Below are 72,089 nucleotides of genomic sequence, written 5' to 3'. Positions count from 1 at the left end.
CTGTTCATTCAATTTTCTCATATCATTTTAGGAAACTAAACCAAGAACAATGCAGATTCAAAGCTAAACTGAACCACACCACATAAGATGGTAGGAATTGATGCTACTGTTGAAACCTTCTTGGGGCCACAGAAGGCTCTGATCAAGATGATATTTATATTTTAACTTCATCCAGGTATGTATGATCTTATGAACAGGTCAGATGGAAAATAAGCTTCACGGTTAGCCCTAGGAAAGTTTCTTCAATCCTACTGCTTTCTTTCTGAGCTGTGATCTACTTAAGCTTTGGATGTACCTCAATTTTGGTCTCATGCTTTATAATTATCTGAAAATGTTGATGGATGGTGTAGATATAACAAAAAATAATAATAATAATAATCATGGTGGGACTTAGAAAAGTTCCACAAGTTAAAAAGTTGTGTTGTTTAGTTAGCAATTTATTTACAAAGAAAACCGGTATATCTTGTCAATAATTTATGACAAGTGACATAAGTAGATTTGCCGGTGTACCACACACCACCCACCTGACTGGTGTGAGGACAAGCGCTACCACTTCTCGAGATCCAAGTTGTGTATGAATGGCTCAAAGGAGATTAAAGTTCCATGGACCCACAATAATGTATTTATTATATTTACACGGTTCATTCATTTGGTGAGATCATTTTAGAGCATCAGCTCAAAGATGGGTCATATAAAAATCTCAAGTGAACCACACCACAAATAGCAATGGAAAAATAATTCTCACGATGAAAACATTCATAGGTGTATGGTACACCAGCTAATCCACTTCCGTGATCAAGGCCATTGATCTTATCCGAATTGGCAGATCTTAAACATTGATTCGATGGTCTAAAGATAGCCATTACAGAAAAATCCATAACTGTCTATTTCAAGGCCAGAAATTGAAAGATTGAGATTGTCCCATTGAGGAAATTTTATGTCATGGTCTATGGATGGTGTGAAGCAACCGATCAACGGTCTGGATTACAGAATCATGGGCATCAGTTGTTAAAAATGAGAACCCGAGTATATTATGGAAAGACTCGGTTTAAGGATCCAATTAGTGGGCCACCTGCATCTTTGATATACAGTCATTTCTTTAAACTTTACCACTTGTAAATATACAAAGGTGTCTCTGGTCCACCAGCAGCTAGCCCATCGAGCAGGCCCGAAAAAGCAAGCACAGCCACATCTCATTGATTTATGTCACCGACTCCAGCTAATAGGTTCCGGATTTCTCTCTCCCAAATAAAGGAGTGCTACAAAACATGACCTATAAAGTGTGGAACTTCTCTAGCCCATAATGATTTATGTTTTACATCCACACGGTCCATCAATTTTTACAGATCGTCCTGTATCATGAGCCTAAAAATAATCACATCTAATACTCAAGTGGACCACACCGTAAAAAAAACAACGGGAATTGAACGAATACCATTGAAAGCTTCTTAGGGTCCACTGTAATGTTTATTTGGGAAAACACAAATATCAGCTTATCAAAATCTTCCGTGGCCCTAGGAAGTTTTCAAGGGTATCCAATTCACATTGTTCTTGTAACGTGGCCTTGGATTTTTATTTTTATTTTTTTTCATTTTATAAAATGACGTGGAATATGGATGAATGGTGTCAACTCATACATTCATCATGTTGGGCCCACACAAGTTCCACATGACAACACTTCCGGTTTTCTTCCCTCAACCTCGAGCGTGCTGCAACACGGGAGTGGATTAGGTGAGACTAGGCCTTACCATGATGGTGCTGCCCTTACGGTGGTGCCCAGGTTGATATGTGTATTTTGTATTCATGTGGTCCATTCATTTTTCTAAATCATTTTAAGGTATTATTCAAAAAATTGAAGAGATTTGATATAAGGTGGATCATACCATAGCAAACAATAGGGTATTATCCAAAACATGAAGCAGATCTAATTATAAGGTGGATCCTTACTCTTACTCCGGTGGTAGACTCTCAGGACTTTCAACACCTGGTTGTGGGTTCGTGTACCAATAGGTGGTGAAATCCCATCATGGCGTGAGTGTGTGGTGGTGTGTGCGCGTGTGTAAAAAAAAATAAAAATTATAAGGTGGATCCTAATAGGGGTGATTGACCATTAATGAGCTACAAAAGTTTTGGATCAATATTCGTTCTCTCTTCATGGGGGCTTACAAGAACTTTATTAACAGATTGGATGGCAAATAAAAACTACTAAAATATTAAGGTGATCCCTGAAACGTTTTTAATGGTGGGGTGTTCAATCAACCACTGTTTAGTATTGGGTGCTTGCTCTTTCTCCACTTTTTAGTATTGAGTTTCAACACCTGGTTGAGGGTTCAAGTATCTATTGGTAGTGAAATCCCACTGCGTGAGTTCATGGCGGTGTGTGTGCCTCTGTTAAAAATAAAAAATAAAATCAACACTGTTTCCTAGGGTCCACCTAATAATTGAACCTTCTTAATTTTTCATATCATATTCTAACATGATATGTAAAAACGGAGATCTTCGAGCAAGTAGAGAATACACATGTCTGGATGGACCCCACTTTCACAGCTGCACCGTCTTGGTCTCGCCTAATCGGCTCCCGTGCACCACACCACACCACACCACACCACACACAAGCAACTGAATTTTTTGAGGTGTGAAATTTATGTCAGCATATGATGATGTATTTCTTAGATCCACACTGTTCATTCAATTTTCTCATATTACTTTAGGAAATTAACTAAACAAAAAACAATGCAGAGTCAAAGCTAAACTGAACCACACCACATAAGATGGTAGGAATTGATGCTACTGTTGAAACTTTCTTGGGGCCACAGAAGGATCTGATCAAGATGATATTTATATTTTAACTTCATCCAAGTATGTGTGATCTTATGAACAGGTTAGATGGAAAATAAGCCTCACGTTTGGCCCAAGGAAAGTTTCAATGGTGGTTGTTCAATCCTGCTGCTTTTTGAGCTGTGATCTACTTAAGCTTCGATGTATCTCAATTTTGGGCTCATGCTCTATAATTATCTGAAAATGTTGGTGGACACTGTAGATATTAAATAATAATAATAATAAATAAATCATGGTGGGACTTAGAAAAGTTCCATAGGTTAAAAAGTTGTATTGCTTTGTTAGCAATTTATTTACAAGAAATCCTGTATATCTTGTTAATAATTTATGAGAAGGGACAAAGGGGATTCGCTGGTGTACCACACACCACTGACCTAGCTGGTTTGAGGACGAGCGCTTACGCTTCTTGAGATCCAAGTTGTGTAGAGGTGGGCATATTGGACCCGATCCGACCCGACTCGGTACAGTTCCGAACAGAACTGACGGCCTAGATCGGCACTGATCGGGTCTATCCATCTACATCCGATCATTTTTCGGGTCAGATTCGGATAGTGGTGTATCCGGACAGAACCGATTCGAAACCCGGACCGAAAAGGTCCGAACCGACCCGACCCGACCTGACCCGGGATGTAAATATCCCTTATTTTACAAAATATTTCCATATCTTTGGCTTTTCGTTTGGGGCCTAAAAAACCCGCCCAATATACACTTGAGCCCTTAACTCTATCTCTCTCTATTTCTCTTTATCTTTGTTCATCTCTCTCTCTCTCTCCCTTTCTGATGAAGAAGAAGGCAAGAAAAAAAACTAGTTAAATATCCTACGGTAGATCAAATACCTTTCTTTCTGCAGTTGAGTTTCAGAGATTTATCTATCGGAGAGACATACATTAAGATACATTGGATAGCTATATACGGAGGAGAGAGAGAAAGACCGACGCAGCAGACATTGATCGAAGAAGGTTGGCATATGGCTGTTTACAGGCGTGACGGTTGGCAAATGGCTGTTTACAGGCATGACGGTCAAACCCAGAGACGGAAGCGGACGTTAGCAAGTTTTGTGGGTCTAATCACGAGGTATGTGTTATATCCAAACCGTCCATCCATTTGGCAATATCTTATTAAGGCTTGAGACAAAAATATGATAGATTAACTATTAAGTGGACCACACTACGGAAAGTAGCAGGGGATTGAACGTCTACCATTGAAACCCTTATTGGGTTCACAGAAGTTTTAGATCAACATGAAATTTGTTTTTCCACTTCATTCAGGTCTTTGTGACCTTATGAACAGATTGGATGGAAAATAAACATTATGGTGGGCCTACAAATTGTTTAACGGTGAAAATCATCATCTCCGCTGCTATTTATAGTGTGGTCCAGATGATCTTTGGATCTGATTCATTTTTTTGGATAATGCTCTAAAATGATCTCTAAAAATAGATAAACGGTATAGATATAATAAATACATCACTGTGGGGCCATGTAACTTTGATCTCCTTTGAACCGTTCGTACAACTCGGAGCTCAAGGACCATCAATGCTCGTCTTCGCACGACACGTACCTAAAGTAGCTGTATAGCTGGCGTGAGCTACGGCAGTACTTCTCGCTTTGCGTACTAAGTTACTCGTACGCTCTTATCGTACTGAGTAAACTCAGTTGGGGCCACCACGAATGCATGTAGTTCATCCACGCCGTCCATTCGTTTTGCCAGATCATTTTATGGGTTCAACATAAAATTGATGCATATACAAACCTCAAGTGGATCATACCATTGGAAAAAGTGGAAGTATTGATTTCAACCGTTGCAATTTTTTTAAGGCCCTCAATGATGTTTATTTGTCATCCAACCTGTTCATAAGATCACAAAGACATGGATGAAGGGAAAACACATATATCAGCTTAATCTAAACCCTATGTTGTCCCCAAGAATTTTTCAACGGTAGATGTTCAATTCACAGTGTTTCCGGTGGTGTGGTCCATTTGAGGTTTGGATATGCTCCATTTTTGGGTAATGCCCTAAAATTATGTTTCAAAAGAGATGGATGGAGTGGATACAATGCATGAATGTCACTGGGGCCCACTGAGTTTACTTAGTACGCTTACTGTACTCAATACGCAATCCGCTTCCCTTCATATAGGCCTGTTTGCTTTTACATTTCACGGGTAATTACATTCTCCCTGAGCATTTATTATTTGCTCAGGGAAATGCATTGGTAAGGTAACCAGGCATCATCACGAAATTATCCATTTGAAATTAGCGGGCAGGATTGCAAATGCCCAGGAATGACACTTCGCGCGTTTGTTTTTAGCCTATGATCGGCTCGCTGTAAGCGATACGTGCGACAGTGGTCGGTGCTCTGTGGGCCCTACCATGATGTATGTGTTCCATCCATGCCGTCCATCTATTTTTTAGATGATTTTATGGTACGAGACAAAAAATGAGTTATATCAAAATCTTAGGTGGACCACATTACAAGAAAAATTGTTGAATGAGCGTTGACCATTAAAAACTTTTTGGGGCCATAAAAGCTTTGGATCAAGCTGATCTTTGCTTTTTCTCTTCCTCTAGGTCTGTATGACCTAATCAACAGATTGGATGTCAAATAAACAGTACAATGGGCCTTAGGAGGATTTTAATGGTGGATATCCAATCACTATTGTTTTCCAGTGGTGTGGTCCACCTGATATTTATATCCCTCTCATTTTTCGGATCAAGCACTAAAATGATCAATAAAAATGAATGAACAGAATGGATGAAACACATACATCATGGTGGGGCCCATGGATCACCAACCACCAGCCAAGGGGAGTAGCCAATCCGTTTCACCGCTTTCCACGTTAGCAGTAGGTTTCCGTGCGAGATTTCCCTATAAAATCTCTTGCAAGCGAACTGTGTTTTCCATCCGCCATCTGCACGTTGCCCTTCCATCAGTCAAACGGGCAAAAGCGTCATTATGGCCCATTTCACTGGGATTTCACCGGACTACTCAAAAACAAACACGCCCATGAAGCTTCTTCAGGAAACTTTCGCAGTGAGATATTTTATCCTATTGGGTAAACTACGTGGGACAGTCTTATTTTATTTTATTTTTTTGGTTTATCCACACCGTCCATCAGTTTTTTAAGATCCTTTGAGGGGTTGATGCTAAATTTTAAGTATATCTAATAATCAAGTAGATCACACCATAAGAAATAGTGAGAATAAGGATTTCTACACCGTTGAAAAAAATGGACGATCAAACCTCCTTCAATCCAATCCGACTCGATTTTCCTGACCGAATCGGAATCGGATTGGTTCAGACTAGTAGGGATTCGGATCTATTCAAGTTAGATGCCTCAAATCCGGTACTGGATTTGCTCGAGTTCGGGTCGGGCGCTGCAGATTTCGATTAGGGTCGGGTTGGACCGAATTCAATCCTGCTTAGTCCGATGCCCGGCTCTAGTTGTGTATGAATGGTTCAAAGGAGATTAAAGTTACATGGCCCGCAATAATGTATTTATTATATCTACAAGGTTCATTCATCCCGTGAGATCTTTTGAAAGCATGAGCCCAAAAATAAATGGTATAAAAATCTCAAATGAACCACACCACAAATAGCAATGGAATGATGATTCTTACAGTTAAAACATTCATAGGACCCACCATAATGTTTATTTTCAATCCAGTCCGTTCATAAGGTCACACGGACCTAGATTAAGAGGAAAAACAAATATTATACTGATACAAAACTTTTATCATCACCTGAAGGGTTTCAATAGTAGACGTTAAATACCCCACTGCCTTTTGCAGTGTGGTCCATTTAATATTTTAATCTGTCTTATTTTTTAGCTCAAGCATTAGGACGAGCTTGCAAAATGGGCGGACGGTTTGGATAGAACATATATCTCATGATGGCTACTGACACGTTGAGCAGCGACACTGGCTACTGAAGTGACGTCACTTAGTTCTGTGGGTCCCACCATGATGTATGATTTGTATCCACACCGTCAATCCATTCGGAGAGATCATTTTATGGCATGATCTAAAGAATGAATCAAATAAAAATCTCTAGTGGACCCCACTACAAGAAACAGTGGAGAAAGTGACGCCCACCATTAAAAACTTCTAAGGGCCAAAAAAGTTTTAGATCCAACTTATATTTGTGTTTTCCCTTCTTTAATATATTTTTTAACTTATGAACAGTTTGGATCTCAAATAAACATCACGGTGGACCTTAGGATGGCTTCAACGGTGGGTGTTACTCTTCCCACTGTTTTCTGCGGTGGGGTTCACTGCAGCTTTCAATCTGCCTCATTCTTTTGATCATTCACTAAAATGATCTCTCCAAATGGATGGACGGTGTAGATGCAATACATACATCATAGTAGGCCCCACATAACTTGTGACGTCACTTCAGTAGCGAGTCACGCTACTCAACATGTCAGTATTTAATCCGCCTCCCCATCCAAGTCACAGGTGTGTCGTACACCGGCCAATCCGCTTCTGACTTCAACACAGACTATCTGCACTAAGGCTCTGTGATCTCGAAATTTGCACCCAAACAGCATAGTCATTTATGACCGTCCGTTCATGTGCCACCAGTGGAATAAGACAGAACATCGTTTTTAAGATGGCTTGTTTGTTAGCATTATCTCTTGCTAAAGAAATAGATTGACAAGGAAAATAATGAATTAGACAAAATAATTTTAGCAATAGTCGCTACGGACGCACAGGTTGAGCAGCGAGACCTGTTATTAAAGTTATCTCACCATGTTATGTTCTGTGAGACCCACCTATGTGTTATATCCACGCTATCCATCCATCTGTAGAGATTATCTTAGGTCATAAGCCAAAGAATTATTCAGATCCAAAGCTCGAGTGAACCCCACCACAGAAAATAATGGACATTGAATGCCTACCATTAAAAACTTCTAAGGACTATGGAAGTTTTTTTTATCAAGCTGATATTTGTGTTTTTCCTTCTTTCATGTCTGTGTTAACTTATGAAAAAGTTGGATCTCAAATAAATATCACGGTGGACCCTGGCAAGGTTTCAAAGGTGGGCATCACTCTCCCCACTGTTTTCTATGGTTGGGTCCACTCGGGCTTTAGATCTGCCTCATTCTTTGGCTCGTCCCCTAAAATGATCTCTCCAAGTGGAGGGACGGTATGGATACAGCACATACATCATGGTAGGGCCCATAGAATATGGTGAGGTCACTTCAGTAGTAAGTCTCCCTACTCCACCTATCAGTAGCTAATCCACTTCCCACTTGAATTACAGCAGCATGCATAAGTAATGGTAAAATCCTAAAACCAATCAATCCACCTTCGTCTAGTAACATTCCACTGCCACATATATAAACAACTACCAAATACCTAAGTTGGCAAAACAGGCCTAGACAAAATAATTTAAACAATAGTCACACCTGAATTAACATCTCCCCTTCATATTAAGGTTCTACTTATGAAATCCCAGCACCAATAGATTAACATCACCTTCACATTAATATTCTACTGTTATGGATGCAAACGACTACTTAATGTATAGATAGACAAAATCATTTAAACAATAGTTACACTTGAATTACCACAATGTGCACAAGTAGTCAACACCAATCAACAACGGCCAATGCCCGACTGTCTCAGATGCAAACAACTAAAGCTAGCTGACTTGGCAAAACCAGCATAGACAAAATAATTTAAACAATGGTCACAACTGAATTACCAAAGCATGCATGCATAAGCAGTAGAAAAATCCCAACACCAACCAAGATAACTGTAGTATTGATGTTCGGCTGTTACAGGTGCAGACGACTAGCTAATGCCTGACTTGGAATAACCGGCCTAGAAAATAATTTAAAATGACTCAGTAATGCCTGACTTGGAATAACCGGCGTAGACAATAATTTAAAATTAACTATATAACGATTGACTCGGAAAAACCGGATCAGATAATAATTTAAATAATTGTCACACCTATAAATTATCACATGATGCATAGGGAGTAGGAGAATCCCAATACCAATCACGATCACCTTTGTATTGACACTGGACTTTTAAGGATGTAAACGACGATGTAATTGATAATAAAACTAACATACCGAGGTGGAACTGGGACTGGTTGGGTCATGTTGAGACCTAAACCCGAACCCAATCCAAAATCCCCTCCATGTGCCCAACCTCTCTCTCTCTCTCTCTCTCTCTCTCTCTCTCTCTCTCTCTCTCTCTCTCTCTATATATATATATATATATATATATATATATATGGAAAAGGTTCTACGAGGTTGAGCTGTGTAGCTCCAACATGATGTGTGTCGAACATCAACACCATGCATTTGATGGATCCCCTTTAAATTATGAGATATTTCAGAAATCAGTCGTATAAGGAACTCAAGTGGGCCATACCATCTAGCTTCGCCAATATACTGGATAAATGGAACATAATAATTACTCGACTAAAATACACATTTACCGCATTACATTAGATGGGATTTTGTAATTTGGCGTTGGAGTCGCTTATGAAGGAGTGTTAGTGTAACACCCCGTACTTTCCGGTACTATGGTGTTACCATATGACCAAATTTAGAATAAATATAAGCCTAGATTGAGAAAATGTTCACGTGCATTCTAGCCTAAATCCGACGGTTGAATGTAATTCATACTCATAATTAGGTCGTCTATCCGTTAATTTTAAGGATGGATTACTACATCATCAGGTAACTCTATCTTTAGGATTTCAACCACCTTGATAGACCAACCACCTTGATAGACAGATCAAATCGTCTATTGTCAACATCAAACCTCGAATCCTCAGATCCACCATTTATCAGGTCATGCGACTCAATGTTGGAATCCATTACTTAACCACTACAACCAAGCCATTCATTAGCATCATCAAGTAGACTATACGTTTACATTAGGACTCCGCAGATAAATTATGAATCAATCACAACGTTCTATTAATCAATCTAACAATCAATTTCCATAACTTGACTATCGAATTTTAAAACTAACCATAAGTTGACCGAGTAGTAGTCATGCTCGGGATTTGGACACATGACTTCACAAGACGTGGTTCAAATCGTGGATGACTCTAAACAAGGACAAATACTACTACTAATGAAAATAAATGAATGAATAAATAACTAAATATTTAGGTATACACATATAATAATAATGTACAAAGATAAAAGGAGTAATAACATTATAATAGTGCAAGTAGAATTATTATAGACTTTAATAGTAGTAAGGGCATTATTAACACATGAAACAAATGATCCCGAATGCACAGATGATCCCTAAGGGTCTTTTGATCGTTGATGTTCAAATTTGGGATGATTCGACATTCGAAAGCAATTCCCATCCACATATCAAACTATTCATTTAATTGGTTCTCAAAATAGTCCATCACGACTTTAGAGACATCTACTTTAGGACTTCAACTACTCAGATAGACCGATCAAACCATTCATTAGGTTCCCAACTTCCCTTAAGGTAACCCGTAATTCAAAATAAAAGAAAATAAGTATAATAAATATGTACATATAGATGAATCAGTTGTATAAGCGTATAATACAGCTTCTGAAGAAAGAGCAATCATATTTAATACAAGTAATGATAAATTTGGTAATAATAATATAATTAAAAACATAGTAGCAATAATACTTAGGTTTTAAATGAATATTAGTTCATATCGTGCATAATCCAATGGTTGATTTCTAACTAAGGGACCCTTGGGACCATTTTAACCGTTGATGCTCAGATTGGAATTAATCTAACTGTCGTAACAACGGTAATCAATAGTTAAAGATTGCGATACATATTATATGGCCCACTCAAGTTTAGGATCGGCCCCATCCATAATTTAGGGTCATAATGAAGCCCTACAAATCAAATGGACGGAGTAGATCCGTTGAAATCCCTATGTGGACCCCACCTTGAGCGTGAGTGCACAGCAGGGATGCGCACTCGCTGTGCACTGGTCAGGGCAACTCGGTCAAGCCGCATTGACCTGAAATTTTCCAAAAAAGGAGAGGATTCTCTCTGCTTTTCTGTTCCCGCCCGATGCAGTTTCAAACGGACAGACATCCGTGATTTCAATGGTGGCCCACAACGTGGGCCCAGATTTGTGATCCAAGCCGTCCATTGTGTCGGGGCGCCAAAACCAATCAGAACCATGTCGTCCTTGAAAGTCCATGCATACGAAGGATTTCGTAAGGATAGACACAAAGATGTAAGTGTGATGTGTTTCTTGCCACCCCAAAATCAATCTGTTGTGATCGAACTGGGACACCTAGATCCAATCCAGACTGTCCAAATGATTCAGACACTGGGCTCGACCTAAACCCAATTGATTTCTTGGGTTTTCCTATACGTTTGGGCACACAAACTCAACCCAAACTGGAGTTGCGCATGGCAATTTCCAAAAACAGAAATCGTTTTCACCTTGCTATCTTGGCGATCTGCGTGATCTCCCCTCCCTCGACCCTAGCTGTCCATCTCACTTAATCCTAGCCCTTTAAAGCTAGGGTTTTACAAAGAAAGAAATGGAAAGAGAGAGCAGTCGTGGGGAGGTACGTAGGTGAGCTGGCATGATCTCAACCGCCCATCCGCCACTAAAAACTCCTCTAGATCAATGTAAATCGTCCGTTGCGATACCTTTTAACACAATAAAGCCATAAATATCTCATTCGAAAGCTCTCCCCTCCTATCTTTGCGGCTGCACTTGAAACCGACCGTTTTCTTCCTTTGAACCCACCAAGAAAACGTCGTTAGAGCTCCACTTCGATCATTCACCAAGCTCTTCTGAGCCTATACACACAATCTAAAATGGCCGGCTCGAAGAAATACCCACCGAATTTCGATCCACCATTGAAGGCCAACCTTCTTCCTCGTTTGCTATCACGCCACACCACACTGAGTCTGTTCGAGTCTGGGTTCATTTAGGCCCTCTGGAGCTCCCAAACAAGAAGGAAGAAAGTGGAAGAAGAAAGAAAGAAAGAGGAAGATGGAGGTGCGGCTGTTGCACCACGCCAACCCGACCCGACTCGTCCGAGCCATGGGCTGGACTAGCACGAGCGCCACTGCCGCGTCGGGTTGGACTGAGTCCACTGATTGGGCCGCATCTAAGTTGAGTCCAAGCTCACTTGGTTGAGTAGGGAGTGAAGAAGAGAAGAGAAAGAGGGTGCAGTTCCCTGATTACTATCGAGTTTACTCTGAGTCGGACCGAGTCCAGGCTCAATTGAGTGCGCGCCTAGCCTAGTTCAGCAAGAAAAGATCAAGGAGAAGAAGGAAAATAAAAGGGAAAGAAAGAAAGAGAGGGAGAATGACTCGCTAACTTCCAAGTGGTAGCTGAGTCCATGACCAGCAGGGAGATCTGGGGCTATACCTGGACTTGGTGTGAGTCCAACTCATCGATGGTTTGGATAAAGAAGGATGAACGTGGTGTGAGATCGACTTGTGATCGGATCACGGATTCAAAACTAGGTTCACCCAAGTTGCTCCAGTTTGATGGGCAAACTGATTCAACCGAGTCAACTCAGCTGGCCAGTGGTGGAGCTTTCCCTGCCCTACCCACAGGTTTGATCCAAGTCTCACCTCCCCATGTGATTTTACACCAAGTTGATAATAAGCTAGCCTAGTAAGTTCACTGACCCATGCCCGCTTCAAATAAAAATTGATGACATTTACTCTATTCCAGCAAATGTCGTATAGCTTAGACCCACGACCTACTCGGAGTTGCAATTGAAGGGAGATAAGGCCAAGTGACTTCGATCAGTTTCGAACCGAGTCAACGTAGGTGAGTCGATACTTACTTTCCATACTAGACTCATTTTTATCATTACCATTGCTACCACTATTTTATGAGGATTGATAGCATTAGATATAGTTAGCCACTAGTAGATCATTTGTGCTCAACCTAGTTATTATAAACAAAATTGTAACTATCAAGTAGTAGTGTTTTATTTAACTCTCTTAAATATTATCCTTAATAGTATATTATAGTATCTATTATCATGGCTTGATTCATTATTGATAGCTTTTATTATTACCATTAGTATTACGATAATAATTGTGATTATTAAGCATGACTAACTGTTAGTAGATTATCTATGCTAATAGTAGTTATTACAAACAAAATTACTGTTATTAAATATTAGTAATATCATTCTTAGGAATAATCATTGAAGGTAGGTCTACTATTTACTACATCACAATGATTATTAATGTCGCATGGCTAATCTTAATCATATCATTAAGGATAATGGTTATTTTGTAATTATACTTCAATTCACATTCAAATCCTCAAATCTAAGCTTAAAACTAAACCCTAAGATAAAAATCTCAATCTTACATTAAAATCCTAAAGATAAATAATTCAGACCCTAGACTATGACCTTAAACATAGGTAGTGCATAGAACTTGAATCTAATAATATATGTTCATAATTTGTGGTAGGATTCTACTTTATAATCACATGTGTTAATTGTTGGAATCGAATTACTAGATTACATGCTTAATATTCATCTTGCATATTTTCTTGTTCTTGTGAATTACTTATGGATTGCTTATGAAACTTAAACTGGTACATCAGTGGAAAATCTCCACTTATAAATATACACCCATACTTAGGATGTAACTCGATTGATTGTGAATGTAATAGACCTTCGACTTAGTGGTTATTGAATGATGGTTTAAATTGAATATTGATGTAGGCCTGCCATCCAGGGGTTGCTATGTCTAAGTGGTTTTTATGGATGATCTTTTATTGCATAGTTTTTTTATATTTATCCTATGTGGCTTAGTTTTGATATTCGCCTTATGTAGCTTTGTTTTGGTATTTTTCCTATATGGGTTTGATATTTTATTTTGTACAACCATGCGATGACAAGCCCCATATATTGAAATATGATTGGCCACTAGTCGATGAGTTTCCATTAAACATCCTAAGGTGGTATCCTCATGAGTCAGGGATAGTGGAATGAAACACTATACCTAAGATGTCGGCCTACGTTGGGTGATGAACTTCCTGTAGTGACCTTTGAGTTTACTTAAATTGGCTGGTTGTAATTGGAATAATAATGGTTTGACTAATCATGCATTCATAACATATTGGCGATAACGGGTAGGTAATTTTGAATACTGTAGCACGTACCCTTAGGCTTAGTGGGGTATCGTTTCGCTAGCTATCAGACCATCGACTATCGACCTACGTACGTGATATGTACGATGACTTGCTCACTATGCTGTATGAGATATACTACGCTAGTGACCAGTCTTATGCATGGGTGACGAGCCCAAGTCCGACTGGATGAGCATACCTAGGTCAATGTACATTCATGCATCCATTCATTTAAAAAGACTACATCAAGTATTATTTTAATTGTCTTGTTATTTTTAACTATGCTTAGCTAAGGCGGTGGTGTGTAATCTTGAGGTGAATTCACACTAAGTTGGCCACTCATCCATCAAATATATAACCGTACAGGTAGCACAAGTGGCTTAAAAGACACTCATGTCCAGATTGATAAAGAGTAGGGTACAATTATCAGGATGTATGGTTGTATCTGCCAAGAGAAGCTGTGCGAACTTGCGACTCAAGTTTATAAGCATTTTATTATTGCTCTTGTGTAAATCATGTAATTTTTGTATTTGCTATTATAAAAGACATTGGTTTATATAAGTCATTATGGGCAGCCACTCGTATATTCTGAATGTAATGCAAATTTTCCTTTATGTTTGATTTGTCCATCTTTCGCTAAACTGCTAACTCTGATAAAAGAAAAGAAAAACAATATATACCTGAATTTGACTATCTTTAAAGGTTAACACTCAAGTTTTTGGAGAACAAGTCATATACTCAGGTTCCGAAAATTCGGGGCGTTGTAGTTGGCATTTGCGAAATAGGCATTAAAGTCGCTTGTGAGGGAGTGGTGGATTGAAAGGTGTATGTATCATTACATAATCTCATTCGTGCATTTAACAAGAGTATTTATAAAATATTTGATTTCTTGTTTTATCATTACCTGCGTTCAGTTGATAACATGTGTAACTTAGATCTAATAGAACCACTGAGTTAGTTACTCACTCCCACCTGGGACGATGTTTTAAAACACCAACCAAGCATTGTTGTTGATGCAGGTTCTATTGAGGCCTTTGACGGGTAGACTTTGGTCGGATTGCACTTTCGTCATGATGCCTTAGGAGCATCGGGCAAATCTAGAAGACCTTGTTTTTATTTTAGTTTTTTGCTTTATATGTAAATTTTGTCGCATGTTTATTGTGGCTTATATAATCTCCATTTTAAGCGATCATCACTATTGGAATTGTATTTTTTACACTTAGCCCTATATTTCTAAATATTTTGTTATCTCTGCCTCTCTTTGGTTCCACTAAGTTGAATTATACAACTCTGATTATATGTGTGTGAAATGAATTTGAATCTAAACGAGGACATATGTACATTTTATTAAGTTAACTCCTGGAAACTTGGGACTGGAGTCTATGTACTCAAGTGCCAATTTTTGGGGCATTACAAAAACAGACCAATCTGAGTGTTTGTTTATCAGATCAATCAACTCCGATCAAAGGTCTATCGATTGAATCGATAAAATCAAAATTTGAATAGTTTGATCTCTGGACTATTTTCGACACTTTTGATCGATTAACTTCCAATCGAAGATCAAATCGAAAGAAAATGAATTTGATCAGTTTATGACATATTAAATCAAACAATTGGGGAGCCATCTATTTTAATCATTTAGAGTCCACTTAAGCTTGATGATGGATATAAACCAGTCATCGATCATCTCTTACTCCATTACAAGGGATGATCGGTGATCAACTCGATTCGAACTATCCATAACTTATTTTATTAAAATATATAAATTTTAATAATCAACATTAATTCATTAGTATGGCCCACAGATGGTCAGATAAATCATCAAACCCTAGACTTAAGCATATTTTGATACCTAAAAGTTGATAAACAGTCCAAATCAGATCAGATCTCAACTATCTAGTGATTCGACATAATAGATTAATGCATGATTCATTGTCTAAGATTACATCAGATCAATATGGATCATCCAATAGTCTGATCGATCTAAAATTTTAGATTCTAAAATGTTCAAATCTTAGAAATTTATTAAACAGTGTAGATCTAATCGCACATCTTGTAATAGGCCAATACGATTCTCTATGTTAAGTCGCAACTTGTATAGTGAATTATACCTTCTTGTTGTAAATTCCAATTACTTCAATATAGTAGATGAACGACTAATCTGAATCGTTCGTTATACCGACCTTGTGGCAATTAACTTGAATTATAAAAATAAGGGAAAACTCTTTGTCAATCATTGATCAATGTGGTCCACCGGATGATCAGATTGGCCCAATTCCTAAAATTTATTCATATTTTGGCCTTAAGAAGCCTACGGACTGTATGGATTGCACCAATCATTGTTCATTATGGCAATCACCAATTCCTTGCACAGAAAATCCAAGGGTATTGTACAAAAACTTAGATCTTCCTATGAGGATAATATAGATGCATAAGATAGACGAGTGGCTAAATTGAACCGTCCATTATGTGGATCACTACCAAATCATGTGATTTATAATAAAATAAAGGAGAAAATTATGATACTAACCTATATCCAGCTCTTAGAATGTCTTTCATTTCTCTCTATATATTTCTTTTTACGATTGTGCATAGAGTTGTATCTTTCAAATAGAGTAATTAAGACTCTCCTTCTCACATCTCCTTCCTTAAGAAGGGGAAGTAGTTGGATAAGAGGGAGATTCGAGGAAGGGAAATGAGGGATAAAGGAGCTATAAGAGGCGACTCACTCTCTCTCCCGAACTTCAATTTAAAAATCAAATTTTGAAAGAAAAAAAAAACTAAGTGTTACATTCTACCACCTTAAAAGAAATTTTTCATCCTTGAAATTTGCTTGTGTTTACTTCTCAAAGAGGTTAGGATATTTATTGTGGATTCCTCCTTCTTGCTCCCATGATGCTTCGTCAGCATTATGATGTGTCCACAAAACCCTAATAACAGTACAGTCTTAGTTTAAAGATATTCTCTTTGTGATCCAAAATACGAACTGACTTTTCTACATAGAAAATATCTTCTTATAACTCGAGGTCTTGCCAGTCGATACTGTAACAACCCTAAATTTTGGTACACTAAAAAACTAAAATAAATAGTTAAATATTTTATTTTTAATTAAGAAATAAAAATAAGTCAATAGCTAAGTTGGTAGAGACACTCTTGGTTAAGAGAGAGGACGAGGGATTGACTCTTGTTACCTTAACTCTTAATTTCAGGTGAAGTTGTAGAATTGATTCTTGATATAGTAATAATAAAATTTTTATCAAATGACATAAAAATTTCAAATTCAAGATAAATGAGGATGTGCTCATTCTATCTTATATAGAAAAGTTTCCTAAAGAAAAAGTGAGAGGATTTTAAAGGGCCTAGATCGAGTAAGTTATTGTCCATTCACTGATTACCTTTTTTTTACATTTAATATAATTTGACTCGGTCTATATAATGAACGGTGTGGATCGGCCACATGTTCATCGAATTGATCTGTGGGTATATCTAATGAAAAGATAATGGAAGTCTAAAATTAAATGCGAAGTTTCTTATCGCAAATATTGATTGGTGTGCATTTGGCCGAATCAGATTAAATCTGTATAGATTATACGATCTAAGGCCAAAATATATAAGGGCCTTAACTTATAGATCAATCTAGCCATCGGATGGGCCACACTAGTCAGATGTAGAATTGTTTAATAAGGAAAGATTATATTTACGCATAACTAATTAGTATCAATTAGTGTAGAAGGTCAAGATGGGCCATCAATGTATGTGTGGTTAGATCCACACCATTCATCCAATGTGTAGAGGCAAAATATGTCAGGACCTCATGAATCTGGATGATCTAATCATCCAGTGGGCCGCCCAGATCAATCATTTGACATTCAATTTCAGAATCTTAAAAAGAAAATTTTAATTTTAATAATTGAATTTAATGAATATATTATATATGAAATTTTAATTATTTGATCATTTAGGATTTAGCCACATAGGATGTTAATTTATAAAGGTGGCTCCACTATGTAATATAACTAAATGAATAATAATATTATTGATATAATTGATAGGATCTCTAAATTCAAACTAACCTAATTACTTGATGGATTCTACACTATTAGACTCAGGTGAGTAACCTAATGTGTCTCATGATTCATTGGAATTAAAATAATTTCTTTGTGATGGTTTGATTGATTGATGTATTGATTTGAGTGTTTTATTTCAATGTTATATGATGTAGTAAATTATATGCTAATATGTGTTAGAGTGCATGAATTGTAATAATTGTACATTGAATTTACTTATCAAGACAAGTATCTATGGCAGTTATGAAAATGATACATTCATACATCATCTATCATTTATTGCATTTGCATAATGCATTATCAATCCTAGAGGCCGTCCCTGAAAGAAATGTCAATTCTGGTAGAGCGTTTCCAAATGCGGGCTATGCCTAAGCCTAACGAAAGGTAGAAGCCTACCCAACAGGTGAATGCGTGTTGACGATCTCCAACCTAAGCAGATTGATATCTCATCTGATGCATTCATGCATCATTGCATCCATATCATTGTGTATAATCTATTCATTTTATTCTTATTTTCAATAAACATAAACCATGCTGAGTTTTCTCGCTAAGCCTGGGCAGTTTACATTCTTATTGATGAAAAAACCATACAGATAAACAATTAGCTGATAAATCGGTGTATGAACAAGAAGTTGTGACTGAACTGGTGCATGACACATGTAAAACATGGTCATATCTGTGAAGAGAGGAATTGATTGCATTCGGACCGTTCCTAATTAATCAATTAAAATTTCCTTTATTAGGATTATTTGATTTATATAATGAATGATGGTATTAGTTATAGGATTTGTAAGTATTTAGTTGATTTTATTTAATTGAATTGTTTTAGGTCTATAACAAGTATTAATTGGTAAGCCGTATTAACTGATAAATTATGCCTAATTTACGGTAGTTGAATGTTTATGAATGTTGAGAATGAACAAATGTTGATGCTTAAATCATTTTATGTGAATGATTGTGAATGATTGTGAATGAATCCAATTGAAATGTAAACATGAATATTACTTTTGCCTCTAAATAATCGTATAATTGAATAAAGTTAGTACACTTTATGTATGAGTTACAACTCAAAACTCGGATTCGAGAGTGCACACTCTGTACTCGAAACTCGGGGCGTGACAGATAATGTGGGAAACATCTCTCTCATATTTCTACAACATTAACACATGAAAGACATCATGTACACTTACTAGCTTAGGAGGTGAAATGAGTTGGTATGCCATGACTTTAACCTATTCCAGTATCTCAAATGGTCTGATAATTTATAGTGCAATTTTCCATTTTGTACCAAACCGCATAAGTCCATTCATGGAAGAGACCTCCAAAAACACGTGGTCTCCTACTATAAACTCTAGATCATGTCTTCTATTATCCATGTAACTCTTCTGACAGCTTTGCACGGCTTGTAATCACTTCCAAATAATCTCAACCTTTTTAGTAGCTTTCAGAAAAATATATAGCCTAATTAAACTTTTCTCATTCACTTCGGTCCAACAGTTAGGCACACGACATGGTCGACCATATAAAGCTTCATATGGGGTCCTCCCTATGCTTGTCTAATAGCTATTGTTGTAAGCGAACTTAGCAACTGCATATTGTCATCTTAACTTTCTTTAAAATATAGAGTATACGCATGCAATAAATCTTCTAGTATTTGATTTACTCGCTTCATTTAGCCATTGGATTGTGGATGGTAAGCTGTACTCTAATCCATAGTGGTACCCATAGCTTCTTTTAAACTTGTCCAGAATTGTGAAATGAAATAAGGGTCATAATCTGACACTATAAAACTAGAGACGCCATGAAGTTTTACTACTTCCTTGATGAACAATTTAGCAAACTCATCCATTGAGTAGTTGATAGAGATGGAAATAAAATGAGCCAACTTTGTTAGTCAGTCGAAGATCGTCGATGTTGCATTGTGCTTCTTTTGCATCTTTGGAAGTCCAATTATTAAAATCCGTGAAAATACAGTCTCGCTTCTATTCAAGTATTTTTAATGGCTACAACAAACCTAATGGATTCTAATGATCTGCCTTCACTTATTGATAGAAGAAACATCAAGAAACATAACTAGTGATTTCTCTCTTCATGTTTGGCCACCAAAATAATCTCTTTACACTCTGGTACATCTTCGTACTTCTTGGGTGCACTTGGTAAGCATGGGCAAGGCCCGCATATACTCTTTGAGTAAGCTCCCACTAATATAGTGGGCATCTGGTAATGATTCTATCAGGTACACCATCCAAGGAGGTCCCCCAAGAATTTAGGCATGAATGTGCATACATGAAAAGACTGTACATTTATAACAATGTAGCTGTGAACCATGGATTGTATAAATCATTCTAATTCTTATATTAAAATCAACACAATTTTCATGCAACTTATAACATTATTACAACAATCAATTCATAACTTACATCCATGCAGCAAATCAGATCATGTGTTACATCAATACAATAAATGAAATCATGAATTACATCAATACATTAAATTAAATCTTGAATCCAATCATCGATACATGTAAATTAATACGTCAAATCAAATCACGTAAAAGAACATAACAACAATACCATATTAAGCATACAAAATTATCAAACAATCAAACTACTTTAATTCTAATGGAGAGGAAACCTATTGAAATAAATCATCTGGTTTTACTGAAAATGATTTCGTAGAATGTGCATATTGTCTCAAATTAGAATTCTATATTAATCATGTAAATAAAATCAAGTATTGAACATACTAATCAACATGGTGGGGCCCACCTTTGATTGATCAAGTTCCCAAAGTGAGGTCCACAAAAGAATCATATGTTGTCGAACTACATTCTTTCGGACCCAACCCTTAAAACAGGGTTTTCCATCTTCATAAATCAATGTGAGAGCTAGTTGATCACATCAAAGAGGCTGACTACTTTCCAGCGACCCCAAATTAATCCATCATAGGTGAAATTACAAGTATTATACATTTACTAATTTGAATATTAAAATTCAAAATGAAATAAATCCGTCCAGGTATCTGTCAACGTCACTGTCGATCGACTCAATTGGACTTTTGATCAATTGAGTACGATTGAAGGTCAAATCGATCATCAAACCTTAGACGTCAGAGTAGTCTGATACCCAAAATTTAATAAATAGTCTAGATCATATCAGATCAGATCTCAAGCATCCAATGATTCAATAGAATAGATTAATACATTATTCATCGTATAAGATTACATCAGATCGATGTGGCCCATTTAATGGTTTGATCGATCTAAAATTTGAGTTTTAACAAATTCAAATCTTCAAAATTTATTAAACAATGTGGATCTAATCATACTTTTTATAATTAGCCAGTATAAATCTTTGTGCCAAGTCGCAACTTGCACAATAAATTATACCTGCTTGCTATAAATTCTAATTACTTAAATACAATGGACGGGTGGCTAATCTGAACCATTTATTGCACCGACCTTGTGGCAATTAACTTATATTATAAAAACATATGAAAAAGTCTTCGTCAGTCATTGATTAATGCATTGGATGATTGGATTGGTCCAATTCCTAAGATCTCTACATATTTTAGCCTTTAAAAAAAAAAAAAAAAAAAAAAAAATCCTATGGACCGTGTGGATCATATCAAACATTGCTCATTATAGCAAGAACAAATTCCTCACGTAGAAAACCTAAGGGTATTGCTAAGAAACTTAGATCTTCCTATGAGGACAATATAGATGAACACGATAGACAAGTGGCTAACCTAAACCATCCATTGTGGGCCCCACATGATGGACGAATTACATCAAAAGTGGGCCCCATATAATGGACGGTCCATGTCAAAGGTTTTAAAAAAAAAAAACTATATGGATTGCTCTTAATGGAGTTTTTGTAATCTTTAAAAATAACATCAAATATCACTTAAAAAAATGCTCTTATTTAGACATTTTATCAAATATACTTATTTCAAATAACTGTTTTTTATAATTTAAAAACGTAATTTATCAAATGAGCTTATTTAAAACAAGTGATAGCATATAAAATTAAATTATTTTTTTTTTTTTTTTTTTAAAGCCCCCTTTCTTTTTCTTTTTTTTTAACACACACGCACCCACACATGCCGTAGTGGGATTTCACCCTATGGGTATCAAACGCAAGACCTCGTGTTGAAACTCCTCATAGTCTACCACTGAGGCAAGGACTGGAACCCAACCTTAGCCCTTAGCTTAGTTTGCTCCTGTGACGGTTGAGTTGGCATATCTTTAATTTGTTTATGGAGGGTCTAAAAGCTGTTGGTAACCAATACTTTAATTCGTACATGAAAGCTGCAACTATATTACATGATTGTAGTTCATCACTACCTATTTCGTATTTCGATAATAAACACGAGTTGGAATAAATTGATGGAAGTAAATTATAAGAAAAAATAAAATAAAATCCACAGATATCCAGCTTATGAGAACTAAAAATATAAAAATATGATGAATACATTGTAATGAAGTGCCTTCTTAAATCAACATACCTCTTATTTAGTGAAAATATGCTTCAAAAAACCTTAATAAAAAACCCATCAACAAACGAGTTGGTCACTTCAGTCACATCAAGTCATTTGAGTAGTTTAGTTGACATAGCTCATCTCATCGAGTCAAAACCGAGTTGAGCTTTCATAACAACTCAGCTCAAATCAAACTCGACTCAGCCGAGTTTGGAGTCGAGTCACCTTTCTAAGACTATACGATGGAGATGTCCACCGTAGAAATCATCTGATGTTGTTGTCCACCAAGCAGACAATGGATGGAGATGTCCACCGTAGAAATCATCTGATGTTGTTGTCGACCAAGCAGACAATGGATGGAGATGTCCACCATAGAAACTCTGGATATTATGCGGACGTTGACCTCCATCAAGTAGATAATGGATGGAGATTTTCCACCGTAGAAATCTTCCAGATGCCATTCTGTCCATTGAACTCATGGACATTTAGTCTCTCAGCAATCACTCCCGCTGCTCAGGTAGGGTCTCTTCTTGGAGGAATCAGTCACCATCCTAGGCAGGTTGGGGATGCACAAGATTCCCAAAGGACCGATAGTTGAGTGATCTGGACTGTTGATTGGACTTTACTGATCATTATATATTTGACCCTTTCCATGCTTAACACAAATCGTAGATTCCTTAAATCCTTCATCCAGGTCAAAATTCATAATTCATGAGATAAATGGTTTGAATGGGTATAAAAAATGTAATAATTTTTATAATGACAGTTGCATGTATATTCTTTTAATTTAATAGATGTGGTATGCATGTTTTACTTGAAAATGTATATTGGCATATGTGGTACTTAAAATATATAATACTATAAATAGTATATGTAAAAACTTAAAAAACGTAAGTTAGCACATATAGTGAATATACAACTTGGCACATGTACACATGCAACACATAAAAAGCACTTGAAATGTTGCAATTTATAAAATTTAGAAGGGATGGTGTCACTTATGGTACATTTGTGCAAGTAGCACATGTACACTACTACTAATGATGCATGTGCATGCTAGTGGTAGTGATAGAGCTTAAACTATATAAAGGTCAGGCATATATGATTAGGGTAGTTTTTTTATGAGGCTTAACATGTGATAAATACATTAACAAAATAGATAATGGATAGCAAACCACTATAACACTCAAGCTCATGGGGCCCACCATGTTCTATATGTAAAATCCCACTTTGTCTGTCAGGTTCAATTCTCGATTCTAGGATATGAGGTACATGTAATTCATAGGTTTGTATGTGGGGGCCACCATGGTATGTATCTTTGATCAAACCCTAATAATTGTGATAATCGAGTGTAACGCTAGGATGAAGTGAAGAATACAAAAATCAGCCAAATCCAAATATCATGTGGATCACAGCATGTGAACTTAGAGGTTATAGGAGCATTTATACATAATTCATGTTGGTGTGGCCTATCACAGATTTTCATCAGGATGTTCTTTAGTATGTACGGTTCAAACGATGATTCTCATCTGATGGACAGAGTGGATCTACATATAAAACACGGTGGTTCACATCGAGTAGGGCACAGGTGTAGTAGAGGATTTCCGTCCCATGCTACAGGAAAAAAGGCGAGTATCACCTTCTATCCTACTCGCGTGAGAATGGCCTCCCGTTCCTCTGAGCCACTTTTACCGAGTTCGGGAACACGAAGTTTGAGAATACTCGCGGTACATATGTGAAATCTGCGCCGTTGATGGGGCAAGGCCTTCCATGAGCAGAGTCTCGCCCAAAAATCAGGTTGGTCCACAAATCAGTGGTCTAAACGGACACACTGAATAGACGCAGGTGAGCATCTTTTCTTTATTATTTTCTGATGAACTAGGCCGAGCCTTCTCATTGTCTCGGCTCCTGCATACGTGTGGAACATCAGCACGTGCTGAAAAATCCCCTCTATCCCCACGCGCGCAAATTACCTCCCCATCTCTCAATTTTTCACGCTTAGTGAATTTTATCCGGGCTACTCTGATCATCTAAAATAGTGGTGACTCTTCAACCATGCAAATGGAAAAGACATGCAATGATCCAGACCATCCAGATTGGCTGAGAAGATGGTACTGACCATCTGATTTTTGCCATTGAAGTTTAGACCACTAACTATTTTACTCTTAACCATCCACTTGATATCCATCAATTGGACGGTTATGATTGCTAAATTAGTAGATTTTAGTGATATGCTCCATCCACAATGTAATCACAATCTGGACCATTTGAAGAATCGTAAATGAGTGTCACATGCAGGGATGATGAATCTCCACCATTTTCAAAATGGTGGTAAACTATCACAAGAGCTTAGGCTATTTTCTCATGACCAGTTTATTAATCAGGACCATCCAAAAATGTAGTACCTCTAGCATGTATCAGACCATCAGTAACCGATCCATCCATCCAAGACACCCTATATGTGCAGTAACAAGATTAAGGTATGGCTCACCAGATATTCCAATCAATGATCCTTCAACATTGGGGTATGGACAATGTACAACAGCCCATCAGCCGGGTCCAGGTCCAACCTGACCTAGCCCATTAAGGGTTGTAAAGGCAATTGTTATATATACTTTGGACACAAAATCAGGAACTTTCAAACAGCAGGTAAGGATCACAAACTTACAAACAGCAGGTGGGCCACAAACATAAGGATCACATGCAAGCAACTCTAACAACATTTTAAAACCATCCATATAGATGGCCATCATTTAGACAAATTTCGATTATTCTATTAGCATGATTTTAATAATGTTGCTGATAATTGAATTGCTTTATACATCGTCAGCCTGTCACACCACTGCCTTTAAAATAGCAGCCAAAATAGGCATTTTGCACCAATTACACTGAAATCACTATAAAATAAAGGAACTTTCAATATCTTTTACAGCAGATTTTAGCCCCACAACACCTCTTCCCCTCTACTGAAAAATGGACCATCTTCTCCTCAACATGCCGAATTGATCCATTGGACCGTGAACTTGCCGACCATGAAGCATAAAGCATTTCCACAGCTTCCTTTGGAAAACCGTTACTACTAAGATCAAGCAACTGTAACTGCTTGGCTATACCAATGGCCTTCGAAAGCTCTTGAATAGACCTACATTCCACAACTCGGTTCCTTCGAGACAGTCTTGCACTAGTGTCATTGGAATTGGATAAGGTGGGCTCATTCCTTGTTGATTCATCTTCACTATCAGGGACCTCCACGCCATTGATTTCCGAATTTAGTACACATAAGCCATGTGGCTCAGTTTCAATCTGATCAGGTGCAGGTATTACCGTAGACATGTTGCTAGTGTAATGGTTTGGTTGTGAGGATTCCGGGCCCTCATGTGCTGTTGCATCATATGGTAGAAGCATGTCCGCTATGTCCAAGTCAGCATTTTCTGCAAGGTTGAGTTCTTCCAACGACTCATTTTCTGCAAATGATGAGAGTAGTGTCAAAGGATAGGATTTGACTCCCATGGGAGGAATTACAGAGTAATGAGCTTACAGTATGCTACAAAAACAGGATTCATTACATGTGGGGCCACAGCATTTTGATCTAGACTATCGAACTGATGGACCATTGATTATGATCATCCCCCACCCATGGTGGGGCCCATCTCAATAAAGGCTAGGTCACTATTCAGTGGACCGCACATGTATGCATTCCGACGACCGAGCAAATTGTAGCCAATTTGAAAATGGAGTCGAGGTTTAAGGGTGACGAACCTGCCAAGGCTCCAACTATCTGAAGCATTCCAGCGAGCCCAAGATGGCATTTGTTCAGGACCAAAACTTTCAGGCAACATTCCGGATTCATAAGGAACGACACCAATACATCAGATCCCTGTAAAGTAATTGAGAAATACACAGAGCGATTATTAAGATTTTCCGTGTGCAACAAGTGTGCGAGATGCATGTGGTTCATCAGATAGGTCCACCACGAACATACCTCCAGCCCAAAAACAGTTAGAGCTGGTTAAGTTTTCGGGTGGGTCACATGTGCATTCAACACTCGTCCACAAGTTCTAACATTTGGTTTTGAAATTTCTAATCATGCCACTAGCATTAAATCCACGACTATAAAACATGAAGTTTATGAAATTACTGAAGCAAAACATGTCATGGATGTAAAACGCCCCACAATATCACGAAGATATCAGATGATGATATTCTTATAGAGTGTCCAATAGCTCTTGCTACGGCTCCAAATAGCTCATGTTGACCACAGAACAGCCCGTAAGGTTCAAAATATATAGGTATCAATGCAGAAGTTTTCCAATAGAACAATGTATATCAACCAAGTTGGCCCAAGCCCAACATCTTGACAGCCCAATCGGCAGCCAATATTCATGGTAATGGGGCTTGCTCCTACTTGGACAACAATGTCACATAAAATCTCATTTATGATAGTCAACGTTACTTTACGATCGACGCCAGTTTGCAAATTCCCATATGTTGGTAGGGTGCAATTATTGTGCTAAGGCGCAATGTGAGGCACATAACCTCCCTCCCTCCCTCCTTGAGAGATTCCTTGTACAGTGGAAGAGCAGGAGAGAAGTAAGTCTTTTACTCTTGATTTCTCCTGTTTTACTAATGAAGAAGGCTCCATGTTGCTTCTTCATGGACATAGGCATATTGCCAAACCATGTAAATTTCTATACCTCAGCTATCGTCTCTTTGCCTTTTGGGTTGTGTGCGGGTGCTTTTCCACAACAATTTGAGGTGCACATGTGATCCTTGGGTGGGGGGATCAATACTAAGTAGAACCGTGTTAACATGTGAGTGGTTTTGATGTGAGCATCTACCATAACTGGTTCCAATAGCATGAGTAAAGGAGAAGGCTGATATCTGGTGGGCAGCCAATGCTAGGACTTCTACCAATCCACCATCTAAAATCCAACCACAAATTGTTGGTAGAAGTGTAAGATGACAATGATGATGACGATGGCAATCAGTAGCAAGAAATAATATAACAATATTGAAAAGGAGAACTAGATTCATTGAAAGCATAGAAAACTAACCTCTGGGCCGATGGAATTTCCTCCAAGGTTCAATTCAAGAATCCCGCCTATTGTGGCAATGTTCTCGCATGTCCTCGTAAAACCATGAGAAGACAGCCCACAACATGATAGATCAAGCTTTTCTAATTCATGAGGCCCACTGGACAATGCTTCCGTTAATCGCACTAGGCCATCCTACCACAGCACAAGCAAAAATATGGTAAACATGAAAAGCCTTCTCTATTTCATCCTTAAGGTGATAGTCACCTAAGAAACAAGTATGAAGACATGCGTTAAAGACCCGATGCAGCAGGATATGTATGCTCCCATTACATACAAGGCCCACAGTTTGGGGATCCATATTGCCGGTCAGGTGGGCCCAATGTGGGTAAAGATACACAAAAATCTTCCAGATCAGAAGACACTAGCCATCCACTGCTTAGCCATCTTTATGGGCCATTGCTGTACCTTTTTTTTTCCTCAACTATATATAGGCCATTGATCAAGAGCTAAGGGTCTTTTGAACTAGGATAATTTTGGGTCATCCTCATCCATGGTGGGGCCATCAGATCAATGCTTTGCATCACACTGAGCACAATGGATCGGGAGTTCAGGACACCATACATTTGTTGATGCATCAGGATCCTATAACTCCATAAAGAATTGACTCACAGCACCAATGTTTGTATGTCCAAGCATCAACCCTGATAAACTTGTGGATCTCGCAAGCTCACAAAGGCTATCAATGGTAGTTTTGCTTAGTTTCACACCATTCAGATTCAGCTCCGAAAATCTGCAAACAAGAAAAACGATTGCGTAAATTAGTTAGGGATTGTATTGGGAGTGGAAAAAGAAGAAGAAATAATCACATGATTTAACAGAAAAATAACCATAGTTTGAAATTTTGAAACGTGGCTCAGCTTGATGCCCTGCCAGATTGGCTTGAATTGAGTTGGTATCCAAATAATATTTTAAAATATGATATACACACAGGACTCTACAGCTGAACTTCGCATGCAATGGTGTGGACACATGCCGAACTGTCTTATTTATGACATCCAGTCCATGCGAAAGTTTGGCCCCACCAGAAGATCACCTAGGGCAAAAGATCGGGGCATCCACTCAACTGGCAGTCACATTGTGATATCAAGGGACGGTTTAAAACAGACCTACCAATGTTCTCTTACGGAAAACACATTTGGCCCTGCCAATGATTTTTTTTTTTTTTTTTTTCACCAGATGATAGCCACAGTTGAGCCCACCTTTTGCACAAATCTGAAGTCCTACAAATGTGAAACACTGAAGCATGTGCACCCATTGCATGTGAAATTCACATGCAATTTGTACTCCTCACACAGACATGAATGCACCAATGCATAAATTAATAGCATTCTCTAACACAATTAGTCGTTGGCTGCTGCATGTTCAACTACAAACACAAATCAAGGCCACTAAAGTCGAGTCAACCTATCAAGGCGGGTCTCATCAATCAAACCGAGTTAGGAAAGCAACTTGACTCAAATTCAAATGATTTGAGTCTGCCGAATTTTGAGTTGACTCGAGAACTTTTCAGAACTATGATAATAAACTACACCTCTTCAAAGTAGCCAATTTCGCCAACAGATTGCAGATAGCATTGCCAGTGATGGGGTTGTTTTTCCCTGTCGAAAGAAACAGTTTTTGAAGCTATTAGCATATGGAATGAGATAATCTAGAAACTATCTCAACAACTCGGTTGAGTCAATGACCAGCAATCATATCACAAGGAATACCTAAACAAAGTTCTGTAAGTACAGAGCAAACATCCAATGCATCAGCGATCTTCTGAACTGTTCTGGAAGTGATAGAACATTCCTCTATGTTCAAGCTATATAGTGCTACATAACAAAGAATAATCATCAGAAAAAGAGGAACACAGATTTTTCTATAACATGTAAACATTGAAGTCAAAAAGATAACAAGGTTTAAAGTATCATCTGAAATCAGTACGGGTCGCCTGGTATGTACCAGAATCACGCATTACCAATACAGGTGCATCAGCCCCATATCGGCCCAAAACAGCCCGATAGAGGGCACTATGTAGCGGTGTCAGTGCTGAACAATATGTTACACAATGGAATGATTTCAAACCTAGATAGATAACAACCATGGAACCAACCCTGTGCTTGGAAATTTTATATTGGTGACAGGTATTTATTGAGAAAGTACCAAGGCTACTGCGTGAGTAGGATTCTGATTGCTACACTCCCGAAAGGTGTATGCAAAATCTGGGTGTTCATAGGCAAACCCCTCATAGTATGTGCCGTGGCTTGAAAATCAAGCCAATGTAGTCATCAGGTGGGCTATGTGTGTGTTGAATGTGGATTGTTGGACATTTTCTTAATCATCCGTCTTTACATACACATGTGGCCCACCTGATGACAAACCAGGTTGATTTTTCAGCCACATCGCATTGACAGAGCAGAACCCAACAGATGAATGAGCTGGATCACAAGCACCAGTGGCACACATGGAGAGAGATTTGAAATCCTACTCTTATGAGTGGCTATCACTTTTCTCTTGTTAAGAAAGAAGTACTAACATCGAAGTAAATCAAGCAGCAACCAGAGGCACCACACCTTTGCAATTTTCCAAGATCGTTGAAAGGTAAGAACCACATGAATCTGTGAGGCGGTTTCTGGACAGATTGAGCACTTCCAATCCAGCAAAAAGTTCAGGGCACTCACAAATCTGTTGATTTGGAATAGAGAAATTCAATCACAATACTGGTAAGTGGTAACAAAGCACTTCCTTTGGCAGTTAATTTGAATTTGTTATCTATCTTTTTTTACAAATGCAGGATATCAAAATGATTCTGAGGGAAGACGTGAAGTTTTGCTGCTACTCAGCATTTTATCAAATGACAAATCATATCACAAACCATAAGATTTCTTCTTATTTACTTTAAAAATAATAATAATAATAAATAAATAAAAATCTGAAAAATATAAATAAATCCAAAAAAAAAAAAAAAAAAAAAATCATCAATCATCCATTTCCCATCAAGATGCATAGATAAAAGTAATACATACCATGATAGTGTTAAAGGATTCTCATCATTCCTATATTTTAATTTTTTAAAGAAATTTACATTAAAAGAAATACAAGAATCCTTTAATAATTCATGTTCTTTTTAGCTTTAGCGTAGAATCATGTTGGAAAAGAATTGATATTTGATTTTGTTGACCAACGAAAAAGATATTTTGTTTTCTAACCATCATTACCATAATTAATATAGGTCAAAATGATTGCAACCATAACCCTAAAAATAATAATAATAATAATAATAATAAATCCAAATAAGTCCTATAAATCAATTTGGTGTCTCAACCAATTAAGTAAGAGTCGCAAGATAAAACTTCACAATTTAACATTGAAGAGAAGATCTATCATTTAATCTCTTAATAAAATAAAATAATTGACCTTTTCTAAACGATTCTTAAAGCCCCAGCCAATTTAATAACATAAAATGAAAAGCTAAGTTTAAAAAAAGAAGAGAAATAAACATAACTTAAATCGTAAATTGGGATTTGAATCGCAAATCATAGGATTGTTGGATTCATCTAAAAAGGGATTCGAGTTAGGATTCAAATCGTTTTGTGTAACATTCAACTCAAATCGTAAATCATCAAGTGTAGGATTTTACAACTATGCATGTATAAAGACTTGCCACGGTCCAGCAGTTTGTGACAAATGCTGGTTGGAATCCAGCCCATAGTTGCAGACTGAGAAACTGATGTGGGAAAATGAGATGAGAAGCGGAAGCAAGAAATTACTCATTTTACAACATTTGTTATGCCAGTTGTGCCTATGTGTGAAACAAATACCGTAATGGGAAAGAAGCAGCAGCATATGTAGGTATTTGCAAGAGGAAACAGGATCCAATAACTGTGGTCTGGTCCATACTAAATTGGGTGATCTCTATATAAATCTTCATAAGACCTCATGTTTACATTGAAAAAAAAAAAATTTGCAGCTTTGGTCATCTGAAAGAAAAAGTTTTGAAGATATGTCTGGAACCTGAGATAAAGCAACTGGCCCCAATCGATTGCAATGCAAATCCAATGTCAAGCCACGGTATTTATGGCTAGATGATGCAAATATTTGTCGAAGTTTCTCCATTGTTTTGTTTCCTGAAAGACAGCAATCAATAATGGCCAATTAAACAAAGTCTAAAAGTGAAACACAAATTAAAGAGATAGTAGAGAAGGAATGTGGCTTGGAAGAGCTAGATCTGCACATGCCAAAAGTCAAAACTGTCCCATAGTGCCATCATGAGTGACAGACATGTGCAAACCATTCATCAGGTGAAACCAAAACACATGTGCCCTAGCCTAACAGGCAGGTTGGTCCATTCATCATCAACTGTGGCACATACTTCTATTTCTAAGACTCACTTGGTCAAATTGAGACTCATCCAACTCAACTCAACACAGCAAGATTTCGAGTTGAGTCACTGGGAAACTCAGTCCTTGGTCCAACTCGAAATGACTTGTCAAGTCAACTTGACCACTCAGTGGACTCAACATGAATCCCGGTGACTCAAACTGAGTCACACTGTAACTCATAGTGTGAACGTCAATAAAATGAAATGAGGGAAGAGCGAATCAAATCTGCAACCTCTGCAAGAGGGAAAAATGATCATAGCCAATCCACCATTGAGTGATTTGATGATAACATTTGTATTTTATATTACTTGTCTTATATATGTTAAATATCTGATTCCATTCCTAATTATTTAAATATTTAATTATTGAATACCGAGTTGAGTAGGGTCAAGACTTCGAGTCAACCCAACCCAGATGAGCATCAAGTTGAGTTTCCAGGTTTTCGAACTATGCTATGGCATACATGCAGGTTAAATATAGAATTCTAGACCACTGCTTACCGTTCTATAATCCAGCCACAGCTTCGTACACATGCCCACTTGAAGTATGGACCTGATTTTCAGGATATGAAACTTCAACCATGGGTCCAAACTGATTAACTGGTCAGATCTCACACATACCACATTGGCACATATAAGGTGACTATGTTTGGCATTTGCAGTTGAGCACGTGTCTTTGGCAATTGCCAGTCCCAGTTGGGCACTTGCAAATAGCATTCAGTGTACTAGAGTACCAAAAATACTTACAGAAGTATTTGATGCATGCATCATCTTATATGAATGAAATCAAAGACATCAATAAAAGGCATTATAGAGAACATACCTAACAAATTATGAGAAACATCTAATACGGAAAATGCCCCGTGCTCCTCTAGTGCATTTAAGAAAGGTGATATTGACATATCTTGTAATTCACAGTCGGATACAATGACTTCATCCTCTGAAACCTAGTGAACAAAAGAATCTCATGTGATAAACCTTGCAGAAAAAACAATTGATTCCACCAATTTCAGAAAAAAGCCTTGATATGGCCAGTCAATATAGTAGGATCTAAAATCCTACTGTGCCAACATGCCATGTGTGCAAGATCAGGCCTTTTATCAGCTGGAATTATTGTGGATGTCCAAGGTCCAAGATCAAGCTGAACACCATCATGTGGGCCATAAGTGTACATTTAATAGAGACCATTGGTTGTTATTCTTTTTAAAGCCCTTTCTCTTCCCATGTGTGGCCCACCTGATGATCTGACAGGCCTTTCTCCAAGAACGGTGGCCTACATGAATAATGGCCAGAATTTTATATGGACATCACCAACAGAGGCAGGGTATTTGGATTTGGAATCCTACTCTAATGAGTGGTTACAACATTTCTCTTTTTGAGTTTATCATGAAACGATTAACAAAATGTGATTCAAAAGCACTGAGCACTAAGAGGCATCTGTCTATGGTATTTACCTCCAAGTTGTATAGTTTCAGCAGTAATTTCATATTGGGTGCCTCAGACAATTTCTTACAGTTATCAATGTACAACTTCAACAAGCGTTTTTGAACCCACCCTGTAAAGCCAACACATGAGAAAAGGCATAGCATTGCAATACATTAGCACTGTTAGAAAACAAGCCAAACCATGTGTACATGTTGAATAAGAAGAACAGCAAATTCCACTTTACTAGTGAAATGAAGGAGAACTGGGAAATGCCAACAGGAAAAAAAAAAAAAAAAAGGGAACCACAGAGTAGAAAAGTGGCCCACCAGGATATCATTAGAAAGAGCATTCACCAAGCAACAATTGTTACTGAATGACAGGGAAAAAAAAAACATTTGTTCATTCTATCTGTGAACACTTGTGCTGCTTCATACAGAATTTTTTTTTTTGATACTTACGAAGACTACAAAAGTAGACAATGAAAACAAAGCAAGAAATGCATAGATCATACCATCAATAGCTACCTCAATCCAGCCTTTTCCACAAATAGCTTTGATTGGTTCCACAGATTCAAGAGCTTTCCCATCAAACTTTAGATGCTGAATGATGGGCAAAACACCTAACAAAGAACACCTTCATAATTAGTAGAAAAAGAACGTGCTTTGAAAAGAGTTGCTGGATATGGTAACAGTGCCATTCTACAATTATACAAACAATGTTCAAAGACTGCAACTGAAATAAATGGCTTGATTGAGTTCCTCATTTAGCCAAGACTACTTGCTTGGATGCAAAAGTTCAGTAACTTCACAGAAAAAAAAATGCAAAGATTCCAAGTGAATTATCAAATCAGCCAAACTTCCTAACTACTTAACCGCGTTTAGAAAAACTCCCCAGGTTTAGTTCAAGGAGAAACTAGATTTTTTCTTTTTTCTTCTTTTCTTTTTGTTTTTTGTTTTTTTTGTTTTTGTTTTTTTTTTTTTTTTTTTTTGCTTTTTAAATGTTTCTTTAGGGTGTGTTTAGGAATGCACCATTTAGAAGCTGAGAAAGTAGCATTGGATACTTTCAGGCTTTGAAAAGTCTCATAACTGGAAATTCCGAAAAACCGGAAATGGCCACATTTAAGCCTTTTTCTGTTTTCATTTCCAACAGTCTTGTAGAAGTCTTGCAAGTTGTAAAAAGGGGTAGTTTTGTTATTAGTATATTGGACAAAGGGTATTGTGGTCATTGTCTCCATGCTTTCTCATTGTTAGAAAGCACTCATTTATTCTATATTAAAATAAGAACGGGAAAGGAAAAAAAAAACCTCTTTCTCCCATCATCTATGCAAATCCTTAGCTCTCGCTTTTACTTTCTTATTTCTTATCTTTTCACTCAAAAAATCCTGAGTGCAACAAACAATAGCACTCCCGAAATGGATACTCTTTACTAAGGGTTGGTCAACCCGAGCCCAACCAAACCTCAAGAGGACCCAACCAGCAACTTTTTTTTTACACACCTCCACACACTCATGCCACAGTGGGATTTCACCACCTATGGATACTCGAACCCTTGACCGGGTATTGAAACTCCTGAGAATCTACCACCGGAGCAAGAGTAAGGATCCAACCCACAACTTGATCCAACTCAAAATCTAACCCAAGGTGCCCAATCCAAACCCAATTTGAATTCCTCTAACCCTAAACCAACCAACCTGTCTTGGTGTTGATATGCCCTGTATCGTTCGATACTTTTTCTTTTCTTCTTTTTCTTTTGGTATCAAGGCTATACAGGCCAATACGCCCATAGAAGCCCAATTTCGAATTATCTTTTTTTCAAAATTTCGCTCATGTCTCTTCTTTTTTTCATTGAAACCAAGAAGGAAGCTTAAAAACTAACTTTAGACTAGATCTAGACCTATTTTGGGATCAAATCAAATTATTTGAATGGGATTTGACAAATCAAAGCTAAGAAAACCATTATGGGAAAATCAGAAAGAAGGTAAACCTTCACTTTCTTGTTAATATTTTCATCTTTTTTTTGTTGTATTTCAATGTAATGGGCCTTAATTCACCAAATCATGCTTGATTTGTGTTCAATTAGGGCCCATTTAGTTGACCTTCAACAAGTCAACCTGCAGACAACATTCTCATCAAATAATGGTCCAATACACCATATGCATGTACAAAATACAAAAAAAAAAAAAAAAAAAAAAAAAAAAGGGGATAGATTCTTGAATATCTTATTATTCTTTTTTTTTTTCTTAATATTTTCCTTAATTCCGATATGGACTGATATGATCCGATACAGACCGATATCGATACGTGATGCCCATATCATATCCTTTTTTGGCCAAGCTGATACGGCCCCCAACACCGATATTCAGAACCATGAATCAGGAGGAAGTTTTCCAACCCTCACCTGACCCAATGACCCTAACAACCTAACACGAAATCATGTTGGGTCAATCGAGTTCAAGTAGAATCAAGCCCCAGTTGCACCCCTACTCTCTGCCCCATAAACCTAAAACCAATGTTCGAAATATCGATACTATCGGCCGATATTATCGTTATCGCACCCCTGCGAGACGATACACTCACGATAACCCCCGGAAGATACCAAAATCTAGATATCAGCCGATATATCGCCTATATCGCACGATATTTCGACGATATCACGCGATTTCCTCGAAAAAATTGAAAACAAAAAAAAAAAAACAAGAAACTAGATTTCGGTACTTGTACAAGAGATCGTCATCATCGAAAGCTTCCATTTGGTGGGCCATTCCAATCGAAGCTTCTTTCGTAGGTTAGTGCAAGCAAAATCTTCAATTTGGGAGAGAAATCCATCAAAATCCGAAGAAATCCGGGTATTTGGGCGACATCGAGGGAAATCCTCGTCGAAATCTGGAGAATCTTCGCCGGAATCCGAAGATTTGAGAGAAATTTGGGGCCGGAACCCTCTCTGCTTGGGAAAAAAAGGGCGTCCGGCCCTTTTTCTAAAATAGAGTGGTGTACCGCACACCACCGACTGGTGTGTTGACGTCGTCACCGAGTTCTATGGGTCCCATCATGAGGAATGTGTTATATCCAAACCGTTCATCCATTTGGCGACCTCGTTGTAAGGCTTGAGCCAAAAAATAAGACGGATCCAAAGATCAAGTGGACCACACTGAAAACAACGTGGAAGATTAAAGGTCTACCATTGAAACCCTTTTGGCGACACAAAAGTTTTGGATCAATATGATATTTGTTTTTCCTCCTCATCCAGATTTGTGTGACCTAATGAATGGATTGGATGAAAAATAAACATTATGGTGGGCGTTATGGTGGGCCCTACAAATGTTTTAACGGTGAGAATCAGTCCCCACTGCTATTTGTGGTGTGGTCCACTTGAGCTTTGGATATTACTCATTTGATCTAAAATGATCTCTCCAGATGCATGAACGGTATAGATATAATAAATACATCACTGTGGGGCCCATTTAACTTTGAACTGTTCAGACAACTTGAGCGGGAGGAGCATCTGCGACGGACGCGGATTTCCTACGAAAGACTTTCGCATTAAGTTCCTGCGCTGGGAACCCAGGTGGGGCCCATTGTGATGTTTGCGAGAAATCCTATCTGTCCATCCGTTTTGTGAGTTTATTTTAGGACACGATGCCAAAAATAAACCATTTCCAAAGCTTAAGTGTGCCGAAAATGTGATAATTGAATGTCCACAGTTGAAATATTCATGGGCCATGAAAGTTTTGAATCATGCTAATATTTGTGATTTCACTTCATCCCTGTAGGAATGAAGTTATTAACGGTATGGATGGCATGTAAACATCACTATCGAACCTAGGTAGGTTTCAACAGTAGGAACTTCCCTAACCACATTTTCCTTTAGCACGGCCCACTTGAGCTTTATATATGGTTCATTTTTGGCATATTGTTCTAAAATGAACTCACAAAACTGATGGAAGGGGAGGATTTCTCACAAACATCACAGTGGGTCCCATCTGGGTTCCCAGTGCAGGAACTCCCTGCGAAAGGCTTTCGCAGGAAATCCGCGTCTGTCTGGGATGGGAACGACATAGTGAGTAAACTCTGTGGGGCCACTATAATTCATATATTTTATCTGCTCGGTCTATCCATTTTACCATATAATTTTATGATTTTAGCCCAAAAAGTGAAGCATATTCAAAGTTCAAGTGGCCCACTAATGGTCAATCACAATTGTTTCCTATGATACGGACTACCTGATTATTGGATCTGCTTAATTTTTTGCATAATGTCCTAAAATGATATAGAAAAACAGATAGACGGGGTGGATACTGGATATAGTTGTCTTAGTTCAATCGGACAACGCAAAGCTTAGGACCCTCTACAAAGGAAACCTATTATGTGCCATTCTTTTTTGAGACTTTATGATTTAAAAGTGTGTATGGAGGTCTTTTGTAATAATCCCTGAAGTTTCATTGAAAAATTCAACTATTTTCTCAATGTTTCCCCATGTTTCCCAAAAAGTGCGATAAATTATGCGATACAAACGATATATCCCATGCGATAACCGATACATATCTGTATCCCAAGGGTGCGATACATTGCGCGATACCGATATTTCGAACACTGCCTAAAACTATTTTCACAGAAATCACCTTCCCATACATAACATCTTAATCCACCCTTGCATCTCAAGACCTTGTCCAAATGTATCCACTTCAATCTTTACCTATTTTATTCTCTCCCAAACCCTAAATCTCTTTTAGTCCCTTATCATAGTAGGATCCTTGTTTACCTGCCTTGAAATTTTTCTATATTAAAGACCACAAGTTCTAATTGTTTGCATCCTATAACCATTTTGACGCTGGCTTATGCAACTCCGCTGATTTTCCGCATTGAATCAACTAAGTTGAATCACCCAAGGTCATTGGAAAATCCCAAAACAATTCAAAGTTTTTTTAAACATTGATATATAGAATTCAGAAATGTGCAAAATATGATTAAAGAGGAGTACCCTTTGATCTCTTCAGTTCACAAAGCTGTAGATAGTATAGGCGTGCCACTTCAACCTTCAGATACTCAATGCTTACTTTATCACCACTGACACAAGAGCATGCATCCATATGTATCAAGTCATCACCAATTTTAAACGTGACATTATCCTGCAGTTAGTCCAAGAAATTCAGAAGGGAATGAAAAATAGCACTGTAAGTGAATATTTAATATGAATAATTTTGTCAAACCCACATGTACCTACACACAGCCAGTCAGCCACGCATGCCAACCTAGGATTTTGTGGGGGCATCTGACTCATATCATATAGATGATCTGACCCAAAAGAACAGGTTGGTCTGCTCATCAGGCAGGGCAAGCATTTACGTTGCATGTAGACTGTTGGCAACGCTTATAAAACATCCATCATTTTCAGATGCCCCGTATACATGCCAGCTGGGGGACATGCAGCTGGACATGCATGTGGAGATGTGCATGTGTACATAGGAAGCTCTAATAGACAATACAGATGAAAATAATACTTACATTCATGTATGGTGACAGATATTTACATGGAAAGAAATCCCTAGAAAAACTTAGGGCCTGTTTGATTTTCTAATTACAGAGGTAATTCAAGGTAAATGGGTAATAATTATTTACCCTTGTATTTCTGGTTGGATTTCCAAGGTGATGTTGATCGCCACTTTTCATTTATAGCACTCCTCACATCACCCGAGGAGAAAAATATTAAATTGTGGGGCCCACCATGATGTTTGTGTCTTATCCACACCGTCCATCCCTTTAGCCAACTCATTTTAAGGCGTGAGCCAAAAAATGAGGCAAATCCAAAGATCAAGTGGACCACACCACAGGAAACAATGGGAATTGAACTCCTACCATTGAAAGCTTCTTGAGGACCCCATAAGTTTTAAATCAAACTGATATTTTTGTTTCCACTTTATCCATGACTGTGTGATCTTATGAACAGGTTGGATGACAAATAAACATCAATGTGGGCACAGGGGAGAAAACAACTTTCAATCATTGACGTCTTAATGATCAATGTTTCCTAAGGTGTGGCCCACTTGAGCTTTTGATTTTCCTCATTTTTGGGCTCATGCCTTAAAATGTATTTTCTAAAAGTATGGAAGGTGTGGATAACTCACATATATCATGGTGGGGCCCACATATTTAAATCAGTAATGACGGGGTTTGTATGGACCGATTTTCGAAATGTAATTCCCAGCTAATTTCAAACAGGTGGAGTAAGCAATAATTACTTATTTCCGTGTATTTACCGGGGGAAATTAAAAATCAAACAGCCCCTTAGGAATTTGCAGAAATGTTTTTAAAAACAAAGGGGAAGGCGAACTGGTAAAATGGGCAGTTCAGTCTACACTGGTTCCACCACTGGTTGGAAACGGTTGAACTATGACACAATTAGCATGTCGCAAATAATGCATACGTTTGAAATAAGGAAAGAAAAAAATCCAAGCCTGTCCAGATGCCAGGTTTGTTTCTTCCCAGTTCACAGCAGTTCAATTTTCACTTATGGTTCAAACAGTTTCTCTGTTCTGAAACAGTTTGATTTGAACATATACCCAGAGTGCTCAAGTTTCAGTCCAGTCCCATTTTTAAAACATTACTTCTAAAGACCAGGTCTTGACTCGGATAATTAATGTGAAATCAAATTCCAATGTTGAAGTGGTTCTGATAATAGGAGCAGTGTTAAAGAATGATTGAAGAAATATGCACAAGTTCAAATATGCAGCTGACCACTAAAACTTACACCATATTCATCTTTGGAAGTATGCATATTGTAGCCTGCACCGTTCTGACTTTGTAACAGATTATCAGAAACATGGCCTCCATCTGATTTAGATCTGCTTGCCACAGAATTGGATGCATTTGCAATTCCACCAGCACTCAAAGATTTGAATTCCATGAGGTTTTCAGTTCTGAATTTAGGACTCTCTGGTTTGAAGGAGCAGGAACTTTCTTCAGGATGGATGGATGTGCAATCTCTAGGAATAGGTACATCTTTGGGGGCATTGGCATACGTGACATCCTGCCAAACCAAAAAGTTGAAATGCAGTAAGCTCTTCACAAACTTATTTACAATATGTGCATATAGATGCATGTATGTATGCAAATATTTGTGTGTCTGGCGGTCATGAGTTGACCAGCTAGCTACCATCTATTATACTCAAATACAGCATGGGATGAGAATGTCTTCTACAGGCAAAGATATATGAAAAGATAGGCTGGTGACTTTGAGGTATCATCGACATCCATATTATGAAAAATAAAAACTGATGAGCAGCCATTACAAGAGGATTGCACCTTTGGTGGTGCTTATGGGTAAGATACCATGAGAGATCAGGTTAATGGGGAACTAAGGGATCCTGATGCACGTGCCCAGTGATTCATACAAGAGCAGCCCATGGTAGAGTGATCCAGAACATTGATCTAATGGCCCTCATAAATCTCCCATATAGGAAACTCTGAACCCTCTGATCAGGAACCTAAAAAATGAACAGCTAAGAAGTGATACTGCATTGTCCACACTCAGAAGAAGAAACAGAACAAAAGGCTAGAATCATTAAATTTAGAAGAATTTTGGGAGATCCCCAACCGGCGATGGAGCCCATTAGATCAACAGTCTGGATCACAGAAACCGTTGGTGCCATTACTAAGACACTGCATGTTAAGACCTTGTAACTCCTTGGACCTCAAAAAAGAAAAAAATGAAAAAAACAAAAGAAAAGAAACAAATACAAAAGAAAAAAGGACTTGTAATTCATCTAGATTAATTCTTTGATGTGCCATAAGTACCTGAAATTCACTAGCAAGACCTCTCAGTTCATCCTTCTCCTTAACTGCAATGATCAAGTAACACCCACTCTGTTTACTTAACCACTCAGTGAACAATATGCCAAAACCACGCTTAAGCAGTGTTTGCACGCACCATTGAATCAAATTGCAATAATTGGTTGGATAAAGTGAAAAACAGCCAGATCGCAGTTTCCTTAGTATTCATATTGAGAGGTCAGTAACCAGATTGCAGTTATGTTTCTCTCAAACTGGACTTGGAAGGAATCTACTTGCAATTTGAGGAATCACAAGGTACTAAACAATTTGGTTGTTTCCTCTATATCAAGCTCATTGTAGCAATTCAATTCAACTGTGCATCCGCAAACAGCCATAATAACAAAAACATGAAACTCATATCATTTTAGATCAACCTTTGTTAGAAGTAGCCTTGGGACGTTTTTGAAACCTTCGGCTTGAATGATCCATCTCATCATTGATATCACTTTCATCATCAGAAAGGACTACACGGACACGTTTGCGACCAATAGGCTGTGGATCATCAATATCTTTGGAGGAAGGTTTAGTTACTTTGCAAGGACTGCTGATTTTGTCCCCATGAAATGGTGATCTTTTTTTCTTTGATGAATTCTTACTTTGGCGGATAAGTGAAATCAAAGGAAGGTCGTCAGTAAATTCTTCAACAATGGGAAGTGGATTTGACCTTCTAGGAGAAGCATTAATCTTTGTAGAGCTACAATCATCTGACTCATTGTCAGATAGTACACCTGTTTCTGTTTCTGAACAGCACTCTTGGGGCTGATTTCCCTCCTCGGCTCCATTTAGTAAATGTTTCAAATTTTGAATGTCATGCTGCAACTTTCTGAAACAATAATGCTTTAGCAAGAAGGAGAATCTAACAGTAGGGATGCTGCTAGCACGCATCTGCAAATGCCAATGACAAATGCCCTACACATGCCAACATGGGACATGTGGAAGATCCGCACCGTTCATCAGTGTGCAGCACAGTGCATGTGCACTAGACCAAACTTCAGGCCAGTCCACTCATCCAAGCAGCGCACGCATGTTCATTGAAGTTGACTGTTGGTTATTGCCATTTTAACCATTCATTTTTTCATTCACGTGTAAACCACCTAAAGAGTGGATGAGTGAATTTTTTAGCAAGTGCACATTCAACATGGACCCCGCTTACACATGTGCACCACATTGGCACATGCATGCACTTGTGTTTGGCATTTAGACCAGCGCTTGCAATTAGCATTCCTTAGTTGAACATTGAAATCATTCTACATAGGCATTGGCACCAAAATATTACCTGGCCTCCTCAACATTATCAAATCTTATCATGTGGCTATAATGCATATTCTCAAGGGCAGAAATCTGTACAGAAAGTAAGTTTCCTTGGGCTGCAATTCTGCAACCGAATACAAGTTTTAAGATGCAATATATTGTAGAGACCACGAGCATAAAGCAGCATCAGCTTCAAAGACATAACTTGACAAATTTACTAACAGGCCAGTAAAGAATCTGCACACTAAAATGAATATATGACGTTAAAGAATGGAAATATTTACCTGTGGCCCTCCTTAAATGCCTCTAGTGCACCAGCCCAATCACCAGCAGAATCCAAGACGTCCCCAATATTAATCTTTGATAATGCTTGCCCCTAAAATCATTACATTCTGAAAATTATTAAAGGTTGAGATGTCACAAATTGTAACTGAATGTTTGTTGGTCTTATTGTTAATAACTATGGGACCTAGACAGTTATAGGAACCATGTCTTCAAAAATCTTTAGTCTTGGGTTTTCTAATATAGCGAGTCATAGTTATATGGAGTCTTAAAAGGCTTATAAATAGTTTATTAGTTTTAGGGTTGTCTCTATGCAAAACATATGAGAGGAATAGAGTTGAAAGTGCTTTTGCTTTAGGTTTTCAGTTGTGTATGTACACAACACAGTACATTGAATAATATTTGTGCTTTTGGTCTTCACAATCTCTCTCTCTCTCTTTCTTTCTTTCTTCTTCTTCCATTAGTCTCATTGGCAAAGTTGTCAAAATTGTTATCATATCGCAAGACCGTAATAGGTCAAATCATATTGAATTGTAAATCGTAAGATTTTCTGATTTTCTTAAAATTAAAAAAAAAAAAAAAAAAAAAAAAAAAAAAAAAAAACCCTCATCAATTTGTTTGTCGTCAAGGTGAAACTGGTATTTAAAAGTATGCACACAACAATGGATGGCCTAATGCGAGGGCATTTTCACACCGGGCTCAAGTGGGGGTGGCCTGTGGGATGCAGGGGCACACTCGAGGAGGGTTCGGCCGAGGACCTAACCCATGGATTTAGGGCCTGGGCTATGAGATGAAGGGATTAATTCACCATGCTCTATCAGTTCGAGCTTTTAGAGCAAGTAGTTAATTGTCCTGCATCAAATTGGTATCAGAGCGGGAGGTCTCGTGTTCAAAAATCCTCACCTGAGGTGATTAATGCGGGGGCATTTTCACACCGGGCTCAAGTGGGGGTGGCCTGTGGGATGCAGGGGCACACTCGGGGTGGGCGGCCCGCGGAACCCATGGATTTGGGGCTCGTGTGAGACAGGTGGCTCATGTGAGGCAGAACCCATGGATTTGGGGCCCACAAGGGGAAAAAACCCATGGATTTTGGGCCCACGAGAAGGGTTCGGCCGAAGACCTAACCCATGGATTTGGGGCCTCGGCTATGAGATAAAGAGATTAATTCACCATGCTCTATCAATTAGAGCTTTTAGAGCAAGTGGTTAATTGTCCTGCATCATGGCCACATCCAATTCATGAGTCATAGGGACCCATCATATATTTTCAAGATAAGAGGCATCTACAATATCTTAGCAATAGCTGACTAAAATAACATGCTACAGTACCATACTGGCATGATTCAAAATATTGGCCAATCGTGTATACATGAAAGTGAAATGGGGACCCACAAAATCATGTTGAATCAGCCGATACTGCAACTAACACGCACACACCAACATGGACAACTGCCAATGCAAGCACTGAAAGTTGCCTTGTTCATTGTTTCAGTGCTTTTTGTTTCTTCTTTTCTCCCTTTTTTCTTTAGAGAAGTGAGATTTGGAAGGTTTATTCTATTCCAACTAGATTTTAGCAAGAAAAACACAAAACAATGGCTATTTTGATGGATCAAATTCAAAAACACCGATTTGGGAAAAAATCTAGGTAAGAGGTAAAATGTAGCTCCTTTGCTTCCTAGATTTTCATGTATTTCACCAAAATAAGCCATGAACTAATAAATTTACTTGCTTTGAGCAAGATTACCTTAGGTTTACATGATGTCCACAATTTTGGGTTTATGTTTTTTCTTTTTCTTTCCCTTGTATTATGCAGATAGATCATATTGAGTGTATAAATCAATGTAGTTAATACCAATAATATAATTTATCTAACTATGTATTGTTGACTACTCTTTTAGAGTTGAAGGCTTGTGATGTGTGCATGGGTCAAGTGTTTCACTTCCTCCCTACCATTTTTCTTTTTGCTTTTTCTTTTTCCTTTTTTTTTACTTACAAACAACTAATACATCACTGGCCTATTTGTTTTGCTAATTACTCCAGTAAAGGAAAAGTGTCATTACTACGATTACCACCGCCAAACCAAACACATGAATCATTGGTCAAATGCAGAGGTGTAGTTAGGAGAAAGATAAAGAAATTTTTAATCATTGCACTTTTTCAAGGCATTAACATGAAAATCTCAAATCTCATATCCAAATAGCAACATCAATGTATTTTGGTGATGACTTGATATTAAAGTAATATAAAAATGCCATCATTACAACTTTTCAACCAATAAACCAAACACGAGAATTGGTAGTCAAATGCAGTTATCGTTAGGAGGTAAAAATAATTGTAATCATTGCACATTTCCTTTACACTACTGTGATAATTGATGAAACAAATAGGCCTTAAGATCTATAAAATTGTAGTCAATTGGTCACTAGAAAAGTTAAAACTCATCATTCAGAATATATAATAGCAACAACAATAACACAAAGTGGACTGGCACACCCATAAAATTATCCTAAAAGCATAAATAAATATCAAAAAAACATTTTCCAGCTTTTTTTTTTATTTATCTGTTATTTGTCATATCTTTTTTTTACTTTTAAAAGTACAAATCAATTCGAGCAATACAGCAGATACACACTGATTGGTATTGGTTTTTGGGCCAGGTAGGAGCATTGATATCGATACAACCTCGCACGCAACAATATTCCTTTTAGTTAGGGCATATTTAGAACTTTTATATGAACATAGAAGGGCGGGAATAGAACAAATAAAGGGCTAAGATCAAATATGTTTTAGGGTTATTTTTAGGGAACCTAAATATATTTATTGGCATGTTTATTAGATTGTTTTGTTCATGTTATTGATGGATTTTGAACATTTTGTGAAGAATTTGTCAACTATTGTTAATTTGACTCTCCTATTGTTGATTTGCCTTCCTAGTTCTCTACTCCGGTTTAGGATTTTGTTATTCTTGGGGTTAGTAGTGATATAGAGGCTGATTTTCAGCCCCTAGTTTGTACCACATGTTAATGTTGTCCAATAGTGACGCATCCCTGATAGGGAAACTTTTAAAGAGTGGATCGTTATTATGTATCCTACAAGATCAAATTCCATCTTCTTGTACCGATCGAATCTTCAATTTTATATATTGATTGTTCCGGCCTCCAACATCATCTAGGTTTTCATCATTCTATTGCAATCATTATCAACAACATTATCCACATGCATTACTTTATTTTCATTTTTTTTAAGATTTCCTCCTGAGCATGAAATGTGAAGTTAGATTTAGCAAATTCCTATCTAAATAAAGCACAAGTAACAATAGATATCATGTCATTAACAGCATGCAAGTTCGAAACTCTGGAATTTTAATTAAACAACAGAATGCCAAATAGGTAATGCTATATATTTCGATCAAGGCATTCTGTATCGGTCACGGTGGTTGTAACAGTCACCACTGTTACCGATATGGGTATCGACTATAACGGCTGATACAAGGGCATAACGACCATTACGACTCCCATAACGGTTGAAAAAAATTGCTTGAAAAATTCTATAAAAAAATACTTAAAAATCCATAATAATGTAAATATTCCAAATCTATATTCATTAAAAAAAAAAAAAAAACATGTTTATGGCAGCGTAACAGTCTACTCTTTGGTGAGAGTGTTGTGTTGGGTTGTCTAGTGAATTTATGAACATGATTACATGTCTCTAATGAAAAAAAAAAAGGCATCATACTACCTTTTGTTGTTTTTTGAAAAAAATGACCCTTGGAGCTTCTATTCGCCCAAATCACTTCAATTTACTGTTTTAATCCTAAAAACTATAGTACATGTGGTCAAAATCCGCTATAGAATGATCTAGGAAAGTTTTTCAAATGAGAAAAATAGAAAAATGAAGAGAAAAATGGATTTACATAGAAAAACAAGTCATTTTTTGACCGTTACAGGGGTAGCAGTCGTTATGCTCCGTAACAGCCATTATGGCCCCCTTAACGGCTAATACGATCCTAAAAAACAACAATCGCCCCGCTTCACCCCTGTATCACGTAACAGTCAAAACTGTTACCTATACGTATTTCGGCCATTACGACCGTATCGTAACGGATACGGGATACCTTGGTTTAGATGCATCATTGGAGTGAATAGCAATAATTAGTTCAATAAAATGCAAATGACAAAATTTCAATAACCATCCCGGGTGTTCATATTAATGGTTATGGACTAAAATTTGTTTTTAGTAGTTACAAAAGTTTCAAGTTGGAGCAGAAAGATATGCAACTGCAATTTGACAGCAACCTCCCTATGAATTTAGGAAACATCACTAAATTTTGGTCATTTTCTCTTTGAACTAAATTTGTGCAATCCAATCAAGTAGTGCATCCAAACACAACTCGGAACAACTACCAGACCACTACATACCAAGGATATGTGAGGACTTCAAGCAAATCGAGGTTCTTTAGCACTGCAGAGAACTCAACCTACTTACCTCCAAGTTCCCAATGGATTCGTATGCATTCCAACTTTTCATGTACCATTTATGAGCTTTGTCAAATTTCCTGAGCTTTTGGTACGACTCTCCAATGGCAAGAAATGAATCACCTAGCTTTTCCTTGTCGCAAAGCTCAGTTGTCACTCTCTTCTTCCTTTTTGCAAATTCACGATGCTGAAGCACCAAAATTATTTCATAAGCAACTCCATTACTTGAACACAACCATAATGAACTTACAACAATGGAAATTTCTAATACTCGCTACCAAATGTAACTTCAAACAGCATCACAGGTTTGCCATAGAATTTTGAAAGTGTGATTCAGTTTGACAGAAGTGCTCTGCTATGACTATTTGCAGTATTAGGATCTCGGGCCTTGGTCAACCCACATGTATGAATGCAACATCCAGGCTGTTTGCCAAGTGGACCTCAGCAGGTATCTTCAGTACAAAATAGGCTGATCCGGTAATCAGGTGTGCTACATAGATGTTGAATGCGGACATTGGTCAACTTTTTAAGCCGTACATTTCTAACACACTTGGTCTCCCCACATGGACATGTACAAGATACAAGCTGTTTGTCAAGTGGACTCTACCAGGTATCTTCAATAGACAATAGACTGATCTGGTTATTTGGGTAGCACATACAGATGTTGGCTGTGGATGCTGGTCAAATTTTTTAGCCATACATTTTTAATACCCATGTGAGAGCAGCAGGATTTTCAGGCCAACAGCACATACACAGTGGGGCACATCTGATGAACAACATGGATCTTGCACAGAATGCCAAGGGAAAGTAGGGAATCAAAATCTCTTTCTTGTGGGTAGCCATCATTTCTCTTGACAGAAAATAATTGCATAGAAATGAGATATTTTCTATAATCACCATGCTAATGAGATTAAAGCAATATAGTACAAAAGGGTTAAATGAGTTTGCATGTTCTTTAAACAGATAGCCTGTGATTGTGGAATAAGCAAGCATAGGAGAGAAAGGGTGAAATTGGGAACCATACAAAAACTCACTTTCGTCCATGCAAAAATCATGCTCGACTTATCAATGAGACAGTCTAGGCATGTATTCTGCTGCAACAGGCACCTTCTCTCATCTCCAGTACCTCTAGCAACAGCTGTCGTTCTTGCCAGCTTTTTGAGCTTTTGCTCTTCTTTCTTTAATTCCTCCAACACCTCGGCCGCTTTTTGCACGGTTTCAATATTCTGATTGATCTGATCAACTAAGGCATCTTCATCTTCCATGGATCCCACAATATCAAGCGCCTTTTGATAGCAAAGAATCGCTTCATCATATTTCTGCACCTGGTAATGCAACTCCCCGAGATTGATGTACCCTTTTGCCTCTCCTTGTGGATGACCAATTCTCTTACAGATCAAGATGTCCCTCTCAATGTGCTCTTTAGCTTTATCCCATGCCCGCAGTTCGATGTAAAGGCTTCCAAGGTTATGATGGAGCCTGCTCCGAGCATCATCGTCTTCATTCATCTCTTCTTCATCGCAGATTTTCAAGCCTTTGAGGAGGAATTTTTGGGCTTCTTCCAGATTGTCCAAGTCCATTTCGAGCATGCCCAAGTTATTATGCGCGTCGATGAATTCTTTAACAAAGAGTGAAGATTTGTGAGGCAAAGGGTTCTCTTTGAGAGTCCGAGCAAGCTCCATAGCTGTTTTGAAATACTTCTTGGCATTCCGTACAGCAAAATGGTCATTATCTGATCTAGAACAGATTTCATGGTATGTCCGACCGAGCTGTGTGCAGGCCCTTTGCTGCTCAACAAGATCATCTGCATCCTTGGCAAGCTCTAAATGCTTTTTCTGCAATCCAAGTAAATTAAAATGACTACATCAATCAACCTGTGAAAGTCCAGCTTCATACAATCTATGACAACTTCTGATCAGAAATCGGTTGTAATTTATAACATAATGGAAAATGTTACTATCAGAAATATTCCATAGAACCTTAGGTTAGAGTAATGTAATTGGTCAACCAAATGAAAATAGGATGAATCAAACATGCCAAACGATTCATCCACTAGAACCCACAATGAATGGGCCATAGCCTAAAAGTATGGCATGTCGACATCCTAACAATTCTATACTAGGTCTTCTCCCCTTCGAAGCTATTCATTTAGCCATCCTTTTTTTTTTTTTTTTTTTTTTGTGTGTGGGGGGGTTGGGCAAATGGATGTACAGGATCATCCAACTGAAGCAATCTTTGTGCCATAAGTAATCCACAATGAGTCCCATCATATGAAAAGTCCGGATTGTGCCGACTTAATGATGTGAGCACCAAATTACAGTACTTCTGGCCAAAGGTTGCATAAAGGCTACAGATAGTATCATCTACCACATATGATTGAATTGTACACATAAACAAAAAAGAATTGAGGAGCGAAAAAGATAGCTCAAAAGCGCTCTTAGAACTTACATTTCAAAACAGTATCCCTTAATTTTTCATTTTCCCATTCAATAAAAACACTATACTATAATTTGTATCTGAAAACACCCGATCACAGTCCAGAAGCAGAGCAAGCACTCTTAAGTAACTGTCCTCCCAAAACAACATTGTGGGGGAATCGAATTCCATGTAATACAGAGTTTCTACAAATACTGTTCTGCATGCATTTGGGAACCTCCTTCCAAAACATGATCTGGATGCAAAATGCAATTCTGTGTGAAATTGCAAGCTTCAGATAAGACCTGAAGTTCCAGCCTGTAGAAGTTTGGACAGCACCCATTCTGACCAAATTCACAATGGCATCTAAACACGACCTTACTTTTCCAGTAACATTGTAATTACTTGGCATAGACCAACTTGAAAATGTCAAGAACCAAAGGCCAGTCTTGCCAATGGGAGATCAATGGCGTTCAATGTGGACAGAAAAGCATTCATTCTGTCCCAGATCACGAGGACATCCAAACACAGCATTAGCTTTTCCAGTAAAATTGAAATTTGCTTGGAATAGAACAATTCAAAATTTTTAAAAGGTGGTGTGGTTGTAAGAGATCAAGGCCGTCCATCAGACAGGACCCTGAAGTTTCACCCAGTAGCAAATTTAGCTGGTAAAGCATCTGCTCCAAAGTGCAAGGGCACCCAAACAGAGCCTCAATTTTTTGGTAAAATTGTAATTTACTTGGAATAGGCAAGCTTGAAAATGCCAAAAAACCAAAGCGACGTATGCCATTGTGACATGGCTGTAAGGAATCCAAGCTGTTCATCAGGTATGCACCACCATGTATGTGCCTTGTCCTAAAAATCAGGTCATTCCAGGGACATGTGGGGGACAGATTCCCATCAAATCCTCACCCTAGGTCAACCTCCAACTCTTTTGCATACACTAATAACCCACCTTACGATGGACCAACCGAATTTTCAAGATGCATGAATAAACATGGCAACACACACCCAACAAATGACCCACAGATCTCACAAAAGTGCCGCATCAGTACATGTGCAGATTGTAGAATTCGAAACGGGCAGCCTTCTCATTCCTCAAACGCCATTTGTGTAATTTTCTCAATTCCTTGCAATTTCTCAACCATTTCACCAGAAATTCTGATGCACGTGAAAAACGTGGATCCATCGATAGCGGTGCAACCCATGTGGGTGGGATCAGGTTGACCCAACCCACAAGCTGACCCAAATTCCTCTATACTCAACCCAACCCAACCCAACGCGACCCAAATACATGTGATTATTCCCAACTCAACCTAACGCACAAGAATTTGCTCAACCGAACCCAACCCAATTTCAAATAACATCGCCATTTTCCAAACCAAACCCGACTTGAGGACCTTGACAAACCAACCCCACCCGACCCGACCAGAACTCAGGTTGGGTCAATCCAATTTTAGTCAATCCGAACACAAGTATCCATTGAGGAACCACCGAATTAGTTCCACTACCCGATTTCTCAACCACAGCACTTAAAAATTAGAATTTCAGAATCATATCAAAAGGCAGGACGGGAGAATTCGGTGGTCCGCTGGGGTACCACCGAACAAGTTAGTACCTGATAGATGAGAGCTTCTTCAAATCGTTGAAGACGAAGGTAGACCTCACCGAGGGACTGGCAGGTGGGAAGGAGGTGCTTCTCCGGCAAGTGTTTGATGGAGATTTCGTAGTCGATCCGGAGCCAGCGAAGGGCTTCGATGTACTCGCCCCTCTGCTTGAGGATGTCTCCGATGACGTTGGCCCACCGCGCCTCCTCCTGACGGTTGCCGTTGAACGATGCCTCTTTGTAGGAGATCTTGGCAGATTTCAACTGGAGATCGTCTCTGGTCATCTCTCTAGGGTTTTGATGGAAGAAAGGTTGGGGTTTTCTAGGGGTTTTTCTTTCTTTCCTGTCCTTCTCTTTTGCAAAAACTGATAGATTTTGGGGTATTTTGTTAAAAAAGAGGAGTTTTCTCTTCAGAGATTTGTTTCGATTTCCCGCGCTAGGTTTTGAATTTTGGGAGTTCTGGGGCGGGTGAGCTTTAGATGATGTCTGCTAATTCCACGCGCGCGTGGAGCGCAGCCCATCCTCACAGAGGCACACGTGTGGGTGTTACTATTACCGCGGGGCTCACCTTGATGATTTCTTATATATCCACGCCTTCCATCCGTTTTTACCGTCCATTTTAGTTAGTGGTTCCAAAAATTAAGCAAATCCAAATCTCATGTGGACCACACCATAGGAAAAAGTGGTGATTGAACGTCCACTATTCAAAACTTCCCAGGGCCCGCCGTAATCAGATCTGTAATGTTTATTTTCCATCCAACCTGTTGATAAGGTCAAAAAATCAGGATTAATGTAAACTAAATAGATCAACTTGATCCAAAACTTCAAAAAGTTTTAAATTGTCATTCATCAAAATTTCCATTGGTGTGGTCCATCAGAGATTCGAACCTACTTAATGGTTTTAATAACGTTCTAAAATGAGCTGAAAAACCGGATGGACGGCGTGGATATCAAAATAAATTATCATGGTAGGCCCCACACGGAAAGGTTAAAACTCACTAAGATGTTACCCGGGTAACACCTAATCCGCTCCCCTCGGAGACATCCTCCCCTTCCATCGACTCCGCACGTGCTAAGACTGAGGCGGCATCAGTCTGGACTGGCCTGTCGGGTTTCGGGTACCTGCCATGGTTCTTAGACCGAAGAGACCCGTGCAACTTGTGCAAGCCCGCTAGTTAAAAGAGTCGGTGAGTCAGCTCAACCTCTTCGACTCTGAGTCAAATCGTGACTCGCTACCGTCAGGCCATCGAGCTGAATCACCCCGACTCGCCCAACTCGGTAGTGACTGGTGTGACTTGTGCTATCGAATTTACAAGATTGGTCCGACTGAGTCTAAGTCAACTCGGATGAGTCACGTAAGGCTCATCCGAGTTAAAACCATGCAACTCAGACCAGGTCAGAGTCAACCCGGTTGGACAGCCATCCGGGGATTCACCCTCATCTAGCCATGGTATTTTCCCGGTGTGCATGGGCTCCTGAGCTGTAATAGGGGCCAGTGGTTTGGGCTTGAAGCCCGATTATAAACGGGTCCGGCCCAAATGGAAGTGGATTGCGTACTGAGTGGACCCACCGTGATTTATGTATTTTATCCACTCCGTCCATCCATTTTATTAGATAATTTTACGACTTGAGACCAAAAATGAAGCATATCCAGAGCTCAAATGGACCACTCCACAAGAAAGAGTGTGAAATGAACTCCTACTGTTGAAAAATTCTTGGGGACCACGGAAGTTTTCAATCAAGCTGATATTTGCATTTTCCCTTCATCCATGTCTGTGTGATCTTATGAACAAGTTGGATGACAAATAAACATCACTGTGGGCCCTAGGAAGGTTTCAACGGTGGAAGTCATTATTCCCACTGTTTCGTGTGGTGTGGTCTACTTGAGCTTTAGATATGCTTCAATTTTAAGCTCCACCCCTAAAATGAGCTGGAAAATGGATGGACGGCATGGATAAACCATATACATTCACGGTGGGCCCAACAGAGTTTACTTAGTACGCTTATGTAATGAGTAACCCAGTACGCAATCCAATTACTCCCAAATGGCCCAGCCTTAAAAAAAATAATAATAATAATAATAATTAAAAAATTAAAAAAAATTAATTTTTTTTTAAAGATCAAATCCCTGTCTCCATAGGTAAAATGTTCCTAATCCATCTGTTCATCTGGGTCCCACATGCATAAGAAATAGACATTTAAGAAAATGAAAACCAACGGTCAAGATGTGCATATTGCCTAACGGATGTTAGGAACATATATGCGTAGGATATCACACATATATATACACGTTAGGTAAGGCTAGGCCAGGACGGGCTAAAAAGACATGAGCCCAAGCCGGACCCAAATCTATTAGGCCATACATTCCCTGCCCAAGCACGGCCTGTGGTCCATGTTAATAGATTCAAGCCCAATCAGAAGCTGGTCCGAGTGGAATGCCCTTTGTTCCACTTATAGATAATCTAGACCGCTCATCTAATGGGTCCCGCTAGTACATGTAACATCGAAGGAGATGTCCCTATCTGAGCATATGTGCTGAATCTGTAGATGCTTTTTGGTCCACTAGGCCCAGTTGGGCTTGATGGGCTAGGGGTCCGACAAGGGCTTGTACCCAACCTTGTGTTTTATTGAGTTGGACTCGTGCCGATCATGACCTGACCAGAACAAGCTGACTCACAGTCGTCTATAGAGGCTAGCCCTTGAGTTCCACCATTTGGAGATCCAAACTGTTCGTTTAGTGGGCCCCATTTCGATGGCCTACATCAAAGCAGAAGAGATCCCAACCATCTATGAATGTGTTGAAGTTTGGAGGCATGTTTCAACCAACGTTTGATTAGTGAGATTTTTGCCACGTGTCCCATCTGTGATGGGACAGATGGGACAGTACTCTACATGAACGGCCTAGATTCACGTGTCATTGATCAGATGAGCTTCATGGACTAGTATTGCAAGTGCATCGAGCTGACTCAATGGATCAATTTTCCAACAAACCGTGCCCTTCTTCTCATATTTTGATGATCCAAACCGATCACATCAGTGGGCCCCATCGTTTGGTGGGGACACCCAAAAAATTGTCATCCCAGGAATGATCCTACTGCGGGGCTGTGACCATTAGCAGGCCGTCGATTATATGGCTGGAATCAGTGTACGACGAAGATGCTACTGCAAGGCCATCCCATGGTGGGCCCCATGCGGTAGATGACCAGAAGGTTGGCCCCACCTGTACCATGTGAAAATTACAAAAAAAAAAAAAAAAAACTCTTTTCTTAGGTCGCATACGATGCTCTCTGGCCTAGGTGTGTATGTTCGCTCCTGATTTTAGTTTTTAACAGTGGCTATTGTTGGGAACAAAAATTACAAGTCCGCAGACTCGGACTTAATGCCTCGGGTCACCAAAGGATGTGTCAAATCCGAGGCATGATTCGCTAAACCGAGACAAAGGTTGAATCGGTTCGGACGACTCATCAGCATTCCGGGCATGCGTCGGGCGGACCACCTTACCAGAATCGACCATCGCAAGATCAAGCCTCATCCCGGATATCTTGGGATAAGATCTCCAACCCCGAAGCTCACGGGATCGGATGAAGGCTCGAGATGGGCACGATCCTATCTCCGTGATACCAGGAGAAGATCCCGCGCACAATATCAGGAAGAGAATCCTCGTGCGATTAAATGCCCCAGCAGCTATAAAAGAGGGACCCCGGTCACCTTGAAAGGTACGAAAAGAATTCTCTCTAAAAACTCCTCAATACACTTAGACCCAGAATCCAGGCCTGACTTTGGCATCGGAGGGTCCCCTGCTCAAGCCAGGGTCTCCTTTGTCCTCTCTCTGTGCAGGTATACGAAGGTCTAAGAGGACGAACCGGATATTTGCATCAACAGCTTGGCGCCGTCTGTGGGAACCGTACAAAAAAGCCATCTCATATCTCTATATTGATTTCAATGGTAATGACTAGAAGGACGGTCCCAGAGGAAGATTTGAATGAGATTAAAGGGCCGGTGGGTCCAGTCGCGGTCCCCGCAGCCCAGAACCCACCTAACAACCGCCACGGAGGAGCGACCAGGACAAACAACAATCAGCGGGGTCGCGACGATGGACGGTTGGATAAGGAGGTTCAAGAAATCCGGTCTAATATGAATATGATAAGCAGATGCTGGAACGAATGTATCAGCAACAAATGCAGCCGCTCCCGCATCCTCAAGGGGAGACAGCGCACGTACCAACTACGGCGGTTGATCCTCAACCTTCCGCGCCGCAGTCTTTCCGGCCGAGCCAACCCCAAGGCGGATCAGAACCATCTCCAGCGCAGTCAGCCAACGCTTCCCTACCCCCGACTGATCTTCGGCACGAGATAGAGCGAAGAAGGCGCAATCGCCCATCCATGGAAGGCACGGCAGAGAGCAGTGAACCTTGGAAAGCCGATATTCAAAATTTTAAAAGAGAAGTGCGGGAAGAGATGGCGAAAGAGATGGCGGACATAAAGCACGGCCGGAATGTATATTCAACTGGGTCCGAAGCGAAGGTGTCCCCCTTTGTGGACTCGGTACTGAAGGCCCGGTTGCCCGAGAGGTTTCGATTACCTCAAATCACTCCTTTCACCGGCAAGACCGACCCGACCGAGCATATTGAATGCTTCAGAACCTATATGGAGCTCCACGATGCCTCGGATGCAGTAATGTGTCGGGCCTTTTCTCTTACATTGACCGATGTAGCTCGACTGTGGTTCAAACAGTTGAAACCAAAGTCCATCAGTTCGTTCGCTGAGCTGAGCGACGCCTTCCTCACCAACTTCATCGGCGGAAAGAAGAAATTGAAGCCCCCTGCACATCTGAACAACGTAGTTCAAAAGCAGGGAGAGCTACTGAAAGATTATATCAAGCGTTTTAATTTCGAATCCCTTCAGGTTCGAAAACATTCAGAAGAAACGGCTCTCAATGCGCTCATGCAAGGAGTTAGAGATAAGCCATTCCTGGCATCTCTAGACAAAACTCCGCCCGATACTCTGGCAGAATTTATGGCACGGTCGGATAAGTATGCAAACGCCGAAGAAACGCGAATCCTGCGTGAAACTAAAACTTTGGCCAAAGAGTCGGCCAAAAAGGAAGCCGACTCGGCCGGAGGAAGGAAACGCAAGGATGATCAAGCGCGTGATGAGCGAAGGTCAGGCAAACGGCCGGATCGAAGATTTTCCACATATACTCCCCTGAACAAGACTCGGGAAGAGGTATTGATGGAAATAAAAAACGAAGGCTTTGTCAACTGGCCCAGTAAGCTCAGGAGTAATCCTAATCGGCGGGACAAGGATAAATACTGCCATTATCACCGTGATCACGGGCATAACACAAGTGAATGCCGTCACCTAAAAGAAGAGATCGAACGACTCATAAAAGACGGCCGACTCAGAGAACATATGGTTAAAGCTGGGGCAGCTGAGGCACGCCCGACCGAGAGTCAGCCTATGGAAGAAATCCGGACGATTATCGGCGGTCCACAAGGTGGGGGCGACTCAAACAATGCACGAAAGAATCATGCAAGAAAACTTAGTCAGCCTCAATCCGAGCTTATGATTATAGATCGGCCACCAAAGGAGAAGAAAAGAGAAAGATATTGCATCTCGTTCACAGAGGAAGATGCCCGAGGCATCTATCACCCCCACGATGACGCTTTGATTATCACCCTGACTATCGCTAACCGAAAAGTATTTCGGATACTCGTCGATACGGGATCATCTGCAGACGTGTTATTTACCCAGGCGTTCGACAAAATAGGGATCGAACGGTCCACACTACGCCCAGTTCGGACCCCGTTGATCGGTTTTTCGGGAGGACAGGTACTGCCCGAAGGGATTGTATCGTTACCACTCACTGCTGGTAGTGCCCCACATCAGACGACGATGATGATTGACTTCCTGGTCGTCGATCAACCCTCAGTATACAACGCAATACTCGGCCGACCTTCATTGAGTCTCCTCCAGGCCGTGGTATCCACATACCATTTTTTAATGAAATTTCCGACCGAGTCGGGAGTCGAAATTGTCAAAGGAGACCAGCAAGATGCGAGGCGATGTTACATGATAGCTGTAAAAGGAGCCGCCGACAAAAGTCTGACCAACATATTAACGATCGAATCATTGGACCCTCGGGGCGAGAATTATGAACGAGGACAGCCGGTCGAAGATCTTGTCTCGGTCCCCTTGGTCGAGACAGATGGACCCAAGACGGTACGAATTGGCTCGTCTCTGCAGTCCCCTTTGAAAGAAAAGCTGATAGCCCTGCTCCGTAGGTACGCCGACGTATTTGCCTGGAGTCATGAAGATATGCCCGGGATCGACCCCTCTGTGGCGACTCACCGACTCAACGTCGATCCGTCGTATCGACCGATCCGATAGAAGCGACGACCGCTCGGCCCTGAACGATACGCCATCATTGAAGAAGAAGTCAACAAACTCCTCCAGGCTAATTTCATAGAAGAAATACACTATCCAGAGTGGGTCGCGAATGTCGTGCTTGTAAAGAAATCCAACGGGAAGTGGCGAGTCTGTATTGACTATACCGACTTAAATAAAGCCTGCCCCAAGGATAGCTTTCCGCTTCCGAGGATAGACCAGCTAGTAGACAGTACCGCCGGACATGAGCTCCTTAGCTTCATGGATGCATATTCAGGGTATAATCAAATTGTAATGCATCAAACAGATAAATCAAAAACTACCTTTGTCACCGACAAAGGCCTTTATTGTTACCGAGTGATGCCATTTGGTTTGAAGAATGCCGGCGCAACTTATCAAAGGTTAGTTAACAAAATCTTTGCTCGGCTTATAGGCCAAACCATGGAAGTATACATTGACGACATGCTCGTCAAAAGCATACACGCGGCAGATCATGTGAATGATTTGGAAGAAATGTTTCTAATCCTACGGAAGTTCCGGATGAAGTTAAATCCAAGTAAATGTGCTTTTGGAGTAGGCTCCGAAAAATTCTTCTGTTTCTTGGTCAGTCAGCGAGGAATAGAGGCAAACCCTGAGAAGATAAAGGCTTTGATTGATATGGAATCCTCCAAAACCATTAAGGACATCCAAAGGTTGACCGGACGAGTCGCAGCACTTAATCGATTCCTGTCCCGAGCCACGGATAAATGTCTCCCTTTCTTCAAACAATTGAAAGGAAGGCAAACGATGAGTTGGACGGAAGAATGTGAAGCGGCGTTCCAACAGTTAAAATCATATCTCGGTTCTCCACCTCTCTTAACAAAACCCGAGTCAGGGGAGTCCCTACTCCTTTACCTAACAGTATCCGAGGCAGCGGTCAGCTCGGCTTTGATAGAGAATTCGGAGGAAAGCAAGTGCCGGTGTATTACGTCAGCAAAGCGTTACTGCCGGCAGAAACGAGATACCCAAGCTTTGAAAAAGTCGCCTTGGCTTTAGTAACTTCCTCTCGCCGACTCAGGCCGTATTTCCATGCCCATACCATCATCGTGATGACCGATCTTCCGCTTCGCCAGGTATTGCAGAAACCAGAGGCTTCCGGCCGACTCACTAAATGGGCTATCGAGCTGAGTGAGTTTGATATTCAATACAGACCAAAGGCAGCAATCAAAGGGCAAGCCGTAGCTGATTTAACGCCGAGGGGACGCCTCCGACTGAACTCTCAGTAAACGATACGCCGAAGGACGGTGCAGTTCCGACATCAACCGCTCCCCCTTGCCCTATTCCATGGAAACTGTATGTCGACGGTTCTTCCAACTCGAAGGCCAGTTGTGCTGGAAACCCCCGATAATACCTATATACAGTATGCCTTACGACTTGGATTCCAAGCATCGAACAATACGGCAGAATACGAAGCATTGTTACTCGGCCTCCGACTCGCCGCTAGTATGGGAGTTACGCACCTAAGCGTTTTCAACGACTCTCAGTTGATTGTTAATCAAGTTACCGGTGTATACCAAACACGGAAAGACCAATTAAGAGCATACATAGAGAAAGCGAAAGAACTTGTCAATGGATTTCAGCTCTGTCGTATCACTCGGATCCCTCGTACAGAAAACAGCAGAGCCGATTTATTAGCAAAGCTCGCCTCCGCCGATGAAGATGATATACCCAGGTCCGTCCCTATCGAATACGTCGACAAGCCGAGTGTAAATGAACCAATTGGCGAGGCCGTCAACACAATCGACTCGGGACCATCCTGGATCGATCCAATCCGCCACTACCTTGACAAGGGAGAGCTGCCTAAAGATCGTGCCGAGGCTCGACGAGTTAAGATCCGAGCCTCTCGTTACACCATACTCAACGGAACGCTTTACAAGAAAGGCTACTACGCTCCGTTGCTGCGGTGCCTCAAACCCAGTGAGGCGAACTATGTATTACATGAAATCCATGAAGGAATCTGCGGAAACCACTCTGGAAGGCGATCTCTCGCCTACAAGGTCCTACGACAGGGATACTACTGGCCCACTATCCAACATGACGCTCGCAAGCTCGTTCAAAAATGCGACAAATGTCAACGGTTCGCGGCAATTCCGAGGCAAGCACCCGAGGCACTGATACCGATGACTGGTCCCTGGCTTTTCGCACAGTGGGGCGTCGACATCATAGGACCTCTCCCTATGGGAAAAGGTCAGACCAAGTTTGCTGTGGTAGCAGTGGACTATTTCACGAAGTGGGCCGAGGCAGAACCATTAGCTAAAATAACCGAGCAGAAGATCACCGAGTTTGTATGGAAAAACATTATCTGCCGATTCGGAGTACCCCGTACCATTGTTACAGACAATGGAAGACAATTTGATAATAGGAGCTTTCGCGAGATGTGCGACAACCTCGGAATCAGAAACGTTTATTCTTCACCTCATCATCCTCAAACCAACGGACAAGTTGAGGCGGTTAACAAGATTATCAAGCAACATCTTCGGACCAAGCTTGGCCGGGCCAAAGGAGCATGGGCCGAAGAGCTCCCGAAAATTCTTTGGGCTTACCGAACTACAGCTCGAACAGCCACAGGAGAGACTCCGTTTTCACTAGCTTATGGCTCGGAAGCCGTCACTCCCGTTGAAATCGGATTACCTTCGGCTCGAATCACCTCATTCAATGCAGAAGAGAATGAAGAACTCCTTGCACTCGGACTCGACCTTCTGGACGAACAAAGGGAAGTGACGCGGCTGGGCACGGAGGCGCGACAACGACAAGTGGCTCGGTTCTACAATACCCGAGTTAAGATTAGAAGGTTTCGAATGGGAGATATGGTTCTCCGGAAAGTATTTTCCAACACCAAGGAATTTGGGTCGGGTACGCTGAGACCCAATTGGGAAGGACCCTATATCGTCTCGGGCACCATCCGACCAGGAACGTATCGGCTAGAAGACCTAAACGGACAACCATTGCCTCACCCTTGGAACGCTGAACACCTCAAGGTCTACTATCCTTAGCTCGGTACTCAATGTTTAAAGACTCTGAACTAAGAAAGATTAAAGCCAAGTCAAATGAATAAAGTTAAGCATTTTTCTTTCATTCATCAAAACACATGCAAATACAATGTGTGAATACATCAAAGCAAATAGAAAAAAAAAATCAAAGGGCCCTGGTAACTGTCCTCATGCACCGGCCTCGTCCCCAGCAGCAGTGTTTTCAGTAGCGGCGTCCGGATTCTCGGATTCCGAGGCTGCTCCACCCTCGATTTCTGAAAGGTCAAGGTCAGGAAAAGATTTCTTTATATCCTTGGCGCATTCCAGATATCCGCTTTGGAACAAGCGGTCCATCTCGTCCTCGAACTCCGCCGACTCAAGGAAAGCTTGGACGGCTTGGTCCCTAGCCTTCTCAGCCTCCCGAATCTTCTCGTCAGCCTGCTGAATATGCTCCGCCGCCTCAAGCTTAGCCCGAGCTAAGTGATCTGCGCACGAAGCATGAACTGCGAGAACTCGCCGGTTCTCTTCTTCAGCTTCGGAGAGAAGAGCCAGTACCCGAGCAACCTCTGCTTTCGCTTCATCCAAGGCTCTTCTGGAGGAAGCCGCCTCTGCTCCCGCATCTTCGGCAGCCTTCCGGGCAAGGGCCGCCTCGCCTGTCAGGACGCCGACCCGGATTTCGGCCTCCTCGCGTCGCCCTTCGGCTTCCGACAGAAGAGTCTGCAGCCGATGAGTCGAGGATAGCTCCTTGCTGGCCTTAATCAAGCAGGGAGCGAGTTCAAAAAGCACCCTTGCTGCATGGCCGACGGTTTGCGATGGCGGAGCGTTGTAGAGCCTCACGAACTCTCTTTCGCTCCCGTGGGCTAAGGCCCAGGGAACCATCCCCGATACCACCTGCTGCAGGAAAGACGGCCCTTCCTAGTTCGTCTCCTCCCCTCTGGAGGATGCGGTCCTCGTCTCACCTTCCCCTCTCGATGACGCGGCCCTGGTCTCTTCCTCCTGTCTCGGAACATCCGTCTCAACGTGTACCGAGTCGGGTGCCCCCTGAGGTTCCGAGGCAGCGATCGCCGTCTCTTCCGCCCTTTCTTCCGGGTCGGGAATTACGACGACGGAAGGGGCAGAAGAACTCGCTGGCTCTTTCTCCTTCCGCACCACCCTTTGCCTCTTCGGCGGCCGAGGCTCCGACAGAAGAACTGACCGCGGAGGAGCCTTCAACTTCGTGACTGCCCTAAGGGGAGGACGAGCTCCAGTCATTTCTGAGGGAGCCGGTTCGTGAACAGTCCTGAGATTGGGACGGGCTTCGGGCAGATCTAAAAAAAAAAAAAAAAAAACGACGAAGTAAGTCAGGGGAAATTCGGAAAACTCAGAAGATACATTTTCAATTACCTGTGACTTCCGAGTCTAGACCTGCAAGATGAAGGCGTTCCGGCTGTAAAAGCACCTTCCAAGACCTATCCGCCGGATCCAACGTCCTCAACTCTTTGATCCGAGCCGAGGCACTAGAGCCGAGCTTCGGCCGCTTCTTCGGAATATCTGCCAGACACCAGCCCTTCAGACTCAGAATATTACAAAAAATGAAAAAGGGCGAGAGAGAGAAGACCCAAGTCACCTGATCTCTGGAATGTCCGAGGAACACGAGCCTCGCAAGACCCGGACTCATCCGTCTCCCAGCGACCACATGCCCAAAACCAACGCTCTCTCCAATGTTTGTTGGAAGTGGGAGGGTCAGTTATCAGGGAACCACCTCCGCCTCGCCAAGCAGCGAAGATGTAGAAGCCAGGGTAGTTCGGATTCACTCGCACTTGGTGCAGGTGGAGAAATTCGTCGACTGTAAGCGGTGGCTGTTCCATCTCGGCCCACAACACCGCACACCCGAATAAGTTCCTCCACCCATTTGGGACTATCTGCCCCGGGGCAATCTGAATGCGAGACAAAACTCCCCGGATGATGGCCTGAAGGGGCAGACGCAAGCCGTATTGCATTGAAACTTGGTAAATCGCGACCGCCCCAGCAGGAGGGTGATCTGGCAAGTCATTCGGACGGGGGAGATAGGTGATGACCGACTCGGGGATGTGATACCCGATTCAGATTCTGTCTAAGTCCGCCTCAGTTAAAACCGAGGGAACCGGACCGCTTAAATCTTCCCCCGATCCTTCTCCTTCAGACTCGGCGTGCGCCGATTCATCGACAGGAACTGGATCAGAGGTTCCCTCGGTAATCAACATTTCATCTTCTTCCTCCTCATCTTCTTCCATGCCCCTTGGAAAGTTAGGCCTTCCCGGGCGAGTTAATAAAGACGAACCACCACGAGAAGGAATAACGGAAGCAAGGCGCTCCGCCGGAGCTTCAGTGACTCTCTCAGATAGAAAAGCAGCGTTGGCATCCACTGCTATCTCCGTCAGTAAGGAAGGCGATTCCGCAACATTCCAAAAACGTTGCACTTCACCTTCGTCTCCGGAAGCTCCCCCCTGGGGACTTCGAGAACCCCTATCCGCCATTATTACCTAATAAAGAGGAAGGAGAAACTCACCGGAGGGAGAAAGGAAAACGGAAATGGCGGAAGGAAGCGCTGACGGTTAAGAGAGAGGAAAGGAAGAAAATGAAAGACTGAGAAGGCTCCAAAGGGAATGAAAAGTAGGAATGGCAATAGAAGTTCAAAATGCGGGACCCCCACCAATTTATAAGATTGCCATACGGCGAAAGTAATTAATGGGGAAATGATTCGACGCCTGCATCGATTCCCCCACTCGACACGTGGCGCTCGTCGACCGACGACAATAATGCCCTTGCTACGTGTCCAACCCTCATTGGCGGGATGAGCGATTTGAGGGCTGACGGCGCATGCGATGTCAGGAACCGAACCGCCTCCCGTCAAAGGGGACACGGAACGCATTAAATGACTACCTACTGTCTCGGACTGGGTTGTGAACCAACTCAAAACTCGCTACTCCTAAGTGTCATATGAAACACACGGAGTAGGGGGGCTTACTGTTGGGAACAAAAAATACAAGTCCGCAGACTCGGACTTAATGCCTCGGGTCACCAAAGGATGTGTCAAATCCGAGGCATGATTCGCTAAACCGAGACAAAGGTTGAGTCGGTTCGGACGACTCATCAGCATTCCGGGCATGCGTCGGGCGGACCACCTTACCAGAATCGACCATCGCAAGATCAAGCCTCATCCCGGATATCTTGGGATAAGATCTCCGACCCTGAAGCTCACGGGATCGGATGAAGGCTCGAGATGGGCACGATCCTATCTCCGTGATACCAGGAGAAGATCCCGTGCACAATATCAGGAAGAGAATCCTCGTGCGATTAAATGCCCCAGCAGCTATAAAAGAGGGACCCCGGTCACCTTGAAAGGTACGAAAAGAATTCTCTCTAAAAACTCCTCAATACACTTAGACCCAGAATCCAGGCCTGACTTTGGCATCGGAGGGTCCCCTGCTCAAGCCAGGGTCTCCTTTGTCCTCTCTCTGTGCAGGTATACAAAGGTCTAAGAGGACGAACCAGATATTTGCATCAACAGCTATGATTCAGTGATCATAACTGTTCATATGACTCGATCTACCTTGAATGAGCTACCCATGAAAAAAATCCCTGTGAACTCCCTGCGCCAGCAGCACCTCCACTTCTTTGGAGCGTGGGATTAAGTCATATGTGAAATGCAGCTGGTTTAAAGTTGCCAACATGGTCAACTAGATACTAAATCAAAAGATTCTCCTACTTAAATATGTGATGTAATTAGTTTAAAATTTAGATTTTGAGTAAGGACTCCGGTGACAAAAAAGAAAGAATTTAGGTACCATTTTCTGCCTACACTTGTATACGGTGTATATACTTCGCAGTTTTATTGGTTTTTAAAATTATTTTTTATGAAACTCCATTAATGTCACGTCTAGATTTACTCTATCTGATTTAAGATCCCAAGTAGGCAAAGAAGGAAATAAGTACTATGCAGAGTTTAACCACTAAATAAGCATATAGGAAATGAGTAGCACTTAATTAACCTTACCACACAGGGTTTCAACCCCTGAGTAGAAAAATAAAAATAATAGGGAGAGTGTCGTTAAGAAAGGAGGATTATACAGAGGTAATTAAAAGAGTTAAGTGTGTGATGACGATGTTTTTAAAATGAGTGGAGTGGGATGTACATTAATTTGAGACATGGAATGAAAAAGATAAAACTAGACACCATTTTTCTGCAACAGAGATTGTTGAACGTCCTCTTTTTTCTTTTTTTCTTTTTCTTTGTTTTTTTATTTTTTTTTTCTCAGTTAGCTTGGTAGTACACCCACTGTCAATTCACACTTCACTGTTAGCCACCCCCACTAGGGAATTGATACCAAGACCTCAGTGTTGAATGAGATATCTTTCACTAAGTCTACCACTTGAGCTATAGATCAGGGTGTAGATTGTTGAATGTCCTTGATTCTAACCATATTCTTGTCTTTTAGCAACGTTGATGGTAATTGTTTTTTGAGTCAGGCAGAGTCTTGGTGTAGTTAGGACTTCAGCTGGGCACCAAACTTGCACCGTGCACACCCCAAAGCCCTAGAAAACCCTTCCCAATGTGTTTTTCTATCTCACAATTCCGATAAGCTCCTTACCAACATGAATGTTAACTGCCCCAAAGGCCTGTTTTCGTGCGGTTTATATAGATCTACATAAAGACCCTTCAAGGTATGTTTATAGGCTATATGCTTATTTTTTTCCTATTGTCGGCCCTAGCTATAAAATAAAGAGAGTCTATGGACAAGGGATAACTATTTTCTCTAGACGGTCCTTACCTTTTTTATGCATTAGTTGCTATGTAGGAAGGATTTCTAGGTTTTCAGAAGCCAGGATATACAACCTCGATTTGCTTCCTATTGGCTATCTTTAGAAGGCGTTGGGGATTATTTGAACTTAATCTATTTGGATTTTCCTACCATTGAAGTTTGAAAATTGTGGCCTGATTGAAGCTGTGCGTGACCGAAATTTTCAAGTATTCCAAAAGTTCGACTGATATCTTATTAAGTTATGGGCCCGCCAATCTTGCCTATTAATCCTTTTTGGGTTGAACAAACGGACCTTATACTGTTTGACCCATTCAAAATTTTAAGGCCTTCTAGATTGGACAAAGATGGTTTTTATCAAAGTGGTGCGTGCTTTAAGTCTTTTGAGGGTCTGGACAATTCAATCCAAATTGAATTGGACGAGCCCTTGATCTATAAACATGGTCCATCAGTTATACCTTTGACTTATCGAAATGTATCATGCCCAATTCACATAGTTTTCACTAGGTCTTGATTTCTTTTAGAGACGTTTTTATCAAAGATTGGCTAAAAGCTGAAAAGTAATTTATTCTCGTTTTGAGTGGGGTGTCAAATGGAAAAAATTCGTGAGCCTTAACATATTCATTAGTAAATGGTTTTGCTTCAACATATCTACAACAGTATATGGTTCTAAATGAAAATGCATCAATGGTCTAGATTCGACCCACAAACAATGACAACTGCGTGCGAACCACTGCAAAATTTCTTTTCAATATTGTAAAATCATCTACATGCAAGTGATGGCTTTAATCATCCCATTCAATGTCTGCTCCATTTATAGAGTAGTGTTCCATCCATTTGGACATTTCATTTTAGGGCATAAATAAAAAGACGAGCCAGATCAAAGGCTCAAGTAGACCCACCATAGGACACTATGGAGATTGAACGTTCACCGTTGAAACCCTCTTAGGGGCCACATAAATTTTAGATCAAGCTGATATTCATGATTTCCCTTTGTATAGGTCTATGTGAGCTTATGAATAAGTTGAATGGAAAATAAACACCATGATGGGTCCTAGGAAGGATTCAATGGTAGGCGTCATTGTCACGATTGTTTCCCGTGGTGTGGTCCACTCAAGCATATGCCTCCTTTTTTGTGCTCGTACCTTAAAATGATCTATCAAAATGAATGGACAGTGGGACCTGCTAAATGACCGATCAAGGATTCTGTAGACATGCGACAATTAAGTAACAATGGACAGTTCAAAAGGTCTAGCTAGCCACATTTAACATGCCCTGGATGCGGATGCATGGTGACCCCAACACCATGTAACTACATAGTGTCACGAACCAGTGGCATTCACAAATGATGTATGTGATTTATCCACACTGTCCACCCACTTTGCTAGTCATTTTAGGGCATGGACCCAAAATTGGAGCATATCCAAAGCTCAAGTGAGCCACACCATAGGAAACAATGAGGATAATGGTATTCACCATTGAAACCTTCTTAGGGCCAAGAGTGATGTTTATTTGTCATCCAACATGTTCACGAGGTTACATGGACTTGGATGAAGGGCAAACAAAAATATCAAGCTTAATCCAAAACTTTTATGGCCCTAAGGAGGCTTTCAATGGTAGGCATTTAATTAATCCCCATTGTTTCATGTGGTGCAGTTCACTTGAGCTTTAGATATTAGGCCTTAATTTTGCTTGTTCACACCCCAAGTATAGGGTTGTGATGTAGTAATAATCTTGGTAAAACTGAAGTCGAATCCACAAGGACTGAATCTTCTACGTAATCTGAACGTAACTAGAACTAGAACTAGAAAAAGATATAATCTAAATCAGAGGTTTTTAAGAGAATAATAATGAATTATTATACTAAGACTTGTGAAATTCAAAGGTAGGAAACTAGGGTGCTAAGGATCCACTTGTGGAGATCAGGGAGATCTAAGCTTGATTCATAAACACCACTGGAATCAGAGTCCTATCTTCATCCAGATGGAAGATAATATGTTAAAAATCTAAATTTGAACTTTCTTTGATATAGTTTTTAATAAAAGATAAGTATGAGAATTAGAATTGATTCTATCACAAAATCATGCCCATGAGACAAGGCAAACAACAAAATTTAACCAATCCACAACCAATCTAAGAGATATATGAATGTTAGGAAGGGTTCCATCATCCAACCATGCCCAGGAGACGATAGTGAACAACAGGGTTCCCAAAGTCATAATCCCCATAATGCTAAGAACATGTTCAAAGCTATTGTAGATCCATTATAATTTAAGTCACAACAAACCATTAAAAACTGAAAGCATTTCTATTAATCAAACTATAATAAAAGAGAGTTCAAGTAACGTGAGTCAAAGCCATAGAACCAATCTCATCATACTACAAGCTTCACCTCTTAGCCGTAGCTAAGAGGTTTAACCAATCACCGACATGATTAGACTAAAATATTCTCAAGAACATAACAAAAAATAAGAAAAAGGAAGAAAAGAAAGAACTCCTCTAAGATGTCCGGTCCATGCTGATCTTGCTCTCTTTTCCATCTTTACACGTTCTAGCCTCTATGGCTGCCCTAAGATGCTCTCCACATCCTCTCTCCCTCTCTTTTATAGATGTTGGTCGGCCGGGAGAATGCCCAAGGTGGTAGAGTACGTAAGTCGGCCAAGAAAGTTTTCACCTAACCTCTTTACATAGCCAAGAAGACACACAAAAACAGCACCACTTTCCGTGCTCATTTTCCAAAGAAACACTTTCACTTGAGACGTTTTTAGATGCTCTACACGATGGATGGTCCAGATCTTGCATCTGATCAAAGATAGTGGGCCATAACCGCCTGGAAATCCGGTTTTCCACGGACATGGGTAGGCTTGCGCACGAGGCTGCGCTGACGTGATCGGTGGGCCCCATATTGATGTTTTATGAGAAATTCGACACGTTAATTGGATTCCTGGTGAAAAACCAGTTGGGAAGGAGTGGTTTTTATTGGGTTTTGGTGCGATCCACTGTATCAAACCAAATCATCATTCATCCTGCATTTTCTAGCGATCCATGTGTGTCCGTATGTATGGGGCCAAAATTAAACCTTGAAAAGGGTCATAACCATCCCCTGGACATAATGGACGGTCCAGATCGTCCTTTTTGACGATGGGTGTGCCCCACAATCGAAACCCATCCGACCAGGCTGGCTGCGTGAGAGAGAGAGAGAGGGCGCGGGTCAACTGCTGTTTGACTGAGTGTGGCATCCGATGCGCGTCCGGTCATGTACACGCTGTGCACACGCGTCGCTTGTGTGGTCCCACGGTGATGTACATGAAAAATCCGCTCCGTCCATTTGATGTGTCACTTGTTTAAAGGATTTGAGACCAAAATTGAAGCATATCCAGATATCAGGTGGGCCCCATATTTCTGATTTATGGTCTGATCTTTCCATTGGGTCACTTTCACATGGATACAATGGCTGAAATTTAACATGTACGGTTAATTTATGATCCTCAGCCTATATATAAAGTTTCGAGCCAAACGGATAGTGGAAACCCTATGAATTTACAATCTGAACGATTTTCAGGCCTCTTCATCGTTGATCACATGATTTTCTTTGATATTTGGCACGTAAATTCTTTAATCTCGATCCCCTCGGGTCTGTCCCTTTCCTTGGTGATTTATGAGTGTTAAATTTATGCTTTTAATACCCTTTTTCGGTCCAGGCTCTTAAATACACCTTATAACACAAACACGATTAAAATAGGTCGTTAAACAGTATCATGTTCGTAAAATCAGGTAATAACTGGGGTCTAATATGCAATATTTGACCCTTAATACAATCCCCAACCAGCATTTTACTAGTCCTAAGCAAAGTATGCGAAAAATAATTTAAGAATTTCGGGACAATTCCTATAAAACCGAGTGATTTTTGAGAAATAATGTATCAATAGAATTCTAAGATTCATGAATATTGGGCATTAATTTCTCCTGGACTTAAGCGCACAGTAACCTTTATAATCAAGTTCAAAGTATTAATCCATTGATTAAAATAATCTTAAACATCGAGTTCCATGGGTGAAAAGTGTAATCTCGACTTATCACAATCAAAAACTCAATTCTTTAATTTCATGATAACGTTGATAATCACAAGAGCATTTAGGATAACCATAACCTAAACCAAAACTTGCCTTACAGTTCAGCCTTTTTATTCTTCTAGTTTTTAATTTTTCCATCGATGACTTTCACGTTATGTCAATCTTTTAAAGGTAAAGCCAAAGAGGAGAAACGAACCCTCACCTATAGGGAGCAAACCCATGGTGAAGACCATTCACCCAACCCTTTCTGAAAACAATTGTTTTTTAGCTGGGTATTCGTTCTTTTTTTTTTTCAGTGAACATGATGGACTAATTCCCTAGGTTAGCTCCTTCCATGCCTAGTGATTAACCGGTTAATAATTCAATATCGAACTGAAGCAATAATGAGTACGCTAGGTGTGACATGTGAAATCATGACTCAATCAATATTTAAAACTTCTAATAATGAATTAACAATTTAAACTTAACTGTGAAATCTAACAGATGGTTGAATCCAAGAGTCATAAATTACCAACATTAAGTATCTTATAATTCTAAATCAAATATGACCGTCAAAATCACTTCGAATTCACAAGAATTTCCAGAAAAAAATTAAAAAAATTTCACAATTTTCTTCAGCACTGAGAAAACATTGATTAGGTAATCTAATCTCCCATCCCCAACCTGAAACCTATATTGTCCTCAATGTAAAAGAAATAAGTATGTAATGCACATGAAACAACGAAAGTAAAAGAGAAATGATGGAAACATAGTACCTCACGAGGAAATTGAACGGCCTTTCCAAAGAGATATTAGCATGAGAGCAGGTCAGCACAAGAGTGAAACCAATGAAAACAACTTATCCTAAAATAACTTAGAAAGCAAACTAACCTAACGGCATAAAGCCGACTATCCTAGAACGACATAAAACAAACTACCCTAGTCCTATGAAAGCAAGAAAAAAGCTACTCAGTCATGTTGCAAGGCTCCTCTTCCGGCCAATATCTGAATAAATTTCTTAGTAGGTTTCGCAATAAGATCATCTAAAAGCCCTTTTTACAATAGGCTTGGATACCTTTGAGCATGAATGTCCAGAGAAATTTATGGACCTCATCAAAAATTTGTCATTGATTTGCCTGAGGTATCCAAAGTATATATAATTCACCTGTGACAGAAAAAGTTTCAAAGTTAGTACTCCATAGTGAATCAGAGACTATAAGTAAACAGAATTCAGAAAAATTTTCAGAAAGTAATGTAGTCTTAACACAGTCCGAAGTTTCAGACTTCAGTTCAATTTTTAGCTCCTCCCCCCTTAATAGTAAACAGTTAGGATATAGGGGAGAATGGGCATTAGAGTAAGGCTTTGCTTGGTCTGTGACAACCATCGAGATATTGTCTTGCGAGTCATTCACTTTTACTTTTATCATGGGATCGTTTGAATCAGTAAAGTGTGTCAAGCAATCGTTCAAAGAGTTGGAAATTTTAGCTGAGAGTGACTTATTTTCCTCATTAAAGTTTGTGATGATCTGCCCAAGGATTCCATCGTCTCTAGAAGTGGATGGACGCATGCTCTTTTGCTCTTGCCCTGCACAGACAGATTGAAAATCAATAGGGGAAGCATTGATGTGAATACTCTGTTCATTGAAGCTACTCGATAGAGGCATTGAATTGTCAAACGTGTAGAGATCAGATGGTGGCCTTCACTAGGTGTTTTTAAATTCTAGAGTCATATCAAGCAACTCGTCCATCTCCTGAATCATTTCGTTATTCAATTCAGGGGAGTGGTCTACACATACTTCACAAAGGTTGGAAGGGTCGGTTAAAAGCGGCTCATCATCCATACTTAAATTGGCCATGTCAGATAGGTGGAGTAAATTTCTATGGATGACAACTTCCTGAACCTCTTGATCATTAATATGGGTCAAACATGATATTGAATCCAGTAAATCTTGAACTGTGCTCTCACGAATCCCATCCCAATACTTATCATCATTTAATTCAATGCAATACACATTTGGGATGAGATCGCTTTCCTCACATTCTCTTTTTAAATTGAATTGAGGTTCAAATAAACTAACCTCTCCCTCATCATTGAAACCTAGTGTGTTATGTGAGTGAAGTGTGTAATCATCATTATATTTGTAAGACACCCACATCTCTGGACCATCCCTTTGAACTGTCATCAAGATCGACTCCTCAGAAAGTTGAACCATATGCTCATTAGCACAATTCAATTCTTCATTCTAAATTTTAAAGTTTTTCAAAAGCGAGTTGGGATCACTTTCCTCGCATTATATTTCTGGAATGAATTGTGGCTGATACGAACGAGCCTCCAATTTCTTATCGATGCTCAATGCAAGCACTTTTATCTTTTTTCTAAGGCCCGAACAATCTTCTAATAATTTTCTCATATCCACAGAAGAGTTTATGTTACTACAAAGTGACTCCTCTTAGATCGGTTCTGGTTAGATTTCAAAGGTAGGGGATCCAAAAGAATAATCATTATAACATGTTGTTGGTTCATCTTCCTAATTTTGATGTTTCCACTGGTTATAGTCATACGGATCATAGGTGGGAGAATATGATGGTTGTTGATACATATTATCACCCATGATATAATCTCTCATTGTTTTCTTCTT

General features: G+C 40.0%; 1 protein-coding gene across 5 annotated transcripts; it reads right to left on the bottom strand.

Moving 5' to 3' along the window:
* Nucleotides 1-25,400: 25,400 nt before the first annotated feature.
* Nucleotides 25,401-51,682, bottom strand: LOC131221797 (protein TONSOKU). Of its 5 annotated transcripts, none has more exons than XM_058217100.1 (20): nucleotides 51,239-51,676; nucleotides 48,240-49,040; nucleotides 47,216-47,392; nucleotides 42,734-42,825; nucleotides 42,475-42,573; nucleotides 41,573-42,021; nucleotides 41,163-41,206; nucleotides 40,117-40,395; nucleotides 38,350-38,497; nucleotides 33,884-33,991; nucleotides 33,402-33,502; nucleotides 32,771-32,894; nucleotides 31,581-31,693; nucleotides 30,140-30,251; nucleotides 29,294-29,398; nucleotides 29,116-29,182; nucleotides 28,194-28,314; nucleotides 27,543-27,716; nucleotides 26,248-26,365; nucleotides 25,401-25,952 (listed from the first exon to the last, which is right to left on the bottom strand). In XM_058217100.1, the coding sequence occupies exons 1-20, from the start codon at nucleotides 51,509-51,511 to the stop codon at nucleotides 25,405-25,407; spliced, it is 4,053 nt and encodes a 1,350-aa protein (XP_058073083.1). In that variant the 5' UTR covers nucleotides 51,512-51,676; the 3' UTR covers nucleotides 25,401-25,404. The 5 variants fall into 5 exon arrangements, 4 of the variants coding, with proteins under 4 accessions (XP_058073083.1, XP_058073084.1, XP_058073085.1 ...); XM_058217101.1 differs by having other exon boundaries at nucleotides 41,573-41,892; XM_058217102.1 differs by having other exon boundaries at nucleotides 41,573-41,793.
* Between the last annotated feature and the right edge of the window lie 20,407 nt (nucleotides 51,683-72,089).

The sequence above is a fragment of the Magnolia sinica genome, chromosome 12 (genome assembly GCF_029962835.1).
Source record: "Magnolia sinica isolate HGM2019 chromosome 12, MsV1, whole genome shotgun sequence".
Lineage (NCBI taxonomy): Eukaryota > Viridiplantae > Streptophyta > Magnoliopsida > Magnoliales > Magnoliaceae > Magnolia > Magnolia sinica.
Note: the sequence above shows the minus strand (reverse complement) of the source record. Positions and strands in the feature narration are given on the sequence as shown.

Bases quoted from the DNA above. Each gene is read 5' to 3' on its own strand.
- LOC131221797 (XM_058217100.1), bottom strand. From the start codon at position 51,511: ATGACCAGAGACGATCTCCAGTTGAAATCTGCCAAGATCTCCTACAAA. The intron at 38,498-40,116 runs GTAAGTTTTAGT...GACTAACTGCAG, and splicing joins CTTCCAAAGATGAATATGGT to GATAATGTCACGTTTAAAAT. The intron at 26,366-27,542 runs GTTAGTTTTCTA...ATTACTTTACAG, and splicing joins GAAATTCCATCGGCCCAGAG to GGATCTGATGTATTGGTGTC.